This window comes from Heloderma suspectum, chromosome 2, assembly GCF_057233095.1.
Source record: "Heloderma suspectum isolate Gila_16-S chromosome 2, 16-S_ref, whole genome shotgun sequence".
NCBI classification, from domain to species: Eukaryota; Metazoa; Chordata; class Lepidosauria; order Squamata; family Helodermatidae; genus Heloderma; species Heloderma suspectum.
Genome location: NC_139459.1, coordinates 357,921,841 through 357,992,979, shown reverse-complemented (window position 1 = coordinate 357,992,979; position 71,139 = coordinate 357,921,841). Strand labels below are relative to the sequence as shown.

At 46.4% G+C, this 71,139-nt stretch overlaps 2 protein-coding genes and 1 long non-coding RNA gene across 7 annotated transcripts; 1 reads left to right on the top strand and 2 right to left on the bottom strand.

The window, feature by feature from the left end:
- Positions 1–40,193: 40,193 nt before the first annotated feature.
- Positions 40,194–59,110, bottom strand: LOC146355558 (uncharacterized). The gene is made up of 4 exons (XM_084840993.1): positions 57,253–59,110; positions 51,180–51,488; positions 49,386–49,490; positions 40,194–41,409 (listed from the first exon to the last, which is right to left on the bottom strand). The coding sequence occupies exons 1-4, from the start codon at positions 57,284–57,286 to the stop codon at positions 41,378–41,380; spliced, it is 480 nt and encodes a 159-aa protein (XP_084697119.1). The 5' UTR covers positions 57,287–59,110; the 3' UTR covers positions 40,194–41,377.
- Positions 59,111–59,423: 313 nt separating this feature from the next.
- Positions 59,424–65,798, bottom strand: NFKBIL1 (NFKB inhibitor like 1). 5 transcript variants are annotated; one of them, XM_084840989.1, is made up of 5 exons: positions 64,068–65,798; positions 63,647–63,958; positions 62,534–62,646; positions 62,314–62,431; positions 59,424–60,083 (listed from the first exon to the last, which is right to left on the bottom strand). In XM_084840989.1, exons 2-5 carry the CDS (start codon positions 63,933–63,935, stop codon positions 59,542–59,544), a joined length of 1,062 nt encoding a protein of 353 aa, XP_084697115.1. In that variant the 5' UTR covers positions 63,936–63,958; positions 64,068–65,798; the 3' UTR covers positions 59,424–59,541. The 5 variants fall into 5 exon arrangements, with proteins under 5 accessions (XP_084697115.1, XP_084697116.1, XP_084697111.1 ...); XM_084840990.1 differs by having other exon boundaries at positions 63,647–63,955; XM_084840985.1 differs by having other exon boundaries at positions 65,757–65,798.
- Positions 65,799–67,040: 1,242 nt separating this feature from the next.
- LOC146355556 (uncharacterized) lies at positions 67,041–69,080 on the top strand. The gene is made up of 2 exons (XR_014788637.1): positions 67,041–67,239; positions 68,563–69,080. It is a non-coding gene; the product is annotated as an uncharacterized LOC146355556 (long non-coding RNA).
- Positions 69,081–71,139: the final 2,059 nt, after the last annotated feature.

Sequence of the window (71,139 nt, the reverse complement as noted above, 5' to 3'; positions counted from 1 at the left end):
GGAGTCATTTTTAGGGAAACATGAATAGGCAAGCCTGTGCAACAAATGAGTAACGTGCACATTTGTTACAGTAAAAACTGGGGTGGGGGGGAATCTGGAAAGGCCCTCATGGAGTACTTCTAAACATTCATAAATGATCAGGAGTCAGGTGCGAATGGCAAGGTAACTGAGTTCACGGGTAATGCCCAGTTATTGGCTGGGGAATCCCAAGAAGGGTACTGAGGGTTGAGCCAACGGGCAAGAAAATGGATATCGAGAGTGGGTGTTAGTGTGTGCAAAGCAAGGAATGTTGGGGCTAGGCAGAAACCCCTAAATTCAGACATACCCTGACAGGGTCTGAGGTGATTGTGTTTACAGGAAAGAGATTAGTAGACAGCAGGCTCTGCTTGGGGAAGATGATTTTGAGCTGGAAATAAACCACTGGGGAAAAGGTTAAGGAGTCCCCCAGGGAAATCAACCACTAGGAAGTTTTTGTTTTCTTTTCTCTCTCTTTTTTTAAAAAGAGGAAAGAATTACGGAACTGCTTGTAACTCTCCTTTTGTCCTTGAAAAGATTGCCTGATTGTTCAGCAGCATTGGAAAAAAACAAAACAAATACAGTGTTGGGGGATTATTAGGAAAGGGATTGGTAATAAAATGGCAAGTACTGCCATTTTATACTGCAGCTATATATACTTGCAGCGTTACCACATTTGTTTTATTTTTTTCTTGTATTTAATATCCAGCATCTTTAGCCTGTAATTGCTCTCAAGGCAACTACACTTACAATACATTTAAAATACTGTGTACAGGTCTGGTCACCATATCTCAAAAAGGATACTGTAGAGCTCTGAAGAGGCTCTGTATCCGGGGCAAATGAGGCAGTGACCGCCTGCCTATCCCCCATCCGCTTGTGGCAGAGAGATCCCCCGCACCATGAGGTATACTTGCTACGTGCTACACATGGTATGCTTCTCCTATACTCCTCAGTAGAATAGTGAGCATCTGCCCCACCAGCCGCTATGGGCACCGGCCCCCACTGGTAGCGCTGGAAAAAGTACAGAAAGGGGGAAATGGAATGATCAAAAACAATGAATCTTGTGGCACCTCAGAGAAGAGTGTTGAACTTCAGGCCTGTGGGCCAAATCCAGCCTGCCTTGGATCCCTCATATGGCCATGAACCTTTCCCTCCCACCACTGAGCTTTTGCACATTTCCCCCCATTCTGTTTATTTATTACATTTATATCCCACCTTTTTCTGCCTTAAGGAACCTGAGGCGGCATACACAATCCTCCTCCTCTTCATTTTATCCTCACTACAACAACCCTGTGAGGTAGGCTGGGCTGAGAGTCAGTGATGGGCCCAAAATCACCCAGTCGGCTTCCATGGCCAAGTGGGGACTAGAACCTGGATCTCCAGACCTCCCGGTCCCACACCACACTGGATCTTCCAAAGGGTTGAAATGCTAACAAAGGTTCGTTACTGGGCAGTAAGAGCTTTAAGCTAAAATATGCTGGTATTTTCAGTATTTTGGCCCCACCCTTCAACCCTGCCCACAATTGGAACGCAGCTGAGCACTTCTCTGAAACTGAATTTGGCTCTCGGGCTGAAAAAGTTTCAAAGTCTCTGCCTTAAAGGCGAACACATTTATTCTGGCATAAGCCAGAGGAGTTGCAGTGGAAGAGGACACAAAGGCAAAGTGGTGAGTGGGCTGGACTAAGCCCAGGGGACTGTCCTTTCCATTCTGAGCCGCCCTGTGCTCACCATGTGCTCCTGAGAGCTCCAATTGAATTGAAGGGGTGTGGCCTGAGTACCCCCAGCAGCTGAGTGGGCAGGAAGTTTCATTCTGTTTCCTGCCTCCTAGCAGAGCAGAGCCGAGGAAGCTGCTCCAGCTGGTCAAGGGGCTATACAAGGAAGCAAGCTCTCAGAGAGTGAGCGATCAGAGCAAGCAAAGAGGAGTTTGCCAGGGGAGGTCAAGCGGGAGGCCCCTAACTTTCCTTTTCTCTTCATTTTTTAAAAATGTCTTTTTCTTGTAGCACACACTTGCATACCAGTGGGAGTGTGCTTTTAACCTCCAGTGAATAGAGGACAAAGCACAGGCTATTCCAGTACAATCAGAAAGCTAGAAACATTAAGCAAATAGAGACTATGGAAGGAAAAGACTCTCCAGTAGTGGTGACCTGCAAGGTCTGTGCAATGTTTGTTTTCTTGCCTGAGATCAACATGGCCTACAAGTGCAAAAAGTGCAAGTTGATCACACTGTTGGAAGAAAAAGTAAGAGGACTGGAGCAGCGAGTGTTGACCCTCCAGGGAATAAGAGAACATGAAGAGTTCTTGGACAGAACAGTAGAACTACAGCAGCAAAGCAAAGTACAGAAGCTAGAAGAGCAACACCAAGCTGAGGCAGAAGAGGGAAATGCTGAAAAGGGTGGAAAAGGGTGACAGGAGCAGAAGAACTAGAAGCCACTCTACACCAGTGGAAGCAGTGGAGCTATGGAAACATTTCCAGGTATTTGAGGATGAGACTGGAGGACAGCCTGTAGAGGAAGAATTACAGGGGGACATGCATGAGAGTGAGCAAGAGGCTGAAGGTCAGTCAAGCAGAGGCAATGAAACCAAGGCCTACAACAATGAGAAGAGAAGAGTAGTAGTAGTGGGAGACTCCCTGCTGCGTGGGACTGAAACCCAAGTATGTCACAAAGACCCATGGACTCGCCAGGTATGCTGTCTCCCAGGAGGATGGATTAGAGAGGTGACTGCAAGGGTTGCCTACACTCATAAAGCCCACTGACAGGTATCCCTTTCTTCTCATCCATGTGGGAACAAATGATACCGCCAAGCGGAGCTACAAAGACATCACATCAGACTTTGAAGCTTTGAGAAGGAAACTCAAGAACTTTGGGGCCCAGATCATTTTCTCATCCATCCTTCCAGTAGTTAGAAGAGGCATAGAAAGGGAAAGAAAAATACTCCAGGTGAATGACTGGCTACGAAGGTGGTGCTGGCACGAGAGATTTGGATTCTGGGACCACGGGCTATACTTCCTGGAAGATGGACTGTTGGCAAGGGATGGGTCACACCTCACAAAGGCTGGGAAGAATGTGTTTGGCCACAGCATGAAGAACTTCATCAGGAGGGCTTTAAACTGAATCCTATGGGGGAGAGAGATGTAAAGTTGGGGGTAACAATGGACGAAGGCTCATGCACCGCAATGGAGAGAACAGCTCTAATAGCGCCCAATAATAGTCTTCAGAAACGTAGGAAGAAAGCCAGACTATAAAGCACATGGTCTTCAATGTCTATATACTAACGCCCAGAGTATGGGAAACAAACAGAATGAACTTCAACTCTGTATATGGGAGGGAAATTATGACTTGATATGTGTAACTGAAACTTGGTGGGATGACTCCCATGACTGGAATACAGCAATTGAAGGATATAACTTGTTTAAAAAGAACCGGAGGAACAGAAAGGGAGGTGGGGTTGCACTATATGTTAAAAATACTTATCTCTGCACAGAAATACAGGAGGATGAGCTTGGTAGCCCCATTGAGAGCATCTGGATCAAAATAAATAGAGCAAAGAATAAAAGGAACCTGGTGGTCGGAGTCTACTACCGGCCACCCAATCGAGGAGAAGACGAGGATGAAACTTTTGAAAAGCAAATAGCCAATGTTTCAAGGAAGCATGATGTAGTAGTAATGGGGGACTTCAATTTCCCCAATATTTGTTGGGAGACAAATTGTGCAAAACATGGCCCCTCCAGGAAATTCCTGACTTGTGTGGTGGATAACTTCCTCCTACAGGAAGTAGAGGAAGGAACTAGAGGATCAGCTATCCTTGACTTGATCCTAACCAACAGAGATGACTTAGTGGATAAAGTAGCAGTTACAGGAACTCTGGGGGAAAGCGACCATGTTGTACTTCAGTTCTTGGTTCTAAGGGAAGCAAAAGCCGAGTGTAGTCAAACGCGTATCCTGGATTTCAAGAAAGCCAATGATAAACTCAGAACAATGATCAGTAAGGTCCCATGGCAAGCGACTCTAATGAGAAAAGGAGTCCAAGATGGGTGGGAGTTTTTAAAAAAGGAAATTCTCAAGGCACAATTACAAACAGTTCCAACAAGAAAAAAGGTAGAAGACAACAGAAGAAGCCAATGTGGCTTCACAAAAAGCTAAGAGATGACCTGAAAACAAAAAAAGACACATATGTATAAGAAGTGGAAGGAAGGCCAAGCTACAGAAGAAGAGTACAGGCAGGTAGCACAGAATTGCAGGGATGGCATCAGGAAGGCTAAAGCTGAGGTTAGCGAGGGATGCCAAAAGCAACAAAAAGGCTTTATTCAGACGTGTGCATAGTTAAAGTCAGAGAAAATAAATGGTGGTTCAACTATTAAATAAGGGTGGAGAAATGATAACAGATAACAAAGAAAAGGCAGAAGTGCTCAATTCCCGCTTTGGCTCAGTCTTCTTCCAAAAGAGGGTCTATGACCCCCCTGGCAAAGGCGAAGTACAGGCTGAAGGGGCAGGATTGCAGCTTGAGATCGATAGGCATATGGTCAAGGAACACCTAATTACTTTGAATGAGTTCAAATCTCCAGGGCCAGATGAACTGCACCCTAGAGTAATAAAGGAACTGGCAGAAGAACTCTCAGAACCACTGTCTATTCTCTTTGAGAAATTATAGAGGACAGTGAAGTGCCAGATGATTGGAGGAGGGCTAATGTTGTCCCTATCTTTAAAAAGGGCAAAAAGGAGGAACCTGGGAACTACTGACCAGTCAGTCTGACATCAACCCCCGGGAAAATTCTGGAACAGATTATCAAGCAATCCATCTGTAAGCACCTTGAAAACAATGCAGTGATGACTCAAAGCCAACATGGATTTGTCAAGAACAAATCCTGCCAGACTAATCTGATCTCATTCTTTGATCAGGTAACCTCTCTTGTGGACTGTGGGAATGCTGTGGAAATAATATACCTCGACTTCAGCAAAGCTTTCGACAAAGTGCCCTATGATATCCTGATGAGCAGACTAGCTCAAAGTGGGCTAAATGAAACAACCATCAGGTGGGTCCACAGTTGGCTACAGAACCGGACTGGATCTTCTCAAACTGGGGAGAGGTAACGAGAGGTACCGCAGGGCTCAGTCCTGGGCCCAGTGCTCTTCAACATTTGTATTAATGACTTGGAGGAGGAGGTGCAGGGAATGCTGATCAAATTTGCAGTTGACACAAAATTGAGTGGGATAGCTAATACCCTGGAAGACAGAAAAATAATTCAAAGTGATCTTAAAAGTCTGGGGTGCTGGGCAGAAAACAACAGAATGACATTTAATAGGGATAAATGCCAAGTTCTGCACCTAGGAAAAAGAAACCAAATGCACAGTTACAAGATGGGCGATAACTTGGTTCAACAATACTTCAAGCGAGAAGGATCTTGGAGTTGTTGTCGATCACAAGCTGAATATGAGCCAACAATGTGATGTGGCTGCCAAAAAGGCAAATGCTCTTTTGGGCTGCATTAATAGAAGTATAGCTTCCAAATCACCTGAAGTACTAGTTCCCTTCTACTCACCATTGGTTAGACTTCATCTGGATTACTGTGGCCAGTTCTGGGCACCACACTTTAAAAAGGATGCAGACAAACTGGAAAGGGTTCAGAGGAGGGCAACGAAGATGATCAGGGGACTGGAAACAAAACCCTGTGAGGAGAGACTGAAAGAACTGGGCATGTTTAGCCTTGAGAAGACTGAGGGGAGATATGATAGCATTCTTCAAGTACTTTGAAAAGTTGTCACAGAGAGGAAGGCCAGGATCTCTTCTCGATCCTCCCAGAGTGCAGGGCATGGAATAATCAGCTCAAGTTACAGGAAGCGAGATTCCATCTGGACATCAGGAAAAATGTCCTGACTGTTAGAGCAATACGGCAATGGAACCAACTACCTAGGGAGGTGGTGGGCTCTCCCACACTGGAGGCATTCAAGATGAGGCTGGACAGCCACTTGTCAGTGATGCTTTGGCTTGGATTCCTGCATTGAGCAGGGGGTTGGACTTGATGGTCTTGTAGGCCCCTTCCAACCCTACTATTCTATGATTCTATGATTCAACTTCAGTGAACACTGTCCCCTTCATCAGCTTTGATGAAGTCGGCTATAGTCCATGAAAGATTATGCCAGAATAAATGTGGCAGTCTTTACAGTGCCACAAGACTTTTTAGCTGTTTTTGCTGAAGTAGATTAGGGGTACAATCCTATGGGGATAGTCGGCCGCCTCCAAACTCGGAGGTGACCGACTATCCAATGCAAGGTGGGCGGAGTGCTGAGGGGAACTTCTCCTCTGTTCTCCAACCACCCTGCAGTTGCGGCTAGACAGCTGATTTTGGCTGTCTACTGGAGCAGCTCAGAGCTGGGTGGGTGGGGATGGCACATAGGAAGCACTGTACTGGGTCGTCCGCTATCCCTGCCCCTCCCACCCCCAGGCATGCCCCCTTCTCCCCCCTTCTGTGTTGCTCTTACAAGCACAGAGCCGGGGACCAACTGTGCCACCTATGAGGTAGCATGGGGAGGGGGTTCTGGGAACTGACCTCAGAGCACTGGTTCCAAGTCCGGTTTCCAGGAAACGAAAAATCCTATGGCCATCTAGCTGCTGTCTAGTGGCCGTAGGATTGCTCCCTAACATGGCTAACCTCTGTGCTGAATGATCAAAAGGCTGCAGCATCTTCTGAATGAGGAAAGGCTAAAGTGTTTGGAGCTTTTTAAATTTAGAAAGAAAAAAGAAAGACCGACTGAAATTAATGACATTATGAATGACGTGAAGAAAAAAGTAGAGGGAGAGAATTGTTTCTCCATTTCTCAAAATAACTGACACTCAGGATCAGCCACTGAAGTCAATTTATGGTAAGTTAGGACAAGTTGGGATTGGGGTGGTGGGTGGAATGCAAAATAAGGATGGCAGTGACTACTTTTCCTTGCCCTAGTGTCTTCCAGAAGTTTTAGACTACAATTCCCATCATTCCGCACCTTTGGCCATGCTGGCTGGGGCTTATGGAAGTTGAAGTCCACACAAACTAGAGGGCACCAGGTTGGGGAGGCCTGGCCAAGAGGCTTTTTGGGAAAAAATGTATTAGGGTGTAATCCTATGCATGTTTAGGCAGACAAAAGCCCTACAATTCCCTGCATGGGAGTTGTAGGGCTTTTGTCTGTCTAAACATGCATAGGATTGTGTCCTTAATGGGAGATAGTTCTAGCAATGGTGTATGTATGTGTGTGTGGGGGGGATTAATCCTATGGCTCCTAAACAGTGTCTGAGTGGCCATAGGATACTTGGCACTCTGACCTCAGAGGGGGGAATTGGAGATCCGCTCCCCTCCCCCTTGCCACCGGTGTGGAAAGAACAGCACAGGCTGGCCTCTGAGGTTGAAAAAGCGGCCTTGGAGAGGGGGAGAAGGGGGCGTTTCAGTGGCCAGGGAGGGAAGGAGACAGGAGAGGCCAGGATATGAGCTATCCTGGAGCCTTTCCAGTCTCCTTGCCTCCTCCTCCAAAACACTATTGCTAGATGGGAAAAAAGATCTCCACTGCTCCTCCCACCAAGCGTAGTATGATCATAAGAAGGTTTACGATCATTGAGGGCACAACCCATAGGATTGCATTTGGGGGCTTATGATCTTCGAAGACGCAATCCATAGGATTGTGCCCTAAGTAATCCAGATCTGCACAGGTTGTGATCTGAGTCTGTGGCCTTAAAGGTTTTTTTGACAACCCTTCTCCCCTTGCAGCTCCAGACAGGTGATAAACTTCTTTTTTTGCTGCGCTGTTGTAGACTGCACCCAGCTTGGTGACTCTCAAGTTGTGCAGGCCAGCTTTAAGTAAATGGAACCTCCAGGTTTAGTGGCAGTGTACCTCCGTCTGAAGATTAAAAGCTGGAAACAAACCACAGGGAAAGGCCATAACCTTTGTGATCTTTTTGTAGAGCTAGCAGAAACCTGGGGAAATTTATTTATTAATTATAGAATTTATAAACTGCTCCACATCGAGAAATATCAGAGCAGTGTACAACAAATTAAAAGTCCAAACATGCGCACATGCATGCACGTGTGCTCACACACACACATTTTTAATGCAATAAAAACAAATGTATCACTAAAACTGTGGCTGGGAATTGATCATCAATCAGGAAATCCTTTTCTAAAAAGAAAGTCTTCTGCAAATGCCCAAAACACAGTAATGTAGGCGCATACCAGATCTCTGTTGGAAGGGCATTCTAAAGGATGGGAGCTGATATTCTAAGCGTGCAATCCTATGCACGTTTAGACAGAAAACAGGCCTTTTTTCTGTCTAAACATGCATAGGATTGTGCCCAAAGACCCTACTCCTGGTGGTTTCCAAACGAATCTGCAACCCATGTGAGATCACGAGTGGTGCCTCGTCAGGAGACCTACGTCCGTCATTCGGCAGGATGAGAAGGGAAAGGCTTGTCCTCAGGTAGCTGGTGCATGTGTGTTGTTCCAATCCAGGAACGCTGGTCCCCATTTGCATTCAAACAGCTTCAGGTAGCTTGTGAAAGCAAGCCAAGACACACAGTGGAGAACCAGGGTGACAACACAGACACACACACCGCAGAAGCAATTCCCACCCCGAAATGTGGCGATCTGCATAAGCAAAAGTTAAAAGACGCCCATGAGTCAACTCGCACTAAATTGAACGATGAGTTTGACAGTGATGCATGTGCGTCAGGAGGAAACCCACTATCAAACTGGAAAGAGAAATTCAAAGTTACACCAAGAAATGTAGGCCTTTTCCCTTGCCCAAGGAGGAATTCAAAAGCGATGTAGTTTCTTTATCTGCAGAACCCCCACCAAATGTATACCCCCATGCACACACCCACACACCACCCTTTCCTTAGTAGGGATTAAACGGGACATTATTTCCCCAGTCAGACCGGCCCAGCAGCTCTCAAGGATTATTGAGAAATGATAGGACTGACAGACGGATGAGTCACCTCTAGAGGAATGTGTGTGTATCTACATTCAGAAAAATCCCAGCAGACATGGGCTTGAAAGGATGCTGGTAGATGCGTAGGAACCAGCGGGACATTGCTCTTAAGAGTTTACTGGACACCAGGATTCACAAGGGGTTGAATGGGGCCTGGGGGCCCTCCAGATGTGTTGGACTACAACTTCATCATCCCCAGCCAGGTGATGGGAGTTGTAGTCCAACATATCTGGGGGGCCTCAGACTGGGGAAGGCTGGATTAGCCCTAGAACCTGTTTCCAGTTCCTGGGCTCAGCCTCCCTGGATCAGTGAGAAGCAATAAGAAAGAAGGGAAGTGATGCCCCCCCCCACACACACACTTGGACATTTTGTTTTATTTTTAAAATGAGTTTAGCTGTTATGGCTTTCCCCCAAAGAACCTTGGGCATTGTAGTTTTTGTGCAATAGTGAGAATTCTTCACTTGGCACTCCCTGGTCACCTAACTCCTTGGCTAGGAATACACAGTATTAAGGGGAACACTCTGCACATGCTCAGAGACCTCATCAGTTATCACTTTGCATACTGTTGTGCTGAAAATCATCCCTTGGGCAAAAGCCTGCTAGAGATACAGCCACTTTTTACATGTGCCATGTACAAATTTATGTACTGAGCCACATTCAAGGTTGTGTTAGTGTCATATAAGCCCTAAACAATTTGGGACCAGGATACCCAGCAGACCACCTTGTCTTATATATACCCAGCCAACCTTTAAGATTGTCAGAGGAGGCCTTGCTGGTCATTCCAAAACTAACAGAATATCACCATGCAATACCTCGATGGTGGGCCTTCTTGGTAGTGACACCCACCCTTTGGGAAACCCTCCTTCTGGCAGTTCGGGAGGCAGAAAATGTGGCATTTTTTAAACGCCTCCTGAAAACACACTTGTTCACCCAGGCTTTCTCCAGGCTGTAATTCAATTAATCATGCCGCTCTGTCTGACTGCTCCTGTATTGCTTTTACTGGAACTGGAAGTGTTTTTAATGCTGTGTTTTTAATACTGTATTTTAAAAGTGATTTTAATATTTATTGTGAACTGCGGAGGGATTTTATTATAATTAGCAGTATATACATTAAATACATAAATTATTTTGGAAATTCAACAGGCAATAAAGAGTTGGATCCAGGATCTAGCTAATGTTGACAGAAGAGGTTCACTCACGAAAGGTGCCTTTGCCTGACTTTCAGGGAGCCCCCCTTTTGCTCAGCCTCTTCAGCCGGGTCCCTGACCTCTGTGTCTCCTTTCCAGGGGGGTGGAAGGGCTGCTGTGGGGACAAGGGGGCAGGAAAGTCTGCTTCCATCACCCCCCTTGCACATGCCTAAATCTGGACCCAACCTACAATATATATATAAGCTATTTACATCACTTACACCACATCTTCCATTGATAAATACAATAATATAATTGCAGGGCTAATGAAATACTTTACAGAAAAACAAGCATAACTAATTTATGAGCATCGTACTTACTTCTGAGGAATACGCATGTGCGATCTGAAAGGTGGGGTGAGGGGAGGTGTGACTGCCTTCCCCCCAAACAGTGTCCCTGAATACTGTTCTCACATGGTGGCAGGGCTGGCGTTAGGGTGGCCACATAATGCATCAAGAAAAAAGAGGAAATGCATTGGGGGGGGGGAAGGGGACCGTGATTTGCATAACACTTGCATATGCCAATATATATGTATAGATTCGCATATGCTAATAGACAGATAGATAGATAGATAGATAGATAGATAGATAGATAGATAGATATGCATATGCTAATATATATGTACAGATGCCAATTTAGAAACCATTATTCTAATTGAAATAGAAATGCAGTACATCTGACCATAGCATGGGAGACTGTGACGAGGTGACCTGGCTGCCTGCCTCTTCAGTCTGCTGTCCAGGTGCTGCAAACACTTCTTTTAGTGGGTTATCTTTAACTGGCCTTGGACTGAACAGCCCTTCAGAGCAGACGATGCCTTTGAAACAGAGGACTATCCTCTGGCAGCCCTTCAGATAGAGGACTGCCCTCTGTAAAAGAGGACACAGGGACTCACTTGCCTCTCACCCTGGCCCAGACAATGGTGGTGGTGAGAAGGAACAATCTCTGATGCCACTGCCTGCTCACTCCCTGGCTCTCTGCCTGTCAAGCAAGCAAGCAGTAGCAATGGCGAGGAAGAGAATGAGGAGTAATAGCAGCTGGTGAAAATGGGCAGCTCTGCACAAGGCTTTTCTCATGCGCTCATGATAGGTCACTCACAGAAGTTTGCAGTGAGTGATGTCATCAATCCCCAGGGCCTCTCCCGTGCTTTGTGACCATTATCACAGCTTTTTTCTTAATGGGGATAATCCACTATTTTTCTATGAAGCACGACAATGGCTGCGTCTAATTGCACAATTCCGCTATACCCTGGAGCCATCTCATGGCTTTATAATGACACATGTAGAACTTGCAGAGAAAGGAAATCCCCGAAAACAGCACATGCAAGCACATATAAAGGAGCGAACCTTAAGCTCACAAATAATCCGGAAGCAGAAGCCCCAGTAAAGGTGCAGGATAAAGCCCTGGTGCAGAGAAGCCAAATGGCACGGATAGTCTCACTGAAGGGGGGGCATTGAGGGTGTCTTGCCCAAGTGCCCACCGAAACCTGGAGCTGGCACTGCATGGTGGATAAAGCTCTCAACAGCTATTCATCATGATGGCTTCATATATCACCTCCAGTATCAGGGGCAGTCTACCACTAAACACCAGCTGCTGAGGAACATGAGTGGGAGGGTGCTATTGACCTACTTGTGGGCTTCCCACGGGCAGCTGGCAGGCCACCATGGGAACAGAATGCTGTATTACATGGACCCCTGGTCTGATCCAGCACGGCTCTTATGTTCTTAGGGTGAGCTCTTAACTTTGCAGATACCACTGCTAGCTCCCTCTCCCCAGGCCTGAGCACCCTGCTGTCATTCCCATGTGCCACAGCTTGCCCTCCGAAATCCTGCCTGGCCAAAGAAGTCCCCCCAGCCCGCTTCATCTTGCCAGCCCCTGAGCATCCTCTTATCACCCATGGTCCATCGTCTTCCTCCTTAGCTGCAAAGATGGGGAAACCTGCATTGGTAAGTCATCACTTTGGCCTTCCAAGTTCATTCGCTTTGGGGCTGAGATGATGGTTCAACAAGTTGTGTGGAACAGAAATGGGTGTTGCAGGCCACGGTGGGAAAGTCACTTCCGCCCCCCTCCCTTGGCTTTGCCCAGGCATGGGGAACCTGTGCCTCCCCGAATGTCTACAGCTCCCATCATCCCTGCCCATTGGCCACATTGGCTGGGATTGATGGGAATTGGAGTCCCACAAGCCACAGCTTCCCCCACCCCTCCCCTGTACAGTCGGCACGGCCCGAGCTGTCTTTTGGGTTTCTGCCTCTCATTCCTCATGATTCTGGAAAGGGGAATTTTGGCTTCTCAAATGCTGCACCATCTCATTGGAGATTTCCCCTCTTACGGCTGGATCAACTTTACCAGCGCCTTCAGTGCCCGTCAGACCCATGCTGGGGCTCGGTGACATGGACTTTTGCTTCATCGTCGTCATCACCACCACCACCGCTGCACTGCTGGCTGCAGAAGAATGTTCCTTCCCTGCCCGTAAAAGGCAGCCGGGGATGTTGCACGGCTGTTCTTTCACTTCCCCATTGCATGAGAACAACTCTGAGCTTTGTTGGTCAACAATGCAAAAATCCACCCACTCTTGTACCAATATTTCTTCCGTTCCGCATCCCAGCTGCCTCCAGTATTTCATTTTAGAAATATGCAATGTAACCTGATCTGATGCACTTTCAAGAGAAGAAAACCACACCAGGCTCAATAGAGCTTATTCCCAAGGAGGGGAGTGTATAGGACGGCAGCAACAGAGGCAGATTCATTCATTTATTACAGTTCTGTACCACCCAATAGCCAAAGTTCTCCAGGCCGTTTACAAAGTTTAAAACTGTAAAAATACAATATGATGACGTGATAAAACCATTAACACACAAAAATTATAATAACAATTTTAAACAATCAACAAATCCCAGGACTTGTTCAAAAGCCTAATCATACACTGTCAAATGCCTGGGAGTAGAGGAAAGTTTTAATTTGGCACCAAAAGCTGACAACATTGGTGCCAGGCAGATCTCAGTGGGGAAACTATTCACAATCAGGGAGCCACAACTGAAAAGGCCGTTTCCCTTGTTGCCATCTCCCGAACCTCTCTTGGAGGATGTGCCTTGAGGAGGACCTCAAATGATTGTCATAGCATGTGGGAAGGTTCATACCAGGAGAGATGCTCTGTCTGGTATTTTGGTCCCAAGCTGAGTAAGGTATATTCCCCCTCCCCCAATGCATCTGGGCTGATCACTCCCCAGCTTTGCTGAGCACAGCTGGGGGAGAAGAATAAGGGGAGGGCTGCCCAGGCTGTAGAGGAAGAGTTAAAGCAGGGGTTGGGAACCAGTGGACCATGGGCCAAATGTGGCTTGTTGATCCAAACCTTTGGAGTCTCCTCCAGCCATGCCCCTCACCAGCCCTGGGTTATTGATATTATTTACTCCTTCTTCCTCTGTCCCCCAACTACAAAGCTACTGGAGGAGACCTTGTACAAGTTGGGGATGGAGAATGCCCAGGTGCAAATCGCTCCCACCACCACCGTTGCATTACTGAACAAAGGTTAAGAGTCACATCCATAACCCCGCCCATGTTTGTCTCTAGTCCTGCCTGCTTTTAGCTCTTGCCCAGCCTGTTGCTGGAACACAGACCCCGACAAGTTTTGACTGAGTGAATGCAGACCTCAGCAGGAAGACAGGTCCTTGCTGCTCAAAGAGCCTTTTGTACATGTCCCTGTTCAATGAGGCAGTGAGTCAGCTTCTAAAAGCCATATTGCTGGAGAGTGAGTCAATGTGTCATGCTGGGACTGGTGGAGTCCTCACAGGAGGAGCTGGAGCTCCCAGAGACCCAGGGCACCCAGATCAGGTACTGCCATCACACCGGCAGGAGCCTGGTCCCTCGGGGGTGATAATTGTAGGTCCATCTCTGTCAGGAGGAGGGGACCCTGCCTCTGGGGCAGAGGTTGAACAACCCCCTGGCCCGCAGCAGTGTCATCTCCTCGAGTGACAGTCCAGTAGGGCCCCAGCAAGAAGGAGCACTGGCTTGCAGAGGAGGACTCCTCAGGAGAAAACAACTCCTCAGGAGTAGGGCTCTGAACAGGGAGCTCTGATTACAGCAGCTGAGCTCTGGGTGGGGTTCAGCAGGCTGTGGAGTTAAAAGCCTTCATGGTGTACTGAGCTGGTGTTGGAACAATGCCATTCTTCCAGCTCCTGTGCTGTGCACCTTGCCCTGTGATTGAGGCTTGGTGTTACTGACCACTGGATTTCTTGCTGACTCTGTTTCTGGACTGTGTAATGCATCTGACTGATTGACTGTGTTTTCACCTTTGTCTGTTATCTGGACCCTGCTGTAGCTTGATCCCACTTATCCAACTGCATGCCTGTGTTTTGACCTCTGTCTGTTATTTGGGCCACTCCTATCTTAGTCTGAACCTCATTGGATAGGAACCTGTATGCTTGAATGTTTGCTGGCTTCATTGCATTGTTTCTGGGTTAGCCCTGTCTGCAGCAGTCAAAGTAGGACACAACATTGCACATTACTCAAAAAAAAATATGGTCCTGTTAATAAAAATTATTAAATTTGAAAGAGATATGGCACCAGAGGAGCATATTAACGTATTTGGTGGTCATGCCCAAAGGTAACTTGATACTGGGCAAGGATCCTTAGCTGGATAAGGTCCATTATATGTTATAAAAGTCAATCACAGGGTATACAACTGCCTTGAACCCACTTACTGTTCTTTTGGGTGACTTAAAGACAACATTCCAAGTTCACCATGTGCATTAATACATCTTTTGTTAACAGTGGTTCAATTTTAACTGGCTACAAGATGGAAAAGCCCCCAGGGACCACCTATTATGGCAGGGATGGGGAACGTGTGGCCCATCTAAATGTTGATGGACATCAACTTCCCTCATCCCTGGCTAGGCTGGCTAGGGCTGGTGGGAGTTGCAGTCCAACAGTATCTGGAAGTTCACATGTTGCCCACCACTGACTGAAGGGAAGGCTTGACCAAGTATGGGAATTGCCTATAATGGACAGAATTTCTATGCAAATGGGGGCTGCACCCTCATTTCAAGGGCGATTTCTTGGACAAATTGTTCCTGTTTCTGGTATGTGTTGACTCTAAAAGGGGCTGAATCCTACATACATATATAAATTGTACTTTTTTATATGTGGTGTGTGCCATACCTTCAATTAATGTGATTGCTGGTAACTCTGAAAGGAGTACATGGGTGGTATCCAATATTAATCCTGTGTAAGTAGATCCATTGAAATGAATGCAACTTAAGTTAGTCACAGCTAATGGGACTACTCTATGCAGGACTAACATATACTACCCCATAGAAATTAAAAATTGGTGGTTATGTTTGAAATGAGTGCTCAATGTAATGGTGACTGACATATTGTTTTTTGGGGAAAATCTTCATATGAAGTACTTTAAAATATATTAAGTTGCCAAGAAGGGTTTTAAACTGAAAGCCACTCCACAAAAGTGAATGGCTTCAAAGTTATTGGAAGTATGGAGGCCTTTCTGAGTACAAGACTGCTATAGCCACGGAGGAGGACATTTTAAGGGGAACGGGACACTTTTTCCACACAGAAAAGAATGTGGAAGGGCTGTCAAAGGATAGTCGTCTGTTTGAGGGCATCCTCTACTGGAAGGGCTCTGCAATCCAAGTCCTGTTGAAAGATAAATAGCTGTTAGAAAGGAGGGAATGCAGGGGACTTGAAGTTCCCCATCTAGCCAGCAGACTGAGCAGACACATAGGTCACCATCTTACCCACTGTTGTGAGGTTTCTTTGTTTTATGTATTATTACATTTATATCCCACCTTTTTTCCTCTTGCAAGGAACCCAAGGCATTTTACCTGGTTCTCCATTTTATCCTTGAAATAATCCTGTGAAGTAGGTTAGGCGGAGAGTTAGCTCACTCCAAGTGCTTCACCACACTGGCTCTCTGTATTGTATTTCTCCTTAAATTAGTGTAATTATATCTAAACTTGCATCTATCCATATAAATTAGCATAGACAAATTCCATCCAAATCCACTTCCTCCTTTTTTGGAGATACATTTCTTCTTTTGGAGCGATGTGTAAGTGGCCCCCTTAGCCAAAAGGAAAGGAGACATGAGGGAGACCCAGAATTTCCTTTTATAAAGCCCTTATCTCCCTACCTGAAATGTTTACCAGCAGGATATTAATAATGATGACATACTGGCCAATAAATGTAACCAGAAGCAAAGCAGAGGTCATGCCGTTATGATCCAGGCAAAGTGTATTCATATATTCAGACCTTAACTTGTCACTCACCACAGTACTGTCACATGTACTTTACCACAGTTATAAGGGAATGTACACGAATTCACCATAATTTCTAGAGGTCACAGATTTTTTTTCCAGGCACTGGGGGCAAAAGCACACCTCGCCAAAAGCAGCCATATAAATAGGCTGGTTGTGAAGTCATTTACTCTTGAAGCAACCACTGTGAGAACATTGTTCTGCCATTTATAAAAGACATGCACAGAGGATCCCTGCTATGGGAGTGCTACAGTGCAGGGATGGGCAGCTTGTGACTGGGTTCACACAGCATGCTTATCCACACTCAGAGGTTGAGTGTGGGTTGTTTGTTGAACCTTGAGTTAGTATATTGTTTGAACTCAGAACATTTTCCGTAGTGTGGCTTGTTAACCATGCAGTGTGGCTTATATTTTTTGAGCAAGCCACCTTGAGAACCCATGGTTTGTTGTTGGGTTGTTCAGGGTGGTTAACAAGCCACCCTGCAGAAAATGTCCATGGTTCAGACAACATGCTAACCCAATAACTGAGTTATTGGTTCAGCAATAACTGAGTGTGGCTTAACATGTTGCTTAAACAGCCCCTCTTTATTCTCCAGGCTCTAGCTGTATATCCAGATCTATCCACCCTGGCATGGATGATCAGTGTTTGTGAGTGATCTTCCAATTTGTTTGTAATTAAGTGCAGCCACAGGAAAGGGGGCTGCTAATTTGATCAGGGAAGTGGCACAGAGGCTGGGGATGTTTAACCATTCCCCACTGCAGTGTTTGAATTATTGGGACAGGGAGAGAGTAGTGAGTCCTTGATAAACTCCATAAACTCCCAGTGGCATAGCGGAACCAGGGCTCACAGGGTCGAAGCCCCAGGACTTCCTGATTAGCAAGGATGATGATGTCATCCAACACCCTTCCTCAGAATTCCCTGATCTCTCTTTGTTTAGTTGTAATCCTCACAGTAGCTGGGGGAAAATTGATTTTCCCAGCAACAATCCAATCTGAGCTGTCCCTGTTGTAATGCAAAGTATTTGGCAGGAGTGGCTTGATCTTGAATGGGCAATGAAGACCCATTAGCTTTTACAACAGGCCAACAAAAGACATAGATAATACATGCAAAGAGAAATGGGTCAACACAGCGACCTCCATTTTTGGACCCTCCTTGGGGGCATGGCCTTGGGCGCTCTCATGATGAACGCCTCCACTCCAAAACTCACCACTTCAGCACTGCTTACTCCCTGCAGTTTTAACCAAATCATACCTCCCTAAAGCATGGGTCCCCAACACGCATGCAACGCTCTCTGTTCCCTGCCTCCTTAAAAAAAAATGTTTTAAAGAAAAACCTTGAAAAACATTAGGGAGCCAGGTTCTCCTTCCTGTTCCTGAACCTGTCACTGATCAGCTGTTCCGCGGGCAGAAAGAGAAGGAAAGAGTTGCTTCCTGGCCCCACCCGATCTTCCCCACATAAATCTTTCCCCTTGGTGCTCTCAGGCTCTCTCCCCCCTGCACTCCCAGCCTCTATATTTCTCTCCCCACAACCCCTTTCCTCTCTCTTTCCCTCCCTTCCTAGCCCCTGGCATTGTGCTCTCTCCTATTCACCTGTTTATCTCACTCTTTCTTCCCCTCCTAGCTTCTAGCCTTGCTCTTTCTCTCCCCTCTGCCTTGCTCCCTCCCAGCCTTGCTATTTTTCACCCCCACCTATTTACCTTGCTGTTTCTCCCCCTCTGACCTCCTAGCCTGGCTCTTTCTCTTGCTACTTGCCAGCCCCTAGCCTTGCTCTTTTTCTCTCCTCCTAGGTCCTTCTGTTATTCTTCACATGGGTGCACACACACCCACATGTCCATGCATGCGCATACACACCCAGCTCCTTCTTGGGCGGGGGCTGTGATGGCAGGAGGAGGAGGCAGGAGTGCCAAATGGGGAGTGGAGTGGCTGAGCCTGGGGTCAAGGTAAGGAAAACTTGTTCTTTCCTTTTGTGGCTGGGGGCATTTTTCTTTCCTTCTGGAGTGAGGAAAAGTGTGTGTGTGTGTGTGTGTGTGTGTGTGTAGGATGAGCAGAGCAATCATATGTAGGCCTACTCAGAAGTAATTCTCACTGAGTTCCATGTAGACATGCATCGGATTGTAACCTTAAATGGGCATTTTGTTGTGCTTCTGTGGGGTCAAATATGTGGATTTGCTTTGGAGGTCAGACCTTTCCTCTGCTTGTACTATTTCTTGAGTGAATTACTTGTCTTTTGACTAGCCAGGCCCCGACGGCAGCTGTTAAGAGACTAGCCATTTTGTGACGGCGTCCAGAGGAGTTCCCAAATGTGCCCATCAGTCCAAAAAAGTGGGGGACCCTGACCTATGGCCTTCTAAAACAGTTGTTAAGGGGCCATTACAGAAGTAAGGGCCTTCATGTAATTCAACCACTGCCCCCGTTCTCCTTTCCCAATCTAAATCCCTCCCTCCAAGCAGCTACTTGCACCATGGGGGTGTGGGGAGAAATCCAGGTGCCTGTATCAGTGCGTTGTGCCCATGCAGCAAATGGCAGGATGGGACTGGCTGGGGTGGGGTGGGGTGGGGATTTAGACTGGAGAAAACAGCACAAGAGGGGAGGGTTAAAACACCCCCTAGCACTATGCCACTTTCCCAAATTAGCAGCCACTCCCTTAGCTGCATTTAGAGTGCAGACAGAAAAAACATGCTGGCTGCGGAATGCTGGGAATTGTGGTCGTTTTTCTGTCTAAACTTGGATAGGATTGCACCCTTAGTATGTTCAGAAGAAATCCAAGAGATCAGCAGATTTGCTAATGCAAAATGTAGGTTGCCTCTTTAAAAAAGAAAAACCAAAAGAAAAGAGCTGGCAACGTTTACCAGGAAGAGCTTTGCCTATAACAAAGCAGGTGCAAGCAAATGGATATAAGGTTATGGAATGGGGCAGGGCGGGCCTGAGGAACAAACATGCTTCTAGAGTAAGATGTTCTCAAAAGATACATCGGCAGCACTTTTCCTGCAGGGGCATTTGAAAGTGCCCTGCAATAAAATGTACATTAAACACACAGGCACCCGCTTCTCCTTTTCGTTACAAATTGAAATGGTGAGCAAATTTAATATTTAGACTATACATCGATCCAGATGAAGTTGCTTCAGCTGCCTCAGTTGGCCATCCCTTTGAGGACAAAGTTAGGCCTGCCCCATCTCTCTCTCTCTCTCTCTCTGATGGGGAAGTGGGAAGTAGAATGAAGGTTGGACCTGTTTCCTAGGGAACAGAGTGCGTGTGTCGCTAACAACACTGCCAGGTCACGAAAGAACATTTGTGACACAATCAGGGCGTTACAATTTGAAGCAGAGAGCAATACAAGCAGTTCAGGAAACCACATTATTTTAAGCACACATACGCACTAACCCCCACGTACGCACAGCAAAGATTACCAGAGGTTGTTACCTTGGGGCTATTATTCTGAATCAGTCCCAGGGAGTTTCGGCTGAGCGTTGGATTGTCTTCTCCCATGCCAATCCACCTGCCCACTGAGATCGTTGTCTGAGTCCTTTCTCTGCTTACCCCTGTTGTCTAAAGTATGGCAGCCAATGGTACCATCAAGGAAAGACTTTGGGGCAGAAGTCTGAGGTCCCAGGGAGCAGAAGGGCCCCCAAACACAGCAGGGCTGGCATATCACATTTGGAAGGAAATGAAGTAATACACATTATCATCTAAAAAGCCCCACCCCAAGTTGACAGTTAAGGGTGCAATCCTATGCATGTTTAAACAGAAAAAAGTCCTGCAATGCCCAGCATGCGCCAGCCAGAAAAAAGTCCTGCAACTCCCAGCATCGCCCAGAGAGCATGGCTGGCTGGGGCATGCTGGGAGTTGTAGGACTTTTTTTTTTAAAACAAGCATAGGATTGCACCCTTAGTCCGGAGTCTAAAGTTCTGTAATTGTACCACTGATGGTAGCTGGTGAGTGTGCAGAGGGCCTTTTCTGTGGTGGCTTCTCAGCTTGGAAATGCACTCTTCAGGGAGGCCTGCTTGGCATGTACGTTATTTAAATGCCTACATTTATTGATTCATACACCGCCTTTCTACCAAGAAAAATGGCACTCAAGGCAGTTCCTGCATTCAGCCTGCAATCTTATATACCCATTTTCCTGGAAATAAGTCCCACTGAACTCAGTGGGATGTAAATCTGAGTAGACATGTAAAGGTTTGCACAGTTAGACATCAGTCCAAAAACATTCTGGTTTTCCTAGGCTTTAAAGAACTATTAATAATTTTAATTTGGGGGCAGTGTTGAGAATTGGTAGGCATTTTAATGGGCTGTTGCTATTTTAGCCATCATCTTTAACTTTTGTGTATGTTGTCTTTTTAATTATGTTTTGTATTCCTTTTATCTAGATCGTTATCCCCATCCCCCACCCCGGAAAAACAAGTCTATGTTGAATATGCGGAAAATAAATTCTAGCAGTTAATTAATTATTGTGGATTGGTTGATTAATTAATTAATTGAGGTTCACAACAGTACCAACTGAGTTAATAAGTGTACAAATCAGTCAACATAATTGTATTAACAATTACAATTGTTATTCTGATAATATCAGAAGCACAGCAACGTATCAATAGGGTGAGAATAAATAATTACAAAACATTTGAAGCATTTGCAGATTATAATTAGCAGATGGGAGATGCTTGACTCTTCTGCCACTTACTGACACCTCCCTCCCCACCCGCAACCTATTCCCCTGAGGCCGTTTTTCACCCAGCTAGGCCAATTTCCAGTCTTGGAGCCAAGACGGATGGGCGGTAGGGGATGGGGGGAATGGGTGTAAAACAAGCTGGAGGAGGCCTGGTGGATGAAAAGCAGCGAGCTGGGTGGCGGGAGGGTTAGCACACAGCAGCCCTGCCTGGGCCCTGAATCTCCCTTGCAAATGCCCCTCCCCTCCTGCCGCATTAGCGCTACAAGGCAAATACGGGATTGCCTCGTAAACAGTGGAGTCCCGGCCTTGGCAGCCAAAGTGAACTGTGGGAGTGCTGTCAGCAGTTCACTTCTGCAGGGCAAGTAGACAACTGCAGGGGTTGTTTCTCCAGTGGATGGAGTTGGCAATTCCAGAGAGAACAAAGGGAGAGGCAAGCGGTGAATGTGGACAAATGCAGCTGCTTTGGCTTAGTTTCAGGTGGGAAGGAAGCTGTCACCCAGCTTAGCAACATGTTAAGTCCTGAACAAATCTCTGTGGGAGATTTGTACAGACATTTGTGCAAACTGAAGATTGCCGGCACTTAGTTTTTTTTAAACTGACAATAAATCTTGGTCAGAACATCCACAAAATCCAAAGTCATATGAAAATAGATTCTGTTCCATTGCCCCTCACCTGAACACAAGTCATCAGGGTAGGACTCTGGGGCACAAGTCCAGGGCTCTACTCAGCAGAATGAGCAGCAGGGTGCTCCAATTAAGGGGTGGACAAATCTACCCCTTTTTCTTTCTCCCCAGGGCTGGCTCTCCCTTGAAGCAGGGTGGAACCCTCGCCTCGGGCAACAGATCTGGAAAGGCAGTGGATCCTGCATGCCCCACTGCCAGGAGGGCTGTGGGTCCCAATGCCGTCACCACCACCATAACCTTATGCCTCTCCAAGTGAGGCATAGGTGGGCAGCCGCTCCAGAGAGGCCCACTGGCCACTCTCCTTCTGCAGCAAATGCTACAGCAGGAAAGCAGCTGTTCCAGCTCTCCGGAGCAGCTGCTGTTTCCTGCCTACACCTCACTGTGAGAAAGGCACAGGCAGGTGGCCGCTCTGGAGAGCTGCGCCAGCCGTTCCTGTCCTGCTCCCCATAGCACTGCCTACCCGAAGCCTCACTCCGAGGACCCTCCTGCTAAAGGAAGCCAAACGTGGGCAAGCACTGCACCCCTGGAACTTCTCATCACTCAGGGAACTGGCGTGCACGCAACAGCATAATGCTTGTCCCCCATGGCAAAGACAAAACCAAACCAAAACCCACCCAATGTGTCAGTTGTAGAAAAATAATGAGCAAAGGGATGGCTTGCTGGTTGATTTTTGGTGGTGGTGGTGATGATGATGATGATGATTAGAATGCACTTATGTTATAACACACCAAGGACACTTTTTTTTAAAGGAACACACACACACACACACACACACACTTTCTTTCTAAGTCTACCCATATCAGGGAGCAGGGGTAAGTTGAACAAAGATTCACACGTCCCTTTCCCTGTTACTTGTACAGCTTATGTCAGAGCTCCTTCCTTCCTTCCTTCCTTCCTTCCTTCCTTCCTTCCTTCCTTGTTGCACTCTGACACACAAGTGCAATAATAATAATAATAATAATAATAATAATAATAATAATAATAATAGAAGAAAGGCAGTCATGCTAACCATAAGAAGAATACAAAATCCATACAGCATAATCCTTTTATTGTTGTTGTTCAGTCGTTCAGTCGTGTCCGACTCTTCGTGACCCCATGGACCATAGCACGCCAGGCTTTCCTGCCCTGCGCTTTCTCCCGGAGTGTACACCAACTCAAAGATCACAAAGAATGAGCAAGTTTTCGAGATCTCCAAGATCTGGAACACTCAAAAGCTTGCACATTTTTTGTGATCTCTGCATTGGCCTAATAAAGGTATTTCACTCTATGGATTTTGGAATAATGATAATAATATTTGTTGCAACTTTAGAAAGTTCTGAACTGGGTGGGGGGAGGTGCAGGGCATCCTGGAATACTGAGCTGCAAGGAGGGTTGGCAAACATCTCACTATCCTGCAAGCCTGAGGCTCAGTAAGCTTACACACATATACACACACACACACACACACACACACACCTTTTTCCTGAGCCACAAGGACTGTGGAAGCTGGCATCTTCCCCAACCATCCACCCAGTTCAGCACTCTAGACCAGTGGTGGGAAGACTTCAGCCTTGTAGAACCTACTTTTCCCCTCCCTCCACTAGAACCTTGAGCCTGGTGCAAATAACATCTACTTTCAGAATTAAGGAATTCTGAGCCCAGGAATTCATTTTGAATGCCAGAACTGAATGGTGGTCATAGCCCTTCTACACAAAAATCCACTCCTAGTTAACACATTCCCAGCCTTCTTCACTTCAAGAGTGTAATTTAGGGTGGGTGGGTCATTTGGTTAATGCTATTGTTAAACAACTGGGAGTGGGAAATCCTTGCTGATCTGCCTCAAATCTACCAGAAATCTACCAGCAGATCCTGACCTATCTTCTGCCCCCCTTTCTTCTAGTGGACTGCAATGAAAAAAAAAAAAAATTACTGCAGTTGTACATAAGTGCAACAAGGAAACAAAGGGGGCAAAATCTGAACTATAAATGTATTAGACATTATTGCTGATGTTGCTGCTGCTACTGGTACAGTGGTCTTACATCCTATTTTACAGAGCACAGTGCTCCATTTTGGAGAGCTGCCAGTCCTCTTATTTAAAGGTGTCCTCTATTTCAGGGGTCCCCAACCCCTGGGCCACGGACCGGTACCAGTCCGTGGCCTTGTCAGGGTGGAAACTGAGCTGATAGAACCCCAGAGCAGTTCTGATTCTGAGGAGGATCAGCAATCCGTGGGAGAGGAGCCAGCTCATCCCGCACAGGCACAGCAGCTGGCAGAGATTCCTCCTGCCGGCATTCCTGAGATAGATGGTGACCCTGGCAGTGAGAGAGTGCAGGAGGGGGGCTTGCTAGACACTCGACGCAGACGCAGGGAGCGATGAGCGATGGAGGGCGCGGAAAGGAGGCGTAGCGCCCATTTGGCGCGCAAGCAACGGCCGCCTCCCATGGACCCAAGGGAAAGAGGGAGGATCTCTCCCTAGCCCATAAGTTCAGGGTCTTCCCATGATTCTCCTTCAAACGGGGACCAACTGCCTACCAGAGCATAGGCTACTCCGCTGTTCATTGCTTAGTCACTGGTGATTAGCATCTGAAAGAGTCATTAAGTTGTAAAAGGATTAAAGCCTTAAAAAGAATCCTTTCGTCTGTGTCTTGAGTTGGCTATTGGAGTGTACTGAAAGAGGCTGCTAGGGCGCTCCTGACAGGCCTGTTAGAGACCAGGCCGCAGTAGGGGTGTGGGAACCCCCTCTTACCTTGGGTCCGAGGGGGAGGCGATCCGTCCCTCCCCCCCAGAATCCTCGCCAGCCCAGGCTGGCTCCGCTCCGCGGCGAGTCCGCAGAGCTGCCGGCTGGCTCCAGCCCTGTTCTTTGCAGTAATAGCCTATTACTGCAAAGAACAGGGATGTAAATGGCATCCGCTATGCGGACACCATTTGCGGCCCAGCAGCCGGAAGTCCTCCCCTGGCCAGAGCCAGCTGGCAGCTCCGCGGCGAGTCCAGGGCTGGTGAGGATTTCGGGGAGTGGGGGGGAGGGACAGATTGCCCCCCCCCCTGTGGACCCAAGGTAAGGGGGGTTCCCACACCCCTACTGCGGCCCAGTCCGTGGAAAAATTGTCTTCCACGGACCGGTCCCTGGTCCCAAAAAGGTTGGGGATCGCTGCTCTATTTGATGGGCTGCCCAGACCAAGTCTGGTTGAAAGTCAAAGAACCGTAAAGAGCGAGAGCAGGAGCGAGAGCAGGCCTTGAAGGTGCCCATCCACAGTTAGCGCCAGGACAGCAGACTGAGCAGGCACCCAGGCCACCTAGTCAGTAACGTGTTCGCACGATCATGGAGGGGAAATAATCCACAGTGGCTTATTTCTCTCCTCTTTCCACCCTGTGTGCCGGTTTTTGTGTTTTTTTTAGCATAATTACCCTCTGCAGCATGGCTTGTCATGTGAACCTGGCCAGGGTGGCTTGTTGCCAAGGGTAACAAGCCACTTGGAACCCAGGGGATGTTGTAGGGTTCTAGATGGCTTGTTACCCATGGCAACATGACACAGCAAGCTGCACTGCTAAGGGTAATTACGCTAATCTCCCTGGCATGCATGGGGGGTGGGGAATAAGCCATCATGGCTTATTTCCCATCTGTGATGATGTGAACCAGGCCAATCTCTCTGCTATGGGGAGATGTCTTTATTTCTTTAAATAATGGTGTAGAATTCTGAACTTGCACCTATACATATATTTGCATATGCAAATGTTATGCCAATTGGCGTCATTTTTGGAAATGCATAAATGGCCACCCTACTACCGCTACTACTGGACTTGTGCTTCAGCACAAGGAAGTTGGGAAAGGACTATAGCTAAGCAGCAGAGCACCTTCTCTGCATGCAAAAGGTCCCAGGTTCAATCTCTGATGCTTCCAGTTAAAAGGACTGGGTATCAGATGAAGGGAAAGTCTTCTAGATAATACTAGGCTAGATGGACAAATAATCTGACCTGGTAGAAGGCAGCTTCCAGGGCTGGTCCAAGACATTTTGTGTCTGAGTCGAAGGACAGGATGGTGCCTCCCCCTCTTCATGCACAGAAGTCAGTTGGACTAGCAGTTGAATCTTATTTTGACACCAATTGGACTGAGGGCTAGCTTAGGGGACACAAGGTGTAGCACACGCAGGTCTGTCCTCCAAAAGCTCGCCAACCCTCTTTGCCCATCCCCCACCTGCCAGCATCTGCTGCCTGAGGAGGCTGTCTCACTCTGCCTAATGGTAGGGCTGGCCCTAGCACCTTCCTATGTTACTATGAAGAAAGAAACTAAAGCGGGCTGTAAATACATTAAAGAAACTAAAGCGGACCTTAAGATCATCAGCAGCAGCCCTTCTCCGTGAGCCCCTGCCAAAGGAAGTGAGGCGGGTGGCTACTAGGAGGAGGGCTTTTTCTGTTGTGGCACCCCGGCTCTGGAATGAGCTCCCTAGTGAGGTTCGCCTGGCGCCTACATTGTATTCCTTTCGGTGCCAGGTGAAGACCTTTTTATTTTCCCAGGCATTTTAGCATTTTAGCTTTCTAAATTTTTATCTTCGCTGTTTTAAATCTGTATTTTAAACTCCTGCACTGCTGCTAGGTTTTATTGTGGTTGTATTGTTATATTGTGGTTTTAATGTTCTATATATTTTAAATTGTTTTATTGTGTGTTGTTTGGTTTTAATTTTTGTGAACCGCCCAGACAGCTTCGGCTATTGGGCGGTATAGAAATGAAATTAAATAAATAAATAAATGTGTGCGCAAATAGTAGCGCTTTGCCAGTCCACACATGGAAGGCCACCACACAGTAATTCCATAAAAGCCAGGAAACTTGCCTCTGGAGAGGACAGCAGGGGTAACATTGAATTGCATCGACTGAGCAATGGCATTGCCTGAATTCTCCATGGTAACCGAGTAAAGGAGTGACATCAATGCCAGAGAGAGCAGCTAGAGTGGAAGAAGCCAACAATGTGATGTGGCTGCAAAAAAGGCAAATGCTGTTTTGGGCTGCATTAATAGAAGCATAGCTTCCAAATCCCAGGAAGTGCTAGTTCCCCTCTACTCAGCACTGGTTAGGCCTCATCTGGAGTGCTGTGTCCAGCACTCCACCACATTTTAAGAAGGATGCAGAGAAACTGGAGAGGGTTCAGAGAAGGGCAACAAAGATGATCAGGGGACTGGAAACAAAGCCCTATGAAGAGAGACTAAAAGAACTGGGCATGTTTAGTCTTGAGAAGAGAAGACTGAGGGGAGATATGATAGCGCTGTTCAAGTACTTGAAAGGTTGTCACAGAGAGGAAGGCCAGGATCTCTTCTCGATCATCCCAGAGTGCAGGACATAGAATAATGGGCTCAAGTCACAGGAAGCCAGATTCCGGCTGAGCAACTTCCTGACTGTTAGAGCAATACGACAATGGAACCAATGACCTAGGGAGGTGGTGGGCTCTCCCACACTTGAGGCGTTCAAGACGAGGCTGGACAGGCATCTGTCAGGGATGCTCTGACTTGGATTCCTGCATTGAGCAGGGGGTTGGACTCGATGGCCTTGTAGGCCCCTTCCAACCCTACCATTCTATGATTCTATGTGTGTGAGCCAGGAACTGAGCATCCTGCCTAAATGCCACTGCTGCCGAGTCACTTCCATAGTTCACCCTCTTCTGCAGAACTGACATGCATTCAGTCAATCATATTCTGAAGAATGCAAACCATTCCCTCTCGGGGTTTTCCCTGTTTAGTTTGCCTATCTTTTCAAAAGGCCTGGATTGTTTGTCATTTTCTTGACTTCCAGAGCAGTGGAAGCACTGGTCCCTGATATGTGAACTGGCAAAGTACTAGAGAGCCAGTATAGTGCTGAGGTTTACAAGTTGGCCCAGGACTGGAGAGACCCGGGTTTGAATCCCCACCTAATCTCCCTCACAGGGTTGTTATGAGGATAAACTGGGATGGGGGGAAACCACATAAACGCAATGAATGAATAAATAATATTGATTCCCCTGGCATGAATATAGGAAGACAGGAAGCTGCCTTATACTGAGTTAGACCATTGGTCTAGCAAGCCGAATATTGTCAACACTCACTGGCACCGCCTCTCCAGGATTTCAGGCAGGGTTTTTTTCCAGCCCTGCCTGGAGATGCTGGGATTGAACCTGATACCTTCTGCATGCAAAGCATGTTCTCTAACAATGAGCTACAGCCCCTGCTGAAGGAAGGGACATGTGGCGGTTGCTAACTGCTCCCCTTTGGCATTGGTTCCCAGTGCTTCCTTGTCGTGTTGCCCTCCCTATGTGTCTTGTACTTGTGGAAGCCTTTCAAAAGGTTAAAATTCCACAGGTCAGTGCTTGGGGGAAGGGAAGACTGGATCTAACCCCTGCTTTTCCTGCCAAACAGCTAACCAGTGGGATTTTAACTTGCACTGGCTGACTGCACCTCCTCCATTCCATGTCCTGTAACATTCGTTTTCAACATCTGGCATTTGCCTTTTTCTCAACTTTCAAAAATGAAAAAAAGAGAGAGGTGGCAACCCTAATTCAGTACCACAAACATGATTACTACACAGGGATTCAAGCATGGACTTTTAAGAACAAAGCACTCAATGGACAAATCTGTCTGTTTCAGTATCCTCCACATTTGAATTTTTTAAATCTCAAGTTCTTTCCATCTCGAATACAGAGAAATTAGCAAATTTTGGTAAATTCTTATTAAAAATGAACTGAATCAAAATTCTCACCTGTCCCTAACTATACCACACATACAGTGATGGATGGAGGATCTAGACTTGGCTATTAAAGAGAAGGTTGGCATTGCCATTTAATAGACAAGAGGCAAGTGAGGAATATTTCAGTGTTTGGTCCACGTTCCTAGAGCTGTTTATGGTGGCTGGCCTCTGATCCATCCCCCGTGAAGAGGAAATGCATTGCCAAAAAGAAAGGACAAAGAGGACATGGATTTCCACATAATTTGCATATGCTAATTTATATGTATAGATGCAAATTTAATGCACAAAGGAGACCGTCCCCAAAATGCAAAAATCTCCACACAAAGTCAAAGGAACCCATAAACAATATATGAAGTGGATAATATTCAGTGATTTTTCTCTGGAGGAAAAGGTACCGGAACTCTTGGATTATGCTTCCTTGGGAGTAGATAGTGATTAAATTGCAATGAAGAGCATTAAAGTGGACAAGCATATATATAATAGAGGAAAAGGTGCCAGAACTCAGTTCCGGTGAGTTCCACCAGAAAACAAGCAGTGGTAATATTACTAATAGAAAATGACAATGCAACATAATACAACAATTATGTATGAGAAACACATATGAAAATAATCGATATTGTAGTAAAAAGCAACTACACATATACAATAAATAGCAGAACTGTTGTTTGTAAAACTGAATCTGGGAGGAATATATACTGGAATTATTGTTTTTCTGTTTCTGTTTCTTTTTCTCTCTCTTTTTTGATAAGATCTCTGGATTATATCTCTTTTCATGACTTCACCAAAACCAACTTTTCTAAGTTGGTTTTGATAAAGTCATGAAAAGAGATATAAACAAGAGATTTTGTCTCATGGAAGGCAGCTGAATGTCTTGTGGTAAGCAGCTGAAAATGACCCTCTGGCATCTTGTGCATCTTTTCCAAAACACTTATTATCTGACGCAAATCATCCAGAATGTCTTAACCAGAAGAACTTCCCCAAAAGCTGTAATAGGAAGTAAATTTATACATTTTATATACTGCTTCCAATATGAAACTGGTTAGAATACTAACCTTCAGTGTAAAAATCAATTCACAAGTATATTAAAATCTCAGAATTAGAAACTGGCTCATGGCGGCTGCTCCCAAAATGTGGCAAGAAAAAGGTCTTTTACAACGTGGTATAAATTAGCTGCCCATCCATGTTACACAGATTAAACGCAACAGCAACCATTTTTAAAACTGGCTACTTACACATAAGAAAACCAATTGCACATGAGTAAACCCACTGAGTTTTTCAAGGGAAAGGTTGCCCTTCCACTTGAAAAAGTTGTAATGCTTATGATCAGCGAAACACACACACATACACACACACACACAGAGTAAATTTATCTGTGTAAATTTATCAGAGTAAATTTATCATAAAAACACAGATAAATCCATTTTATCATTTGATCCTCACACACACACACACACACACACAAAATACTGTTGAGCAAGTAGCAAACTGAAGGACAATCTTTTAAAGGGAATTGGTTGAATTCATTCCAAAGAAAAATATTTAAGATCAGATGAAACTCTAAGACTTATGTGTTCAAACGGGCTTCTAAATTTCTAGTACAGATTTGGGCTTTCTTCACATGGAGCTTTTATCCTGCTATTGAGATTGCTCCTTCACAGACGTTTGTGGGCTCTTTACATGAAGCTGTGAACCTCCAGGACGTCTCCTGCATTAAATGCCCTTTGTTCCCTTTTTAAAATAGATTGTAGATAATAAGCTATCACATTATCCCATTGTGTTCTGCTTGAGTTCCCTCCCTGAAAAGAGGAAAAGCAGCAAGAAGAGGAGCGAGATCAATGAAAGATATGGAAGACTCAGATATGGGGAGAAGGAGGGGGAAAGGGGAGGGGGTAAAGGAAGCGGGTGAAAAAGGGAGTCGTTGTGATCCTGCATTTAAAACGGAAGCAGAAAGCCCTGTTTTAAATGCAGGATTTTAGGCTGGTGTGAAGATGCCCTTACTCTTGTGTTCAGTTATCCTCAATTTAAGTGATCTTGTGGTCTGTCCAGCATATACTTTTGGACACGGACAAATAATCACATATAACATAAATTGAATTACAACTGGTAAAGGATCTTGGAACATAATTGTTGATGCCAATAGGATTACAAAACTTTGGGAAGAAATGCAAACATCAATTAATCCCAGAAATATCCCTGTTGCTTCCATTCTTGTTGCATTCAAATTTTGCTCGTTAGATAGACAAGAGCAATATGCAAGAGGAAACAAAAAGGGTTATACAGAATGAGAGATTTCTATGAAAATGAAACCTATTTTCTATGAAAATGAAACACTATAGCAAAATTATCAGAAAAGCTTCAGGGAATGCAACTGAATTGGATTCCTTTCATCAAATATACTTTGTTACGAATCCCCTAGTAAGACTAGAAGTATGATGAAATTTATCATACTTCTAGGATGCATTTTAGTGGAACATTTAGAGGAACAAAAGGATTACTTTAAAATGTATTCACATCTTATTGAAATAGACACAAATATGTCAGATGATCAAAAATAGTAAGGGATAACAAGAGAGAAAAACATATGGGATAAATTATGGATAGCTCAATCAAAGAACTCAAGACTAGATTACTGCAATGCACTCTTTGTGGGGCTGCCCTTGAGGCTGGTCTGGAAGCTGGAGCTAGTGCAGAATGCAGCAGCTTGGTTGTTGTCAGGAGCTGCCCCTTTTCAGCATGCAACTCCTTTGCTGAGGGAACTGCACTGGCTGCCTATTCACTACCGGGCCAGGTTTAAGGTATTGGTACTAGTGTACAAAGCCCTAAACAACTTGGGACCAGGATACTTGAGAAAGCGCCTTCTTCTTTACCAAGCTGCCTGGTCACTGAGGTCATCGGAGGGCTTGCTCCTGGTGCTTCCACATGGGCCTATGGCCCTGTTGGAGTCCACCAGGAAAAGAGCCTTCAGCGTGTTGCCCCCTTCTTGTGGAATTCCCTGCCTTTGGAGGTCAGGGAGGTGCCAGCATTGTGTTGTTTTCTGTGCCTCCTGAAAACATCGCTATTTTGAGAAGCTTTCCCTGACTGACCAGCTGCTGTTTATTAAGTTCAGAATCTGTTATTTTAAAATGTTTTAGGGTGCAATCCTATGGAGGTAGGTGGCTACCTCCAAACTTGGAAGCGACCACCTATCCAATGCAGGGCAGGAGAAGCATAGAGGGGATCGTTCCCTCTGCACTTCTGCTGCTCTGTGTTTGCGGCTAGACAGCCGATTTTGGCTGTCTAGCCATGGGAAGGCGGAGTAGGGGAAGAGGCTGCCGGACAACACATAGGATGCGTTGTACCAGCATTTTCGCCTTCCCTGCCCCAGAACACCCCCCAGAATGCCCCGTTTTGGCCACTCCGCACTCCTCTTCCGAACATGGAGTACGGGGCTGTGAGGCAGCGTGAAATGGGGGGAAGGTCGGTTCCCGGAAAACCACATACCCTATGGCCGTCTAGCCACTGATTAGCGACCATGGGATTGCTCTCTTAACTGTTTTAATTATGGGGGTTTATTCTTTTATCTTGTTGTTCACCGCTCTGAAATCTTTGATGTGGAGCAGTATATAAATGTTGTAAACAAATAAATAAATAATAAAGAAAACTGTATCAACAATTCTTAGGGAGAATCCATTAAAAATGTTATACCGATGGTATATTATGCCAGTGTGTCTGGCAAGGATAGCAGATACAAATAGTATCAAATGTTGCAGTAATTGTAAGTAGCGAGGTTTATAAATTCATATGTGGTGGGCATGTCCTGTTGTGTTACAGTTTTGGAAGATGATCGTCTTGGAAATGGCAAACAACATACATCAGACAATACGTGTCACATCACCGTTGGCTCTATTAACAATATGGGAGAAACAAACTACAAACGTGACACCTAAGGAATGAATTGTGTTTGAGCTGACGGCAGCTCGCACGGTAGTAGCTAAAGGCTGGAAAACTGCAGAATTTCTAACACTGAAATCTTTGTCCTTGGGGCTGTGGCTGATATCCATGGCAGAAAAATTGATGTACCAACTGTAATTAGTTAAATATACAGTCAAAAATCTTATTTCTATAAGATATAGCATGATTTTATTTCATACACAAAGCAGGGACATGTGCAGCAATGTCTGTCAAAGTGAAAGGCTCATTAGTCTGTAAGGGAAGGACCAAAGGCCAGTGTCAGGGTGGACACTGAGCCCATAGAATCCCGGAGTAGTTCTGGTTCTGAGGAAGAGCAGTCGCTCCTGGGAGAGGAGCACGCTCCTCTTTCCCAGGACCAACAGCTGACGGAGATTCCTCCCACCAGCATTCCTAGCTTAGATAGCAGTCCAGGGAGTGACAGAGCGCAGATAGCAGACTTGGTGGATGCGCGACGCAGACGCAGAGAGCGGCGCCAGATGGAGGGCGCGGAAAGGAGGCGAAGTGCCCGGTTGGCGCGCAAACAACGGCTGCGCCCAGAGGCTCCAAGGGAAAAGGGGAGGGACTCTCCCTAGTCCTTAAGTTCAGGGGTCTGCCAGTAATTCCCTTTCAAACGGGGACCAACTGTTCCAACTTAGGGCATAGGTACTGTGCTGCTCAGATCTAGTTGCAAACGGTAGTGTTGTTAAGTTGTAAAAGAAGAATAAAGCTTTGAAAGGAATCCCTTTGTCTGCGTCTGGACTTGGCTACTGGATGAGACTGAGAGAGGCCTCCAAGGAGCCCTTGACAGCCAGTTCTTTTTCGGGCACTCAGGCTCCACCAACTAAGAACGTCCATGCACCACCCCCCACAGAATCGAAAGACCTGTCATGTTCATGCTCATTTAAGGGCTCCATCACACGGGCAGAGAATTCCACATCAATGCTGGTTCCTTCCCCATCGAGTATCATTGCAGAACTGGGTCGTTCTGTTTAGATGGCTGTTATTTTTCATTTCTTCTCACAGGAATGGTGATGCTGCCCAGAGGCATCGCCACCTTTCCGCAAAGAAGCATTACACGTGCTCAGGGTGTAGTGATAATTCCTCCCTGGTTCCTGCCCCTTTCCTTCCCCTTGCACGTTACTGGTGAATGGGGACTGACATGCAGACATCCCCCATCCCCCACCTATCTCCCCGGGCCCCCACCTCCCTGTTCACTGGTTTGGCAATCTCTGCTGTTTACTCAGCTCTTTACTTGCTGGGAACACACAGTGTGTGTGTAGGGGGACCCTGGCAGGTTGGAAGGCTGGCACGCCGGTCTACTGACCTGCCACTCTGCTGATCTGTTGCTCTGCCACCTTGTTCAGAATGCTGCAGGCTGAAAATGGTGAGGACCCAAAATGGTGCAAGGCAACACTCCCCACAGCCCATTGTCACCATCTTTGCCTACCTTTCAGCTACCTTTCATCTTCTGCTAGCCTGGAAAGTTGCCCTGGGCCCAGAGAGGAGAAGGGGAGCACATGCTGTCTTCTGCCATCAGCCAGAGCACCTAGGGCAGGGGTCGGTAACGTGGTGCACATGGCTGGTGTCTACAAGATCCACTTCCACTCCACCCCCCCATGCACCTACCTCATTTCCCCACCACCACATACTCACATACATCTGGGATTCTGCCCCCCACTTCTGCCCCCTTCCTCTATGATCACCTCAGCACCGCCAAAACCCTAATGAAAGCATAGGAAGTCTGCAGATTGGGAGACTTCCTGCTTCCTGATAAGGCCTTTGTTGCTCCTGGGGTGAGGTAGGCAGTAGGAGGGAATCCCAAGCAAGGGCTGGGGGAGTTGTGTTGGGGGTGTGAGAAAGAAGAGAGAATTGAGAGCATTTATGAGAAGGAGGGGCAGAAAAGTGAGAATCCAGAGAGGGGGGCAAAAAGATGTGCTCACAGTCCTGAAAAAAAAGTCACATGTGCCCATGGGCCTAAAAAGGTTGCCTACCCTTGACCTAGGGCTTTTCTACATGAGGCTGTTAATCCACTGCTTCTACTTTTGGTTTCGTTGCAGAATTGACATCTGAGCACTACATGAGGAGCATTTTCTTTCCCGCTTTTCTGCTACATAACCTGTAGGTGGCACTGTGATAAAGTGGAATACTGGAAATACACAAATGGTAACAGTGTTTTCTTTTGCTTTCAGAAATAATATCCCATTTTCCCTGCTCTAAAAAAAACTCAGCAGAAGTGCTGTTTCCAAACAGAAGCAAAACTGGAGGGTCACAATTTCGTCTAAAGGACCCATAAACTACCGTCAGTAGGGTCACGAAGAGTCGGACACGACTGAACGACTGAACAACAACAACAAGGGTATAATAAGCGCACAACAAATGCCTCTTGTAGAAAAGCTCCTAGGGTCCCTGGGAGGCTGCACCCCCTGCTTTCCAGGACTAATATCAAGCCATGGGGGAGACTAACCTGGCCCATCTACCAGCTAGAGAAGGAGCTACTGCAGGGAGCTCGCTTCCCCCCTCCCTGCCAGAAAGAACACTCAGCTCCAAGTAAGGGGTAAGAACACTCTGGCCCCCTAAGGAACAAAAGCAGGAACACAAGCAAGGGAAGATCAGCCTAGCCTGAAGTGTATTTACATGACAGTTTATAGCTCACTGCCTTGTTCTGGCTGTGAAAAACTCATCTCCCTCTTCTTCCTCTTCCCTCCACTCCTTTTCCCTCGTGTGTTAGTTTTTTAGTTTGTAAGCCTGATAGCAGGGCCTGCCGCGCTCTCTTTTATTGACGGGAGCCCCTTTGAGAGGCAGAAATTGTCTGAAAAGTGGTATAAAAATGCGGCAAAGAAATAAATGATAGCCAAACATCTACCGTACACAACCTTGTGCTGTTTTCCAGTGCCTTGCCCCCTCTCACCTTTGAAAGCCAGTGTCCAGCCCTCATAATGCAACAGCTGGAAATGTAGAAGCACGTTGAGCAAACCCCTTGAGAAAACCTCGGTGTGCCCTTGAAACAGGAGGGGACGGGATCTGAGCGTTGCTCAATTTCACACAGGCACATCCCTTCCTCCCGCCCAGCCAACTCAGCTGTTAGCTGAACTTGACATCACAAAGGGGAAGTTAAAGTTATGCCCTGGAAACCAGCCGGATTCAATTCTAAACCGATGAGTAATGCCAGATTTTCCCATAGGTTAAGCTGGGCCAAATGAAATGGGAAACAAATGCCTTCCCAGCATCACTAGAGAAGATCTGCCTGCAAAGGCACAAGTTGTGTTGTTGAAACCCATGTCCAGTTATCAGCAATATTTAATTTTTCACAAAGAATCACAAGGGCAAATGAAACGGAATAATAATAAAAATATTATTTATTTTTGCACTCAAGGCTAATCTTACATAATTAGTTGGCTGTCTTGCCACTCAGACCATATTATAATGCCCTCAAATCCCAACTCTCTGGTAGTGTTCAGACGATCGCGTAGGGAAAAAGAGCCATCAAGGGCTTCTCCCCTGGCATGCCGCACATGCGACCGCCATTTACATAATTATTTGATTTATTTATTTTAAAAATTGGTATCCCGCCCTATATCATTAAGATCTCAGGGCAGCGTACAGATAACATCAATTTAAACAGTATAAAACAATAAATTATTTAAATGGCTAAGAGCATATTACACCATTAAACAAGCTAATATTAATTAGAAAATCTAAAACAATGAAACAGTTAAAACATTGTGCAACTTTAAGGAATTCAATTAGCCATCAAAGGCTTTGGTGAAAAGCCAAATTTCAACCTGGCACTGAAACAAAACCAACGTCTGCACCAATCTCGCTTCCAAGGGGAGGGTATTCCACAGCTGGGGTGCTACAGCAGAGAAGGCCCCCTCCCACATCTCACCATAGTGTATGTCTCACACTGGGACGCAGAGGAGGGCCCTCCAACAGATCTCAGTCCTCAGGCAGGCATATATAGGGAGAGGCGCTCCCTCAAATATTGAGGTACCAAGCCACTTAGGGCTTTAAATGTCACCACCAGAACCTTGAATTCTGACCGGAAGCGTTTTGGCAGCCAGTGCAATTCCTTTAAAACTGGTGTTATATGATCCTTACGAGATGTTCCAGTCAGCAGGCTTCTCCCCGCATTGCCACTTATGTAATTACCCACACTGCAGTGCAGGCTGGAGTGTTGTCCGAACCTGGCGCGCAGCAGGGGGGCTTCGTACTGACCCTACAGCTTCTACTGCATGTCGTGGGTTGTAGGGTCAGTATGAAGCCACCCCTTCCATGCTCCAGGTTCAGACGACATTCCAACCTGCACTACAGCACAGGTAATTACAGAAATGGAAGAGGGGGGGAGAAGCCACGATGGCTTCTTCTCCCTATGGGATTGTGTGAACCCAGTCTCTGAGTAGTGAGAACTTCAAGGCTGCAAGCATTAACCAGGTTTTATTTCCTTGGAATGGGAGTCACTGAAAGCTTATGGCATTTTTGTGATATAGACTTTATTTACACCAGCCTTCGCTGACCTGGCACCCTTCAGGTGTTTTGGACTTCAGCTCCTAGTAGCCAGCATGGCCAATGGTCAGGAATGCTGGGAATTGTAGTCCAAAACATCTGGAGGGCACCAGGCTGGGGAAAGCTGATCTACACACATACACACACACACACATGGGCTGAGCCCAGGCGGAGGCTCACAAACTTAGCACTCTAATACAGGGGTGCTGAACCTCAGGCCTAAGGGTCAAATTTGGCCGTCTGGGTTCCCAAATCTGGCCCTCTGGGGTTCTCCAGATGGCCACACCCCCTCCCCTGGCCCCACCCCTTGAATGCTGACCATTTGGTGTTTTCCTGGCATTTGTGCAGTCCCCCCACCCCCTTCTAGAAGGTCGAAATGCCTCTCCTAAGGCGCAGTTACTGGCAGGAATCGCTTTAAGCTGAAATATGCTGGTATTTTCGGTATTTCTGGCCTCTCTCAATTTGCCTTCGGCCCCACCAACCACTGGAATGCAGCCTTGGAAAGCTTCTCCTGAACAGAATTCAGCCCTCGGGCTGAAAGAGTTCTGCACCCCTGCTCCGACATACTGCTCCTCCATTAGGTTTCCCGGGAGAGCAACAGTGCTATAGGATTCTGGCAGAGAGCAGCGCTGTTCTTTGTATGACTCTCTGCCAGTCTCACTCCAGAACTGCTGGCGACTCCTTTGGTTTCCTGCTTACGAACCTGGTTTTCCACCTTCTGCTGTCTAAAGAGGTGGGGGGCATAATGATGGGTCAGCTCCACCCATCCCCTGCGCCTTCTTGGGCCACCTTTACTTCCATTGAGACACATCACCCGAACATTTGCTTCTTCATGCAGAATATTTTTGGGATTGCCTCTCCGCCTGCTGCGTGCTAGATGTACGAATAAAAATAATAAGATACAGAAACCACAAAAAGCAAAACCACTGTTCGTACAAGTAAAACCAGGGATAAATAAGGAAAACAGAGAGCAGCGTCAACTGTTAAAGCAGCTTGGCAGAACAGTGTTGCTTTCACCAGCAGCCTGAAGAACAATAAAGAGGAGGCTTGCAGAATATCACAGCACAGTCCCTTTGTCAGGTCTTAAGAGATATTGCCTCAGCGCAACCCACAGGGATAGCTGTACCCACAGAAATTTTAGAGCAGGAGAGGGGAACCTCCTTCAGCTGTTTTATACAGAGTCTGAACATTGGTGCATCTAGTCCAGTAGTCCAGTATTTACCTAGGGAGGTGGTGGGCTCTCCCATGCTGGAGGCCTTCAAGACGAGGCTGGACAGCCACCTGTCAGGGATGCTCTGACTTGGATTCCTGCATTGAGCAGGGGGTTGGACTCTACCGTCTTATGGGCCCCTTCCAACGCTGCTATTCTATGATTCTACGATTCTATGTCTACTCAAGGGATGCTGACTCTCTTTCAGTGGCTTTCCGGGGTATCTTGTGCAGATCTTTTCCTCATTACCAGATTTTTACTGATCTTAACTTTTTCATACGAAGATCTGGGGACTGAGCCCTACCCCTGGGACCTTGTGCATGCAAGGCATAAGCTGTACCACTGAGCTATAGCACCTCCTCAAAGAGGTGTTGGGTTCACAACAGCCTGGAAACCCCTGTCTCCATTTCCCTGACTGTACGGGGGTTGCCCGTACACAGCTGGAAACATTTATGAAAGCCTAGTAATTTGGGGGGATGTTGCTATTATGTAAGATCCCCAATATGGGGGATGCAATTATATAATTGTGGTATATTACATCACTTCTGTCACGGACAATTACTTTTTAATTACTTCCCTATTTGAAGTGAAGGGTTGCTTTGTTTTTTTACCTTTTTGATCACTCCAGTGGTATATACTAGGGTAGAATCATAGAATAGTAGGGCTGGAAGGGGCCTATAAGACCATCGAATCCAACCCCCTGCTCAATGCAGGAGGTCAGGAATGCTGGGAAGTACACGAGTACTTTCTGTTCACAACGTCTATCCTCCACATACTGATTTTGAAATATGCACATGGAGGCTACAGACAACCATTCTTGCATGATGGGTTAGCCACTGCGGTATGTATTATGCAACAATTATGTATAAGCATTTATAAAAAGGGTAAATGGGTATAGAATTTGGCTTCCTGTGAAGATTAGCTTCCATTAAGAAGGGAGAAAAAAGCAGCAGGTTTCTAGCCCTTATGGTTATGAAGATATGGTAATACCAGTTTTGTGTAGTGGTTAGAGTGTTGGCATTGGACTGGAGAGACTCAGTTCAAATCCCCACTCATTGATCAAATGTACTGAGTGACTGTGAAGAAATGCCCTGTATATAACTGTTGTTGTGGGAGTCAGAGGAAGTCTGTACCCAAGAGGTGGACCTGATTTGTGAGTGCTGGGGTGGAGATTTAAAGAATTTGGCCTGAGGTAAAATAATAAGAGGCTTGCAGCAGCAACAGTGCCTCTTGTGTCCTTAAGAATTCTCACTAAGCAGGCTTTTGAAAACCGCAAAGTTAATATTAATAATCCCTTATGTACCAAATGGAAGGCAAAAGGAAGAGGGGCCGACCAAGAGCAAGATGGATGGATGATATTCTGGAGGTGACGGGCTCGACCTTGGGGGAGCTGGGGGTGGCGACGGCCAACAGGAAGCTCTGGCGTGGGCTGGTCCATGAAGGCACGAAGAGTCGGAAGCAACTGACCGAATAAACAACAACAACATGTACCAAATATTCTTTTAATAAATTAACTTGTTAAATAGTTCATCTTGTCTCTAGTGCTGGTGCCCGTCTCATGCCTAAACCTCTTATACTACCAGCTGATCAGAAGCAGTCTGGAAGGTTCTGGACCTATTTTGCCTGTGGAATGTCAGAATTTGCGTGAGCATATCTCTGCCAGTGATCTCAGAGCAGAGCCTGGTGGAGTCACCCTTCATCCTGTCCACCCACTGGCTCAGCCTTGGTAAGGAAGCTCTCCATGAGAACCTGACAGAAGTGGGCTGGCTTTGCAGAAGGGTCACCCACCTGGAAGCATCAGTGCTGGAGGGCTGAACAGTGATGCCCTGTTTGGTCAGGGGCCTTGCTGAAAGGCCAGAAGCCCTTGTCTGTCAAGTGGTCTAGAGGCGGTGCCTTACAGTCACACGTTCCCCTTTTAAGCTGATGCAAAAGCAAGGAATCTCTTGCTAAGAACATCTTGTCTTAATTGCCTGAAACACTCCCTATTTGGATCCACTATCATCTGGGCCTCTGGAGGTGTTACAAAAATTGTGTTCTTTTCCCTGGTAGACCTTCCAATTCGTTTACCAAGAATGAGAGGAGGCAGAGATTTGGTCCAACACGATTTTATTCTGCAGAATAAGGCAACCCTTGGGGCTAACGCTCCATCAAAGGTTACAATCAAGTGATGTGATTCAAAAGTTTATATAGGCAAGACCTTTGGGGCTGTCTTACGCTTGCGCTGTACTAATCTCTTTGGCTGAGAGGGAAACAGAAGACAGGCAGCACCTTTGACATATCTAGGCATGCGCAGAGAGGTAGCCTTGTACTCTAGTAAACACATTCTTGGCATTCCTGAGTCTCTGATAAGGCGCTGTGTCTTTGTTTAGCATGGCAGTCTCACACTGAGGTAAAACCGACATAGCCTAGCTTATAAAATCATGGGATAACAGACATACTACAACTGAAATTTCTATAACAGTCCCCCCTCAAAAGGCTTTTCTTAAATCTCATACCTCTCTTTGGTCCAGCAGTGGACTACACACTTAAAGGCACAAACCAGCATCAATAGTATCATAACAAACAAGACTGCATTGATTACAAGTTGTTTTAACCATGCAAAATCAGGGAGCCAGGAAGTCAACTATAACCAAGGATCACTTGCTCCTGAATAATTCTGTCCAATCATATCTTGTAGTTTGGCAATTTCATCTTCTATGGTTTTGTTTAAATCATGGAACTTGCTTCACTAGGGTGCAGAAGCCACCTTGGCGTGCTAAGAGATAATCTAAAGCAAACTGATACTGGGCCACTAGCTGGCTGAGATCTTCAATTTCAGATTGCATGGCCCTTACCATTATGGCTGTGGCACTGATGGTCTCTTCTAAATGGCAAGTGAGGCCTAGGATACTTTTTCTGCAATAATTTCTGGGTATAAACCCAGGGTAAGCAATCCTGTAACTAGTTCACCCCCTACCTTGTTTGGTTCTGAATCTGACAGTTGTTATTACAGTGTCATCACAGTTTTTACTCATTTGTTTTATAAGTTGCCCTATTTTTCTAGTGGTTTGCTACTTTAACGGTGGCCTTCAGGTGGGTCAGCTTCCGGTGTGACCCCCTCTGGTGCAGGTGATGCTTTTATGTGGGTGTGATGGATCCACTTCTTTCTTCTAGCGACTTTTATAGCCGTGTGAGTGGTGAGTAGAACCTGGAATGGACCCTTTCATTTTTCAGTAAGTGGTTCATCTTTCCAGGACTGGATCAGCACCTAATTACCAGGACTGAAATTATGCACTGGAGCATCTAAAGGCAAGGATTCGTATGGTGCTGCGAACCTGTGAAGACAAGACAAAACAGACTGCAAGGCAGTAACATATTCATGGATCTTTAAAGCCCTTACTTTTAAGTTTATATTTAAGCTATCAGCCATAGGTAACATCTGAGGTGGGCGCCCATATAACATTTTAAACGGTGTCAATTTAATACTTCCCCTGGGGGTGCACTGTATTCGGGTTAAGGCGATTGGCAAGGCCTGTGGCCATTTTAATTTAGGGGCTACACTGTGTCTCACGAGTAGATCTTCTATTGCAATTTTTCTTAGATGTGTAGCCTGGTGCAAGTCTCTCACTATAAAGCTCAGAAGAGGCCTGGATATGAACACTTTGCCTCTTGGGACTATCTACCATCCATCTTTAGTATGCTTTGCCTTGTATTCAAGAGCTCTCTCATGCTCAGCTGGAGAGTAGATTGGAACCAAATCTGTACTCAAATATGGGATTAGGTCTCTTTCATAATGCACCTCCTCACTTCTCATTTGTGCGGCTTCTTTTGCAGCCTTATCTGCCAAAGCATTGCCTCTTATTTTTTCGGGATTGGCACTCTTTCCATGCGCTTTTTCGAGAGTAACTACTGCACATCTTGTGTATCTACAAACACCTTAAGGTTTGGCTTTGGTAACAAGGAATCAGTGAGGTCAGGCCTGATCAGAGTCACCTGACTTAAAATTTTTAAACAGTCATGACAATTTAGACCTGGCTTAGGGAGCAAGGTGGCAGGATGAGGCCTGGGCTTGAAAGCAGGGAGATCTCATAGCGTGACTGGCGTGACCGATAAAAGCACAGTTGCTGCCACGGCCCTTAAGCAAGCAGGCCATCTCTTTGCGGTTGGATCCAGAGTCTTCGAGTAGTATCCTACAGGTCTCCAGGAAGGACCTGTCCTTTGGGTCAAAACCCCTGATGCCACTCCTTTATTTTCATGTACATAGAGCCGGTACGGTTTGTCGGGATCTGGTAAGGCCAGAGCAGGTGGCGACACCAAGGCTTGCTTCAGCTTAAGAAAAGCCTTTTCCATTTTATTTGTCCATTTTCAGTGGATGATATTTTTTTTTTTTGTCAAAGCTTCATACAGGGGTTTCGCTTTCCCTCCATAATCAGGTATCCACATTGTAAAAAAAACCCGGTAAGCCCAAGGAAGGCTCGCAACTCTCGAGGGTCTGTAGGCCTCTGTGTCTTCTGTATGACGTCCAACCGAGCAGTGCTCAGGTCTCTGGTTCCCTTTCGAATCAGGTAGCCCAAGAAGGTGACATGGGTCTGGCAAATCTGAGCCTTTTCTCTTGACACTTTATAGCTTTTCAAGTTTAATTCTTGCAAGAGGGAGATAGTAGCTTTAGCACATGAGTCCTCTGTCTTGGTGGCCAGAAGAAGGTCATTTGAATATTGAAGCAAGGACACCCACGGCTGGTCCTCTTTCCCTTTTATGGCCACCATCGCCCCCCTCTTCTTCCCCTTTCGCTTTGGGCAGTCTTTTTGCCAATGTCCCTTCTCTTCATAGTAAGCGCATTCATTTCTTCCCAAATTAAGCTTTCTCTGATTCCCAAAATCTTTCTTTAAACCTTTATCTGCCCAATCAGGGGCTTGCCCTGTGATTGCCATTGCAATCAAAGCTGCGTTCTGTCTGCCCTTCTTATCTGCTTCCTTCTTCTCTACTTTTTCACTATTCACAAACACCTTATAAGCAATCTCTATCAACTGGGGCAGAGACATTGCTGCTGCCCCATCAGTCTTCTGCAACTTTCTCTTCTTTTTTTTTTTTCTTGCCTTTTCTGCTTTACACCATTGAAATCTAACAGCATGACTGAAAAACATTTTTTTTTCATTGCAGGGCATGGTGGAGCAGATCTGGCAATCATACTGTTCTTCTGGCTACACAGCCAGGGCCCATTAAGATCAAGGGAAGGGCATTTTTATATATGCAAAAAGTTTTAAGCCACCATTTTTGCATCGGCAACTCCACACTTTATGAATTTTGACAGAGTGACAAGCTTGCCTCTGAGCATTTAGAGTGTCCAGACAGTTCAGATTTTGAGAAAGAGCTGGAATACGTGGGGCAGGAACTTTCTCAGGCTTTAGAAGCACAGCTGGGCTTAGAGATGCCACAGGAGAAGGGGAGGGGGAATTTTCCTCTCTCACTTTTTAATACAATTTATTGGCCCCCTTTTTTTCTAAACGGAAACTAACTTTCGTAGTTTCTCTTTGAACTTTTTGAAGGCTGCTTCCTTTGTAGTTTGTGAATCTCTCAAAGCCTTGGAAATACAGCTTTTTATCTGAGTGTTGAAGTTACAAATCAAACTGTGCACTGAGCTGATCACAAACAAACACACAATTTACAACAACCGGAGTTTATGGCTATGACAAGCCTCACAGTACTGTTCATGGCAAATCTCTAACAGTCTAAAGTTCTAATCCATGTGCAGAGTGCCTCTCAAAAATCCAAACAATAATGGATCCAAACAAAAAGCTTTGGGCAATAAAAATGGGATGTTAGCAAAGGCTGTCTGTCTTTTCTTTAATTTAAGAGTAGAAGGTGTAACCTTACACCTCTTTTAGATTCTTCGACAGATAAGAGCAAGGTCTGCTCAGCTTTCCAGCTGTGATGCTTCAACTTGGGCAATTCTTTTGCAAATCTTACTGTTTCTATTAGGTCCTTACAGACATCTTCTGGTGGGGCCGGGCAACCCCCCCTTAGCTCTGCTCTCAATAGACTGGCAGAGATAAGCTTACACAGACCCAGACATTGCTCTGTCTTTGTTCCTTTAATTTTGCCACAGTCTTTAAGACTTCGAACAAATCTCTTTCTTCAGAGTTTACAACTTTTTTGTTGTTGTTGTAGCTGTTCCTGCTTCCTCTAACAAACTTGAATACACTGGAAGATGTTTCAACTTAGAAGGAGCTAGACCGAGCGAGACGTGGGGATGTAACAGATGGGTTCTCCGTGGGGGGGGGCTTCTCTCCCTCCTCCCCTCAGCAACCTCTCCTCCCAACCTAACAGGCCGAATAGGGCAGGGGAAACCCAGGGAGCCTTGGGCAGGATCTCTTAATCTCCAAGCTCTTTCCGTGGGGCTTGAATCAGGGAGAACAGGGGCTTTGGGCTTCATCTCGGAGCATACCATCATGACTTTACAATATTGACCTTTATGCTTTCTTATTCAGTCAGGATTTTTCAATATCCACATTTGCCAAGCATCAATATAAGGCAGCTGATCCCCATGGTTATCAACAATCACTTTATTATATACCTTGGACCCAACATTTTTTTTTTCAGCTTCCCCCAGTTGGCCAGCCAACACTAAATGTCACCCATTCCCCATTACAAAACTTTATGAGCTCATCTTTTGTCATTAAACAACTTAAAATTCTTAAGCATGCATCCCAGTGGGTCTTGGCTATTTTCTCCTACGAAAGTTTTGATCCTATCCTGTCGGCCAATTTTTTTTTTTTCTTTCCCAACTGCTGCTTAAGCAAGGCTCAGTTAGACAAGAATGGGAGATTTGCACTCCCCAGACGGCCCAGACAGTGCGATCCAACTTACCTCGTAGCTCAGCCTCCAAACGACCCCAGAGTCGGACAGTGTTTCGTCCTGTCCTCCAAAGACCGCCACTTGCCTCGTCTCTTCAGGAGTCCTTTGCTAGCTGGGTTGCCAGGCAACAGCTGCCTCAAACCTCACGGTGAACCAAACAAGGTCCAGGGCGCCCTCCGCTTGGGTTGATCCAGCGTTTGCCTAGCTCCCAGGTCACACAGGGCTGTCCTGCCGCGGTCGCCAAATTTGTTACAAAAATTGTGTTCTTTTCCCTGGTAGACCTTCCAATTCGTTTACCAAGAATGAGAGGAGGCAGAGATTTGGTCCAACACGATTTTATTCTGCAGAATAAGGCAACCCTTGGGGCTAACGCTCCATCAAAGGTTACAATCAAGTGATGTGATTCAAAAGTTTATATGGGCAAGACCTTTGGGGCTGTCTTACGCTTGCGCTGTACTAATCTCTTTGGCTGAGAGGGAAACAGAAGACAGGCAGCACCTTTGACATATCTAGGCATGCGCAGAGAGGTAGCCTTGTACTCTAGTAAACACATTCTTGGCATTCCTGAGTCTCTGATAAGGCGCTGTGTCTTTGTTTAGCATGGCAGTCTCACACTGAGGTAAAACAGACATAGCCTAGCTTATAAAATCATGGGATAACAGACATACTACAACTGAAATTTCTATAACAGAGGCACTCTACACATGGATTCTGTTTCTAATTAGAATTTTGGATTGCTAAGGACTTGCCATGAGAAGTACTGTAAAACTTTTCATAAAACTCTCAGTTTGCTGTGGATTGCGTGTCTTCCTTGTTGTCAGCTCAGAGTGCTGGCAGGCTGGGTTTGATCCTGTCTCTTAGACTTTTATCTGTCTGGACTCATGCAGCGTGGAGTTACCAAAGTGAAAGCTGTGGTCGCTGAACTCTCTGCTTGTGTGGTTTTACTCTTGGACTTAATAGGCCTTGACCATGTAGCGCAGAGGTCCCAATGAAGATCCAAGGTTAGATGAAGTCTCTCGGTGTGTGAATTTGTTTGGGCTTTTTCTAGAACTCATGCCTTTGATTGCCTGGGAAGGGTGACCCCAGGATTCCTGAACTTCTTCCCCTGTGTTTTGAGCCACAGAGATTTCAATGGGGAAACCTGTTGTGCAGACCTCTGTCATAGTTGTAGTTTTTCAGCTTTAGATGGTTCTGGAATTACATAGAGCCTATAGCTAATGACCATCAGCTATATGATTTTTGAAGACTGTAACCATTAAACTTCTGCTGTGGGATTTTCTGAATAAAGAAGTCTCACTGATTTGTGTGTCCTGTGTCAGATTGTCAGAGTGTGTGTACTGGAAGGATTGGAAGTCATGACAGCTCCTTAAGCCCTGCAATATAAGTATTTGCTAAAGACAAGAAACTCCACAGGTGGGTTTGCCCAGTGAAGGAACAGTTTCCCCTTAGGCAGTGCTGGGGAGAGGAAATCCCCCATAGTGACATTCTCTCTCATCCTAGCATATCTCGCAGGGTTGTTGTGAGAATAAAATGGGGAGGGAAAAGAATTATGTACATTGCCCTGAGCTCTTTGTAGGAAAGGTGGGATACACACAGTAAATAATAAGGGGCAGGATTTCAGTGCCTTTTCCCAGAAGTATGCAAGAGTAAAAAAGAAAAGAAAAAAGAAGCAGAATACAGAACACACGTCCTAATCTGCATAATTTATACAAGTTGCAGGATTTAGCTAGGAATACACTGGCAGAAGGTGATTGTTTCCAAACCTGATCTGGGACGATAAGAGCGTGCCCCAATACAATAAATATTTTTTAAAAGCAGGAAAGCCTGCACCCATCAACAGCTTCAAGCAAATCAGGAACAGAATCCAAAATGTGGTATTAAAATGCTTTATATGTAAATCCAAGTCAAGCAAAGTCTTCCCTTGGGGCTCTTTCAAGTCAAACAAAGGTGTGCCAAGGGTTGTGCAGCCTGTGAAACAGACTTTGCCCCAGGGGCCCTATTAAATCTACATCACTAGATAATTTCCAGAGGGAAATAAAGCTCTGGGTGAGGAGTGACCCTGGTGCCCTTTGCAGAGCCTCCAAGAGGGTTTATGGGGCCTGGTGCAGGTGTGATGTTGGCACCCCCACAACTCATCTTGGCATCCCCCTCAGCTCAGCTTGGCGTTCCCCCCAGCTCAGCTCGGCATCCCTCTCAGTGGAGTGTTTCCGCTGGCAATTTATGACACAGTTGTTTGTCGTTTCTCTGACATTTAGCATGGCCAGCTACCCTTAGTTATTTGAACGGCATATTGTTTGATCACTGTTTTATTATTTGGTTTTATTCCGGGAGAGAACGCAGGACAGGAAGGCCTGGCGTGCTATGGTCCATGGGGTCACGAAGAGTCGGACACGACTGAATGACTGAACAACAACAACAACAATTATTATTATTATTATTATTATTATTATTATTATTTTCTTTACGAACCACTTTGGGATTGTTTAAAAAATGAAAGCCGATATTAAAATTTTCTGAAATAAATAAATACAAAAGTACCATAAATAAAATAAATGAGAAGAAAAGAAGGAAGGCCCATGTCTACAAACACACATCCACACACACCATCTAGAGAACTGCACTGTACTCATACTCAAGGATGTCGGGTTTGCATCTGGGGTGCGCTGGCTTGCTTTGGAACAACATGGGGTCGGGGTCAATACGTATCTTCCGTTATTTGAGGATAAGGCACTGTTGGACTGCTCAGAGTTGCCACCTACTGGTGCACAGAGTAATTACCTATCCATAGTTTTCTCTGGCCCTCCATTCATTTCTCTCGGGGAGGGGGGGCAGGGCAGGGGCAGGAGGAAGGATTATGGCTTTAAGAGGCCAACCTTTTTGGGGAGAAGTGGAAAGAGGCAACCTGTCTGCATATATGAGTGTAGTTTCCCGATTTCTAGGGCCTAACGAGGGACCTTGGAATTGAGGAGGAGGCACTCACACTCCAAAGACATCAGCTCAGAGACGGAACCTATTAGAAGAAAGAATATCTAAGCCAGGAGACAAATTCCCATTCACTGGCATTTACCTGAACAGGCAGTTTTTGCAATACAATAGGGCACTGTAGACAGAGGTGCAGCTAAGTTGTTTGAGACCCTGGGATTAAAGAACGGGGGTGGTGGTGGGGCTTTAGATGGCCACATGTATTACTTCAGTTGAGAACAGGGCCGGCCCAAGACCTTTTGCTGCCTGAGGTAAAGAACAAGATGGTGCTCTCTCCCATCACTGACAATGGGACAGCACCCTCCACTGCACCTGAAGGCAGCAGGCTAGCTTAGGCGTCACAGGGCAGGCTGCACGGCCCACAGGTCTCTCCTCCAACACCTGGCTTCTGCCTTGCAGCTTCTGCTGCCTGAGGCGACTGCCTCACTCTGCCAAGTGGCAGGACCGGCCCTGGCTGAGAAGCACATGACTAGCGCTGCTCCTCTCTGCCCCCACAACCGCCATTCCATGCTTTACAACTGCTTCTACATTCCTGGCCCTCTGAGCATCTGCAGTTGAACATTTTGAGCTCATTTAAATCACAGCGACAGCATGAGCACAGGTATAAAATGGAGCTTGCTTCTGATGCCCTGTCGCTCTCTGGGCGGCCATTTCTGGCAGGTGGGGCTGGGCTGCGGGCCCTAGATTTGGCCCCAGGGTCCACCACTAGCGGCACCGCGGCCTGTAGAGGCAACGTGTAATCTATCAGAAGGGAGTTTGGGGGCCTCACATATACCTGGAAATTATGTTCTGTGACATAGAAAATTCCCCCCACATCCCCAAATCTCAGAGGTAACCAAGCGGTGGGATAGATCTGCGATAGAGGAAGATTGCCCTGGGAGTCTTTTGACTCAGGAGCAGGATAGAAATGCTTTGAATAAACAAAGACATAAGTAAATATATACAATTTGCATATGCTCATTGATATGTACAGATATACATATAAATGAGCATGTGCAAATTTTATGCAAATCTCTGTCCTCTTTTGTCCTTTTTTACAACCCCCCCCACATTTCCTCTTTTTGGCGATGCAGACGTGGCCACCCTGTCAAGGGAGAGGGCCTTCTTGGTTGTAGCGCCATGTTACATGTTTGCTGGGGAGCCTCATCTAGAGGCATTTTTACATCTTTCCAATACTAGGCAAACACTATTCTCCCCCGTGCTTTTAAAAATTCTTATGATACTATCTTTTATGCTATCTTTAAATCTAGTGTTTTTATTCTAGTATCTGTTGTTTTGATCTACTGACTTTATTGTTTTGTTACCATTATGATAATTAGCTGCCCTGGAAATATATAAGTACTGAACAGCAGGATAAAAAACATATATCAGTAATACGTAACAGTGCTCGACCGTTCCCCCTGGGGCACATAGAGGAATTACCGCACAGCTGGTTCCAGCCACCATGTTGAAGGTGGAAATTGAAGATGCTTACCAGCCTTGGTGGACTGCGGGGAGGGAGTCGAGACATCTGTCTGAACAGGTCTGGAATGGCAGCTTAGCACTAAGCTGAGAAGAAGAGGAACTCCACCTGCAGGTCCTGAAAGGCAGAACGTAGGGGATCATTTATGTGATGATGATGTTAAAACTGGGGGGGGGGGGAGTGGAGCCCACAAAAGAGGATGTGGCAGGCTGCATGCAGCCTGCAGGTTGCAGGTTCCCCTCTCCTGCATTTACCAAAGTGGTATCATACCACACCATGCGCCATGGTTACAAATTGGCACGTGCGCACACACACAGAGAAATAGTGAACTCAGGTTCTGAGTTATCATGGCTATATAGCCAAAACAGGGCTACTGAGAAACAAGAGGGAGCTGGCAGCATGCTCAGGGGAACCCCAAGGTTTGCAGAAGTAGACATATCTTTAGGGCGGGACCCCGAAACAGTGGCAATAGAATGCTGAGTGGGAGTGGGGATGGAATGGAGTATCCTGAAAGGAAGCTGGCTGGCTGAAAGGCTAACTAGGAGTACTCTGCACTGCAACATTTTGTCGCAGGTTCCACTTCTCCAATTTTATTCTCATAGCAACCCATTGAAGTAGGTTAGGCTGAGAGACGGTGACAGGCCCAAGGTTATCCATCGGGGGGATTTGAACCCAAGTCCAGGTTCGACACTTTATACACTGACTCTCAAAGTTGTGGTTTGGGTGCTGCGGAAGTGTAAGTTCTCCACAATTTGCACACTCATTGGGGAAGACACCATCTGGATTCCTCACAACAAAGTTCAGCAATCAAGGCTTTTTTTTTTTTTAGTCATCTGGGAAGGCCCTTAGCTGACTCGTCTTGGTTCTCACAGTGGTTGTACTCAGTTATCGACTGGTGCAAATTAGTTCACAGCAAAACTACGGGTGGAATCCAATGAAGTCCTCCCTCTGACTGCACGGCTTCCGTCGCTGAAACGGCGTGGGTGGGTGGGAATTCCCCCTGCACCCCCTCCCTACACCTTCCGAATGTGCTCCAGAGGGCTAGGGGCCCCTCAAACCAGATCTTTGGGGGCACTGGCAGCTGCGGGCGGGAGGAGAGGAGCAGAAATGCCGCCCTGTAAGTCTACCATCAGAAACAGACGGAAGGTGAATGAATGGTTGATTGCACAGTGACAACATAGACAGCCAGTGTGGTACAGTGGTTAGAGTGTTGGACTAGTAATGGGGAGACCCCCATTCAAGTCCCCGCTCAGCCATGAAGCTCCCTGGGTGACTTTGGGCCTGTCACTGATTCTCAGCCTAACCTACTTCACAGGGTTGTTATGAGGATAGAATTGTGAGGAGGAGAAAGACCATGTCAGCCCCCTTTGGGTTCCTTGCAAGAGGAAGAAAGGCGGGATATAAAATAACAACAACAACAACAACAACGTGACCACATACACGCACAGAGTGTCGGTGCCAGGCTTTGAAGGCCCTTGGGCAAGGCACCCTCAGTGGGCCCCTTCTCATCACCGCCACAGTCACCCCCTGCTCTTACTCTTCCTCTTTCCCATCACTGCAACCACTTGCTTGCTTGGCAGGCAGAGAATCAATCAGCCAGGAGGCAGCGGTGCCTAGTGCTCCACCTCACCACCACCGTTGACTGGGCCAGAGCAAGAAGCAGGGGAGCAAGCAGGAGGAGCAGCCACTGTCAGTAGGCCCCTGCTGGGGTGCGGGACCTTGGCAGGTGCCCAACCATGCCCACTCTTAATGCATACCTGCACACAGGCACAGGCACAGACACCCCCCACACACACACACACTCACCTATGTAACACACAAAAGGATTCTTCTGGTGGCAGTTCTCTGGATACCACAGGCCCTGTTTCATAACCGCACGACTCTGTGAGGGCCTGGTTCCTGGGCTCCACTGTTGAAACCTATATGGGTCACCATTAACCCACATCCAGGAGAAAACTTGATAGTACAGCCCAATCCAGACAGAGCAGTTGGCATCTCGGAACGTTGCCAGCGTGGTGCTGCGTTGACGGCAGTGGCAGTAGGCATCAAAGAAGGTCTGGGGGTCGTGGACAAGGAAGTACTCACGCTCTGAGGCCATGAGCCTTTCTACAGTGGCTGTCAGAAAGAAAACATCTTTATTTCAGGAAGCCTTCCTTGAGTGAACGGCCACGGTGTTGTCAGAATTCTGTTTCCTTTTAAAAATAGTAATTATTTTAACATAGTGTTTTATTCTTTTATCCTGTTTTGTATCTTTTATTGTTCACCCCTCCGGAATCTGTCTAGATACAGAGCAGTATACAAATGTCGTAACATAAATAAATAAAATGGGATGAGGAAGGAACCAAATATATCAGGCTTCTAGACTCGACCTCTAACCCTACCCCACCTCTCTTGGAAAGTAAGAAGCCTAATAAGACTGGGTTGTAGGATGTTGAAACAGATGGAGACCAAGCACAGGGGAGATTAGGGGCCAACAATGCCACTGAGGTACTAGGAGCCTTTGGACAGAGGGTAAAAACATCACACCAGTGGTGGCTGATGCCCATTGGGGCTGGTGGGGCAGGACAGCTAAAGGCAGACGGAGGCAAGGAGTTGTACTAGGCGGAGCCAGCTAGAGCAGGAGTTCAAACCAGAGAGGAGGGGGAACTCGGCCACAGCTGGGTGTTTGGTGCCCTGCCTGCCAGGAAATACCAGCTGTCTCTGCATCACACCGTAAAGACAGCCCAACAAGGTCTCATTGGTTGGGTTCCAAGCCAAGGCATCTGTTTGGAAGAGGCAGGAACTGGATGGAGAGAGGGAGAGTAGTCTGTTAACCTGGTACTAAAAAGGTTAAATAATTTTGCTAACAAAAACCTGAAGAGGCTACTTCAAACTGAGGATGGCTAATTTGACCTGGAACGACTGAATGACCTGAAGGAGGGTTTGGGGGAGACGTACAAGAACCCCTAAAAGACCCCAGACTCATAATGACAAGCCTGTATTCCAGCCGTGGGGTGGGGGGAGGCACATATTCACTTGATCACGAAAGCCCTCAGCCCAGCCCTTATTGCAACAACGACTCTGGAGCGGAGGGCTATGGATGGCTAGCGAACTATAGCACTCAGCCCCAGAGTCATTGTTGCAATAGAGGCTGGGCTGAGGGCTTTAGATAGCTGAAGAGCTTTAGTGCTTTAGTGATCAAGAGAAAATGCCCACCACCCTCCCCCTGGCTGGAATACAGGCTTCTCAGTGTTCAAGCCTGTATTGGGGCATTTTTGCTTGATTGCAAAATGGTGCAGGGTTTTGGTGTGACAAGTGCCTCCTGAGTAGGGGAGGCTACATACCAAGTTTGGTCCCGGATCCTGCAAACCTCCAAGGGTTTATAGCCACTACCCCTTTTGCTGAACTTGGGATTTTTGCTCCCCTGGGGCAATTGCGCAGGGTTTGGATGGTGGGTCCAGTGCCTCCCGACTAGGAGAGGCTGCGTGTGACATTTGGTCCCGATCCTGCAAACCCCCAAGGTTTATAACTGGCACACCCTTGTTGCTGCACTTTTTCTGCACTTTCACTGCTTGATGAGTGATTGCGCCAGGTCTTGATGGTGGATCATGTGCCTCCTGACTGGGGGAGGCTGTGTATGAAGTTTTGTCCGGATCCTGCAAATGTCCAGTGCTTTAGAGGTGAAACAGCACCACTGCTCAGGAGGAAGGACTGCAGCAGGACAGAGGGCGGCAGGGGGTGGGGGGTGCGGTTGTGAGTCAAATTACACACAGCAGCTTAATAAGCTACTCACAGTAGCTTATTAGCCCAGTCGTGTGGTGGGGCATCATGGGCTATTTAAAAAGCCACCATGGCTTAACATGCCATTGGAACGCGGCCAGGCTCAAGGTCACTAAGGCAGACAAGCTGAAACGGGTGTAGGAGTGAAAGAACAGAAGAACTGAGCATGCTCATCTGCCTGCTAGGAGGAGGAAAATTACTGTTCCTCATCTCGTGATGTATACCTGGAGATAAGACAATGTCCTTACTTGATGCTAGTTGGACTGGGGAAGTCATAGCACTGAGCATGAGCGACAAGTGGGAGGAGGTGTTCAGGTAGATATGACCAAATATGATCAACAATGAATATGACTTCAAAGAAGATGTACCAGGGAGAAAGACATCAATCAAGATAGCATGCCCTGATGGCCGACTTTTAGCCTTGTTTTAGTAAACTTAAAAATAACCCGTTAGTGCTAATGCCAGAGACAGAGATGTTCCCAAAACACATGGGCATAAAATGTGAGATTGTTGGAGACAGACACCTCCCTTCTGATTGGTCTAATCACTCATGCACCCCATTTCTGATTGGAAAATGGTGGTCTCATCATTCTTTGGGGACCCCACCTTTGTCCAGAACAAGTGTATAAAAGTAGAGGTAGCGAGAGTTGCAGTTCACTTTGCTGTTTCACTGCTTCACCTCTGATCTTCTCTGGGCTACTGGACCCAAGGATTTGGGTAACTATGGACTTCTCTAGACTGTTAGACTTTAGAACTTAGAATATTTTCTGAAAGTAGAACTTAGAATTATTTCTGAAGTTAGGACTTGGAATATTTTCTGAGTTTGGGTCTTAGAGTAAATTCTGAGCCTGAGACTTTGAGTTATTCCTGAAGATGAAATGTAGAATTATTTCCAAGTCTTGCGTTTTTCCTTTCACTCTAGCTTCTCGTGTTAATACTTCACATGCCTAGAGGAATTAAAGCAATGCTTTACCTTAGCTTTTATAATTCAAGTAATGTGCGGGAGGAGGACAAAAAGAGTTAACAATTGTGTTTTAGTTTACTTTAGATTTGTTTTAGTTTAGCTTTAAATCGCAAGTAGTAAACAGCAGAAGATAGGTAAGTGGAGTCATAACAATGTTATAAGCTCAAGCTGTTCTCTTTATTAGCTAAATTCGTAGTACTAACATTGGCAGTTACAATTCTTTTAATTAATCTCATATTTTTGTTGCGCTCCCTTTTCCTGTAATCACAGAGAAAGTTTCTAAGGGTTATATAATCACCATGCCACCACTTCCTTTTAATGTTGTAATTTTCTAAAATAAATAGATTCCAATTAACAATTTTGTCGTAGTGATGTTTATCTGTTTAGATTAGTTTGTTACGTGTAGGTTCTGAAGTTAAATGTGACCGAATGTGCATAGTCAGGGAAACAGCTGGAGGGGTGGGGAGGCATCTGAAATATCCTGCCATTACATATTCTAGGTTTGCCCTGCTGTTCTGCATCGGCTTTTTATTTTGAGTAAGCTACCAAAGCTATCAGAGATTGTCAGGAAGGACAAACCCTGACATTTGCATGGCAATCGCATTGACATGGAAAATACACCCAGAACACAACACACACACATACTTTTCCTGCAGGCAATGCAGGGATGCCAACTTTTAATCACCTTCATTGATGCTTTATGCAGAAAAGCGCTGGAACCAACAAATGTGGTAAAATGGAAATATGTTTGTAAACTCATAAGGCTCTATGGAAGGAGCCATAGAGTGGAAGGCTCTATGGCTCCCTGATGTGTAAAACAGCCTTCCCCAACCTGGTGCCCTCCCGATGTGCTGGATGGCAACTCTTATCATTCCCAGCCACCTACTCTGATGTCTTTCCAGTACCAGCCAAAGACTGTCTTTTTATAATGTGGCTTTTAAAGCTTTGTTGATCTATTTTATTTTAGACTTCAGTCCTATACTCCAGTCTTCTACAACCTAGTGCCTTCCAGATATTCTGAACTTCAACTCCCATCAGCTCCAGGCACACAGAACATGGTCAAGAATGCTGGGAATTATAGTCCAAAATATCTGGAGGGCACCAGGTTGGGGAAGGCTGCTATACCCACCGACCTGGGTAAGTTTCATTGAAGTTAGTGGGACTTTCGAGTAGACAAACGTAGGATTGTAGTAATTGTAGTCATAATGTATTCATTATTTTATGGTGCATTTAAAATTGTAAGTCACCCTGATAATACCGTTGAAGGGCAGGATATGTATCTAGGTAACCATCATGGCTATTAATATTAACTCAATTCTCTGAGTGTAGAATAGCCTTATGTAGCCAAAACAGCACCATCCATGCACAAGACAGAGATATCAAGTATTTAAAAGTGCTGGTTTGACTTATAAAGCCTTACACAGCTGAGGACTGCAATACCTGCTGGAGTGCTTCTCCCGGCATGAACCTACCTGTATACTGTGCTCATCATCTAAGGCCCTCCTCCAGGTGCCTCCTCCAAGAAAGGCTCAGAAGGTGGCAACAAGGGAGAGGGCCTTCTCAGTGGTGGTGCCCCCCCCCCCACAAGGTCCACCTGGTGCAAACATTATCTTTTCGGTGCTAGGTTAAAACCTTCCTCAGGCACTTGGCAGGATATGATAAGGCTTTTAATTGGGTCGTGGGATTTTTTATTGTTGATTGTTAAAATTGTTTAGCTGGATAGGTATGTGAGTATGTGCGTGTGCACTGTCTGTTTATAATTGTATGTAAGTAGTTTTTCTATTATGTACAATATTGGATTTTTAAGGTTTTAAATCTTTGTAAACTGCCCAGAGAGCTTTGGTGGTATAGAAATGTAACGAATCAGCGGGCTTCAAGGTCTGTTGAAGTATAAATAGATCTGTAAGGGGGGAGGGGACCTAAGGGGGGGGATCCATAAAAAGCTCAATGAACATGCTCAGTGAGCATGCAATGCTGACTATTGGAGCAGGAGAAACAGAAAGCCAGTGGGGAAGGTTTGTCATGGCGGGAATCCTGAACAGGAACACTTCACATTTTGTCGTAAATAAATGCATACATGATGGATAAGGCTATTAATACCTACTAGTAATGGGAATACGTATTACCTCCAGTATCAAGATACCTCTGTATACCAGTTGATGGGAATCTATTGTCCTCAGGTCCTGCTTGTGGGCTTCCCAGGGGCATTGGGTGGTCACTGTGGGAACAGAATGCTGGACTATATAGAGTCCAGCCTCACCCAACTTGTTGCCCTCCAGATATTTTGGACTACAACTTCCAGCATTCCCGACCACTAGCCATGCTGGCTGGGGTTGATAGTTGGTCCAAAATATTTGGAGGGCACCATAAGAATGTAAGAAGAGCCCTGCTGGATCAGACCAAGTATCCAACTAGTCCAGCGTTCTGTTCACACAGTGGCCCACCAGCTGCCCACGGGAAACCCACACCAGAACGTGAGCATAACAGCACCCTCCCACCCATGTTCCCCAGCAATTGGTGTATGCAGGCCCACTTCCTCCGATACTAGTAGTAAATGACAACTATCAGGACTAGTAGCCATTGACAGCCTTCTCCTCCAGGAATTTGTCCAACCCCCTTTTAAGGCCATCCAAACTGGTGGCCATCACTACATCTTGTGGTAGCGAATTCCATAGTTCAACTATGTGCTGTGTGAAGAAGCCCTTCCTTTTATCTGCCCTGAATCTCCCACCAATCAGTTTCATAGTATGACCCCCGTTTCTGGTATTTTGAGAAAGGGAGAAAAATATCTCCCTATCTACTTTCTCCACACCATGCATAATCCAGGTTGGGGAAGGCTGGATCCAGCAGGGCTCTTTGTTCATTCTTTAGGATGGATTTACTCTAAAAATAATCGGAGCGCTACTAGTTGGAGACAGCAGAGGCTGGTGGCTCTGATTTTGTTGGAGCTGTGAATCTATTCTGGGTTTCAGTCAGAACCAGACAGGACTCTAAAACAGCTATCCAAGGTGTTGAACCATATCCCCAAAATAGAGTCAGAACCTTGGATAGCTCCTTTAGAGTTCTGGCTGGTTATGACTAAAACCCAGAACGGACTCACAGCCCCACCAAAATTGAAGTCACCAGCTTCCTGGGTTTGAGAGAACCATTACTTACCCCCTAGAAGAAAAGCTGCTCCTGAAAGCCTCATAGTGGTGCCAAGGGAGGCAGACGTGCTTCCTTAAAAACCCAGCGAGGCTCCAGGACAGGAAAGAGTTGAGGCTGTCTTCACAGAGGACCGCAATGCTGGGCCTTTGGCGAATAGAAAATTAAGACCCCGTTCTGGGGCCCAAAGCATTCAAGATGAAGGTGGACCCCAAGTGGGGACCCGTGAGGAGTCCAGTTGAGGCAACAGTCTTCTCAGGTTGCCACAGGATTCCAAGGATGGGAGATGCCGATGCCACTGGAATATGGACATTTTACAACTGCTGAAGTGAGATTTGAATTTCAAATCATATAGGTGTGTCTTCCCGAAGACAAAGCAGCTGCCGCCTCCACAGACACATCCTGCCTCTAAGGATGGAGCTGCACAGGAGCGCTTCATCACCGAAGCATTCCACTAATCCACTACCACCACCCCATCTTTTGTAACCAGTTCACTGGCGACAAACAAAGGCCATGTTTCCTCCATCACATGCCTGCTTGCCAGGGGCGACTGGGAAGTCACATTGGAGACAAATCACTGGATTGGATGGGCAAATGTTCTTACAATTCCGGACTCATCTCTTACCTTGCCATAACTCACTAAGGGAGCAATCCTATGGCCGCTAGTCAGTGCCTAGACAGCCACAGGATAGGTTGGTTCCTGGGAACTGACCTCGGAGTCCGTGCTCCAAGGTCGGTTCCCTGAGAACCGACCTCTACCCCTTCCCGTGCTGCCTCATAGGCAGTGCAGAACGGCCCCACGATCCGTGCTCAGAGTGCAGAGCAGCAAAAGCGAAGCATTCCTGTGGGTGTGTCAGGGCGGGGAAGTCGGAAATGCTGGTATGACACATCTTACATGTTGTCCAGCTGCCACTTCCTGCACTCCGCGGTCCCATGGCTAGACAGCTGAAATAGGCTGTCCAGCCGCAAATGCAGGGTGGCTGAAGCGTGGAGGGGACGATCCCCTCCGTGCTTCTCCTGCCCTGCATTGGTTAGGCAGTCGCCTCTGAGTTCAGAGGCGGCCACCTATCCGGATAGGATTGCACCCTCTACCTCTTTCTTCAGAAGCCCAAGGGACGGACATGGACAAGGACACCCCCCCCTAACATTTTGTAATTGTAAACTCTGCACAGCAGGGGTAGAGAACCTGTGGTCCTCCAGATGTTGTCAAGACTACAACTTCCATCCTCCCTGACCACTGCCCATGTTGGCTGGGGCTGATGGGGGTTGGAGTCCATCACCATATAGAGCGTCACAGGACCCCTACCCGTTTTCGAGTTAATACAAAATGTGCCTCCATCCCATGTCCCTCTGGCAGCTTGAGGGCTCAGCAGAGAAACAGGATAGCAAAGGAAAATGTCTCGTACTTTGCCCATATGCCTCAAGAAACCACAGCCCGGTTCCCCCACCACAAATGTGCTTACTGTGCACACAGCTTCAAGTGACAGTTCCCTGGGAGTGCACTATCTGGTCTCATCCACTGGCCAGACAGCCAAGGGCCACTGGGGGGCTGCACACCCCTGCCTCCCAGGAGAAACATCTCAGCATGGAGGAGACCAACCTAGCCCTATACACTGGAAAAAGAAGGAACAGCTGCAGGGAACTTGTTTCGGCCTTCCCTGCAAAGAAGTTGTTCTTTCTGTAAGAACTTCAAAACTAAGAACGGGTGCCTGAGTGTTGCTTCCCCCCACCTCCACCCCCAGCGTTTAAAAAACAAAATAACTCCAAGGTGCACACCCCTAGGGTCCCCGTAGTATGCATGCTAAATTACAGGAGTCTAGGTTTTACGGTCTTACTGCTATGGTGCTGATGGATGGACAGACAAACTGAGACACACCTTCTCTTTTATTATTATTATAGATTTTTACAGGGCAATCCTGTGTGCATCTACTCAGAAGTAAGCCCCACCCTATTCAGTGGGTCTCACTTCCTTGTATGTTTAGGATTGTGACCTTAATCAAACTGCCTTGGAAGTTTTTACATGGAAAGGTGGGGCAGAAATGTTTTAAATAAATATTTAAACTCTTAAAACCTTTGTGACACCACTGATGTCTCAGGAGAAGGCCGCTTTATGAAACCAAAGGCCTAGTTAAATCAATCACACTGCCCCTCTCTATGCTTCTTTAGAAAGACGAAAAAGAGGCTCAGAGGGAAAGCATGTTCTTTTAAAAACAGGCTGAAACCAAAACGTCCTCTTTGGCCCACAATCCCTTGCCCAATGAACTTGAAAGGCAATTTTTTATTCACAGGCAGGCAGCAAAGTTATTTGGCAGCTCCCGCTAGCCGGTTGAACGCTTGGGACAATGCCGTGACGGTGTCCAAGATCCGACGGCGATCCTGTTCAGCTAAGCGCGTGCCGCAGCGCTGTGCAAACTTGTCTGGGTGCCACAATGCTTGCTGGCGCCGGAGGAAGCGCCGGTAAGCTGCCGTGTCGGAGCGGTCTGTGCCGTGGAGGGCCACGGCTGCCATCTCCTCTGGTGTCCCGGCTGGGCATGGCCAGGGAATGTCCTTGTAGCACAACGGCTGGGAACTGTCCGCAGAGAAGACCCGGCTGCAGCCTTCCTGGTAGCGACGCCTCTTGGCCTCCTTCAGCTCTTCCTCTTTGGCTCGGGCACGCTTCTCATAGAGCAGATGTTCCTCCTCCAGGAGGCGCTGCAACTTCGGGGAAGGCTTCGGGGGTTCAGTTTTAGGCCTCTGCTGATACCGTTCCCTTTCTTGCTGTTGTTTTTGCCTGTATTCCCGAAATATGCGATCAGCCCAATCCTCATAGTTTTCTGGGTCTGGATCAGTGCCGTAGAAATCCTCTGGGGGGAGGGTGAAAAGAAAGGGGAAGATGAAAAGGGATGTGGCAGGTCAGACTTGATAAGTGATCATTTCCCATCTCATTCCAAATACCACATGCCACTTTCCCTCTAGGGCTGGGCGTTCCACAAGCAGAGGTGCTTGCAAAGCAAAGCAAAAAAACAAACAAAAAAAGCAACTGATGGCTCAAGCAAGCGAGCCAAGCCCCATCGTACAAGCAAAAAATCTGTCAGGGTCACTGGCTGACCTGATCTGGGGGAATGTTTCTTTCCCAGTCCTGAAGAAAGTGATCCAGCTAGACCCTGAATAAAATCCAGCCGCACAGCCATTTTTATCAATGTGATTCCACAGTATTCAACTTATCATAACAGTAAAGAGAAAGCGGCCCTGATCCAAATGCCCCCACAAACTGAGATTTGACAGGAGGAGGCCTTTTCAGTTGTAGCCCCTCAACTGTGGAATGCTGTCTGAAGAGTACTGCCTGGGGCCATCTCTGTGCAGAGCTCCTCTAGGGCACGGGTGGGCAGAAAGTAGATCTCCAAATGTTTTGGACTTCAACTCCCATAATTCCTGACAATTGGCCATGTTGCCTAGGGTTGATAGGAGTTGTAGGCCAAAACATCTGAAGGGCCACCAGTTGCCCACCTCTGGGCTGCTTAATGAGGCAAGATGAGGCTTTCCCTAGGCTATAATTAAATTAATCATGTTACTCCATCTTACTGTTCCTCTATTGGTTTTATTGTAATTGGAAGTGTTTTTATTGTTGTGTTCAAATGTAATTTTAATATTTATTGTGAACCACTGAGGGATTTGAACATAAGAACATAAGAAGAGCCCTGCTGGATCAGACCAAGGGTCCATCCTGTCCAGCATTCCATTCACACATTGGCCAACCAGCTGTTCGCCAGGAACCCACAAGCAGGGCATGAGCACAATAGCGCCCTCCCACCCATGTTCCCCAGCAACTGGTGTACATAGGCAAGCTGCCTCTGATACTGGAGGAAGCACATAGCCATCAAGACTTGTAGCCATTGATAGCCTTTTCATCCAGGAATTTGTCCAACCCCCTTTTAAAGCCATCCAAATTGGTGGCCATCACGACGTCTTGTGGTAGCCAATTCCACAGTTTACCTATGCACTGTGTGAATCATAGAATAGTAGGGTTGGAAGAGGCCTATAAGACCATCAAGTCCAACCCCCTGCTCAATGCAGGAATCCAAGTCAGAGCATCCCTAACAGATGCCTGTCCAGCCTCATCTTGAATGCCTCCATTGTGGGAGAGCCCACCACCTCCCTAGGTCATTGGTTCCATTGTCGTATTGCTCTAACAGTCAGGACGTTTTTCCTGATGTTCAGCCGGAATCTGGCTTCCTGTGACTTGAGCCCATTATTCCGTGTCCTGCACTCTGGGATGATCGAGAAGAGATCCTGGCCTTCCTCTCTGTGACAACCTTTCAAGTACTTGAAGAGCGCTATCATATCCCCCTCAGTCTTCTCTTCTCAAGGCTAAACATGCCCAGTTCTTTCAGTCTCTCCTCATAGGGCTTTGTTTCCAATCCCCTGATCATCTTTGCTGCCATCCTCTGAAACTTTTCCAGTTTGTCTGCATCTTTCTTAAAGCGTGGTACCCAGAAGTCCTTCCTTTTATCTGTCCTGAATCTCCCATCAATCAGCTTCATGGGATGACCCGACTGGGTCCTATTATTATGAGACAGGGAGAAAAATGTCTCCCTATCCACATTCTTCACGCCATGCATAATTTTGTAGACCTCTATCCTCTCTCCCCTTACACTTATTTTTTCCAAACTAAACAATCCCTGCTGTTGTAATCTTCCCTCATAGGGAGATGCTCCAGCTTTTGATCATTTTAGTTTCCCTTTTCTGCACTTTTTCCAGGTTCTATATTTAGCAGTATATAAGCATCACAAATAAAAGTAAATAAATAAGATTTGAATAGGAGCCTCCCTCGCTTATAACTCTTTACCCAGGAAACGTCTCCTGGCATGGAAATAAAATGGCGAGGAAAGCCACACCTGGCAAGGCTCTGTGTGTCAGATTGCTGTCAAAAGTCTAGGAGTGGGACCAGTAAAAAACAAACAACACACCAGCCAGTGGTGATCCTAGAAGTTAGGCTGGAACTCGGTATTTCCTCTGGTAATGGCTTGCACCTCCAGAAGCAGGCCCACGTTATACACTTTGAGAACCCTGATTCTTAGAAAGGCCAAACTTCACCTTCATACTGCCAGTAGGTCTCCTGATACTCGTCCTCCCATTCACCGAGAAGTTTGTGGCTCCACTCCCTGTCAGCATCGCATCCTGCCTCATTTTCCTCAAACCTCTCTTGTGGGCACTGCAGAGAATCACAGAGTATCTGAATAAAAAAATCTGGGGGAAGAATGTCCAAACCCCAACATATTTGGTAATATCCTTCCCTACTGAACCATTCGTATACCCATTTCTCTTCAGTTTGTCCCAGGAGATCCTCCGGTGTTTTCCCATCTCTGTTCCGGACGCTCATGGCGGCAGGGCAGCGGCTTTGTAAGGGTACAAATAGGTCTATGTACGCTGAGGCATGGAGGAGAAAAAAAGCAAGGTTAACAAATGGGGCCGTTTAGCAGGTACTGAAGTGCGGAAGACAACCCAGTCCCCAACACCCTCTAAGGGTGACTGTATGTATTGCAGTTAGGAAGGCTAGCTTCTATCTCCCTGGTGTGCCCCTCATTTTGATCAGGTCCTTTCTTTTTAATTTATACACATTTCTGGGTCATGGGAATGAACACCTGAGATGTGTAAGGAGAGAAGACCACCAAAATGTATTTTGCCATTCATGCTATAGGGTGGAAAGGGTTAAGGAGTCTTTTCCAAGTGTCTCAGCTTTCATGGAAGAAGACAACTGATGGATATTTATTATTTATTTCATTTTTATACCGCCCAATAGTTCACAAAAATTAAGGGGAGACAGGAGCCCTTGGGATCAGGGGCTACACTTAGGGCCAGACAGGAAGGCCCTAGGTGATCTCTAGATGTTTTTGGACCAGAACTCTGAGCATTCCTGCCAATCAGCCATAGTGGCTGGAGTGGATGGGAATGGAAGTCCAAAACATCCAGAGGGCCCAGACTGCCAGCTGTCCGCCTCTAATCTATATATCGATGGTAATGATACAAGGGAGCAAGTCCCCCCACTCGTTGTCTCCTAAGCTTTGAGAAGAGCCCTGTCACTGCCTTCACATTCCTGGGGGGAAACACAAGGACTAGAAACATGCTCAACCCAAGGTGCCTTGCCCCAGCAGCCCCTGGCTCTGTCCAGGCATGCGACAGCTGCATCCATGGGATCTCTGCTGCAAATTGTCTCCCCAAGGCAAGTAGGCCCAAACCAGTGCAAGCGATCTCCATGCGAGGGTCATGCCAGCACAGCAAAATGAGCGATGGGGTGGTGGTGGGAAGAGTCTTCTTCTGACTCCTACTCTGCCTCCTCCACCCACTGCAAATTTGTCCCAGATCCCCATTTGGAGAGAACGCTGGGCAGTTCCTGTGGCTGAACAGCTATTTACAGCCGGTGCCTCACCAAGGCCTCCCCCGCGTGCCACATGCCGGGCAGCCACGTGTAGAGCTGTGTCCCCACGCCGATCTGGAATGGAGGGATCCGCTCCATACTTCAGAAAGAGGATGGCCATTTTGAGGTCCTGTTGGGCACAGGATTGGTGCAGCGGGGTTCGGCCTTTGCGCCCCACAGTCTCGCCCAGGTCCAGTGCTTCCCTGTGACGCCGCAGAAGCCTACGGAGCTTGCGGCGGTGACCGGAATCTACGTAGCGCCACAGACGACGCTGGTAGCCCGAAGCCATGAGAATGGGCATGTGGCTGAAATGCTGTTATCCTGCTGGGTATTGATAGGCCGGGGTGGGAGGAAGATACAAGGTCAGTACCAATTCTTCTCCACAAGCTCTGAACAGTTTTAATTTCTAGCATCTCATCATGGCTTTGCTCACCTTTTCCTTTGCCAATACCCCACTTCCATTTTAGTTCACCGTCCCTCTTTAAGAGCAGAAGAAGAACCATGTTGGATCAGACCAAAGGCCTCTCTAGTCCAGCGGCCAAGCAGATGCCTCAATGGGAAGTCCACAAGCAGGACATGAGAGCAACAGTGACCTCCTACTTAGATGCCCCAGCAATTGGTATAAAGAGGTGCAATGCCTCTGATGCTGGAGGTGGTAATATTTATTTATTTATTTCATTTCATTTCTATACCGCCCAATAGCTGAAGCTCTCTGGGCGGTTCACAAAAATTAAAACCAAACAACACACAATAAAACAATTTGAAATATACAGAACATTAAAACCACAATATAACAATACAACCACAATAAAACCTAGCAGCAGTGCAGGAGTTTAAAATACAGATTTAAAACAGCAAAGATAAAAATTTAGAAAGCTAAAATGCTAAAATGCCTGGGAAAATAAAAAGGTCTTCACCTGGCGCTGAAAGGAATACAATGTAGGCACCAGGCAAACCTCACTAGGGAGCTCATTCCAGAGCCGGGGTGCCACAACAGAAAAAGCCCTCCTCCTAGTAGCCATCTGCCTCACTTCCTTTGGCAGGGGTTCACGGAGAAGGGCCGCTGATGATGATCTTAAGGTCTGGGCAGGCACATATGGGAGAAGGCGATCCTTCAGGTAACCTGGCCCCAAGCCGTTAAGGGCTTTGAATGTTAACACCAGCACTTTGAATCGGGCCCGGAAATGGACTGGCAGCCAGTGCAGCTGGAAAAGTACTGGCGTAATATGAGCTCGCAGGCCAGTCCCTGTTAACAATCTTGCTGCCCTATTTTGGACCAGCTGAAGTTTCCGGACCGTTTTCAAAGGCAGCCCCACGTATAACGCATTGCAGTAATCCAGACGGGAAGTTATCAGAGCATGGATCACTGTAGCTAGGCTATCTCTGTCCAGATAAGGGCGTAGTTGGTATACCAGCCTAAGCTGATAAAAAGTGCTCGGTGCCACTGAGTTCACCTGTGCCTCAAGTGACAGTTCTGGATCCAAGAGCACCCCCAATATAGCAGATGGGGTGGGTTATGTTTTTTATTGTAGAATTTTATTGTTTTAGACTGTTTCGTTGTATGCTTTGTACATCTGGCTGGGTGGCCAGCCAGATGGGCGATTAATACATTTAATAAATAAATAATAAATAAAATGTAACTAGTAGTCCTTGACAGTCTTATTTTTTGCCTGTGTTCCTTCCTCAAACTCGGGGCTCAAATTACGGTGGTGGGGTGGGGTGGGGTGCGGGGGAGAGTGAAGTTAGGAGGTGCCCTTAATGAAATTTAACATCCCCTGATAACTACCAATTTTAGCCAAAAGTGCCTCCCACTGTAGCTTTCTAAAACAGTAGAGGGGGTGGGGGAGGCTCGTAATACGAGCACTTTTCCTCCTTAATTCTCCAGGTGCCTTCTCATCCCCACTTGCCTCCTCTGCTCTCCACTACCCCCCCCCCCCAGCACCCGTCCGCATCTGACCCTGGATCCCAAAATTCTCCTTTCTCTACCATTCCACCATTTTGATAATTTCGCGTCCTCCCCTCCTTTCCCTGTTTCCCTTGGCTGTTCGGCCCCTCTCCCCAGCACATCTCTTCCTCCTTTACGAACCCCAGTACCCCACCCCTCCTTCTCCACCATTATTACCTTAACAACGCTCCATCTCCAAAGTTTTACCCGCAAAATGGCACACTTCCGCGTTGATGGATGGAACATCTATGGGGAAAGAAGAGACACAGATGAGGGCGGATGTGGCTTCACTTTGGTGCGCTGCGTTTTACAGTCCGGGTGGGGAACCTTCGACTCGGAATAGACTGATAGCTAAGGTTGCAATCTTAAGTTCTGTAATTTTCGAGCTTTATGAGCTTTATTCCCTCTTCCTCCTCTCTTAAGTGTATTCAAAAATGGTACTAGGTTAGATGAAAATTGGCAGTCCCAGACAAAAAAACAACAACAGCTCCCGAAAGGAAGACATTCGTACATCTCTCTCTCGGAACCCCAAATGGTTAAGATACGTCCTGGCCACCCAGAAAGCTGCAATTTGGTATGCACATAGCCTAAGACATAGTGGTGACAAGGACCTGTAAATTGAGTATTTTTTACATCTAACAGTCAAAACGTGGAGCACGGAGTTAACATTGTAAGACTGGCCAGCATTCACGTGGGATAAAATGTAAATTTTGTTTATTTATTTATGGCTCCAGGAGCAGCTTACAATGAATGAGAAAAGAAGACAGACCCTGCCCGCAGGCGTACAACCTAAAAAAGACATGACGGACAAGGAAAAGGCAATGGGGAGGGAAGAGGGAGAAAAAAGAATTAGGTAGACTGTCAGCAGGGCTGGTGGGATGGCCCTGTTCCCCCCTCTCATCTCCCAAAGGAGGGGCAGTCCAACTGGAGCAGGCCCTGGTGTTCTCTTTGCCGGCTCCCTCACTCCTTCTTCCCCAGAGCCGCCCAGAGCGCTTCAGCTATTGGGCAGTATAGAAATGTAATAAATAACTAAATAAAATTAGGCAGGTGGCACCCTCAGACAGCTAATTGCCTTTAAAACCCCTCAAGCCCTACAAAAAGCAATTCCAAAATCCATATTAGGGTAATGCCTTTCCCAACCTGGTGCCCTCTCTCCAGATGTATAAGACTACAATTTCCATCATTCCCCAGCCAGCACAAATGACCATACTGGCTGGGAATGATGGGAGTTGTAGTCCAACACATCTGGAGGGAGAGCACCAGGCTGGGCAAAGCTGCCTTAGGCTAACTCAAGATCAGCTTGCACATTTTTTGGAGGTGGCCTAATAAAGGTGTTATGACCCTAGTATAGATTTTTAAATTCCTAACTTTTATAACTGCATACAGAAGAGGGCACCTCTACCAGCTTTGCTGCTCGTTTGCACTGCTGAACGATTAAAACAGCACATAAAACAGCGCATAGGTGAGGGCAGATATGGCTTCAGGATCCTTTCCGTAGTAGGGTTTCTTCTTTTTGCCCGTGTTGTTGTTGTTGTTGGGGCTTTCCTTATCTTCACTTCCTGCTGCACTTTCTTTCTTTGCTTTCCAGCAACAACGACTCTTCTCACCCCAGTCTCCACGATCGCCTCCCCGAATTCACCTTTTCAAGAAATAAAACTAGGTTGGATTTTTTATTTTATTTATTTTTGCAAAGATTGTGATTTTAACTTTGGGGTTTACAGTTTCTTCCGGCAGCTTGTAGCGGGGGGTTTCTTTCTTTTCTTTCCTTTCCTTCTTGCGTTCCGTTTCCCATTCCCACCATGCGATCGAGGACAACCCGAAATTCCCTAGCAGCAATCCAAAAGCTTTCCGATAGGGAAGACCCCTGAGCTCATCGATGAGGCTCATCGATAGATGTGTTCGGCGGTTGATACTTTCGAGCTGTTTAAATCCAGAGCCAGCCTGGAGCTGAAAATTGTCTAACTTCTGCCCCTTTCTGTTTTTTTTACTTCTCTCGCTATGGGATACTATTTCGTTTTAGGATTTATATCTTGCTTTTTTTTCTTGCTTTTTTTTTTTTAAGACACGAATTTCTTTTTTTAGTTTTTATTGCATAAACAAAGCAAAACAAAAAAAGCTTTCCAAAATAATAATAGCCAAGTTAGTTTTTAACATTATATAATCTAATATAATGCTTTTCGGAAACTGAGAAACATGAACTCTAAATTATTTTTAAATAGTTGTATTTTACTAGAAATAAAAAACTAGAAAAAGTAAAATTTAAAAACAAATCAGCTAATCATTGGTTACAGAAAGGGACATAAGAACATAAGTGTCATGCTGGATCAGACCAAGGATCCATCTAGTCCAGCATTCTGTTCATACACTGGCCAACCCATAAGCAGGACATGAGTGCAACAGCACCCTCCCACCCATGTTTCCCAGGAACTGATGTACATAGGGAGCAACTGGTGTACATAGGCAGACACATGTCAAGGTGGCCAACAATAAATCATAGTAAAACATATTATGATATTGTTAATAATAATAATAGGAACAGGCATATTGTAATCATCTTCCAACTCCCTACTCTGCATAGTGTCAAAAAAAGTGCGATTGGTGGGACGTGGGTCGGAGCCCTTTTGGTGGTGGCGCCTGGATAGTAGAACACTCTCCCCAGGGAGGTTAGACTGGCTGCTTCTTTGATGTCTTTTACACGACAGGTTAGCAGCGCAATTCTGTACCTGCATATTTAGAAGCAAGAACCCCTGACGTCCATGCAGCTTACTGTAAATTGGCTGGGACATGGTGGGAGATGTAGGTCTTTTTTTCTGTCTAAATATGCATAGGATTGCACCCTTAATTATATTTTATAGTTTTACAACTCGTTTTGCGAACCACCCAGAGAGCTTTGGCTATTGAGAGTTATTGAAATGTAATGAATAAATAAAATAAATAAATAAGCGTTCACTTTTGTATCATAGTTCTCGTTTTATTCCAACAGATGAGTGGCATGTGAAAGGAAAACAGCATATTCTGCCAGAAAACATAAAGGAAATGGAATGCAATGGGAATATCATTAGGAACTGTGAGAGGAAATCGTTTTCAGTGCATTTACGAGCATGTGTTCAGTGCAGAGAGGTATGGAAAATAACTAAGGCAAAGTCTCGGCTTCTTCGTGCCTATGTGGCAGATTCCTCAAAAGCCTAAAACTGTTGTCTCTGTTTCTTCCGTACTCAAGAAGAAACTGCAACTCACCCCACACCTATGAATCGCTGTGCTTGCAAAATAATTGGGTCATAAATCCTGGGAAAGTTACAGGGCTCTGAGAGAGGAAGCTGGGTGGTGGTGGTTCAGTAAAAGTTCAGTTGATAATGACCAGACATGTGCGCTGGGCTTGGCTGATGTCACTTATTTAGCCACATTATGATTATAAATGTAACTGGTGAGTGTTCATCTGCACTGCCTCTGTGCTGACAGAGCTGCCTTCGTTGTACACGAATAAACTCAAGTTGGATCTTACCTGCGTGTCCAGAGCTTAATTGGAGGGCAGCTGGGCACAGACCTCTTAAGTCCAGTTTTGGACTTTTAACACAGAGGCATCGGGGAAGCTGCCTTGGGAAGTGCCTGGGAAAAGCATTATAAGGAGAAGGTGACAAAGATGTCAGTGAAGCCAAGATGCAGAAGAGAACTGGGATGTCTGGGGGAAAACGTTGCTGGGGCTCAAACCCTTGGGCGTATAAAAGTAACTACGCAGGAGAGAAATGGTATAAATGTTCACACTGTGGAAAACACTTCTGTTGGCGATCTCTGCTTGTTGCTCACGAGAGAAGGCACACAGGAGAGAAACCGCATAAATGCTTGGATTGTGGGAACAGCTTCAATCAGAGAACCACCCTCATTAACCATGAGAGAATTCATTCTGGGGAGAAGCCATATACATGCTCAGTCTGTGGTAAAAGCTTCAGCCAGTCAGCAAACTTAACTAAACACAAAAGCATGCATACTGGGGGAAAACTGTATACATGTTCAGTCTGTGGGAAGAGCTTCAGTCAGAGATCTTACCTTATTAGCCATGAAGGAAGCCACACAGGAGTCAAGCTGTTTATGTGCTCAGTCTGTGGGAAAAACTACTATTGGTGGTCCCTACTTATTGAATGCGAGAGAAACCACATGGAGCACAAACCATACACATGCTCAGACTGTGGGAAGAGTTTCAACTTGTTCTGCACCCCTGCTGCAGACTTGCCTATAATTATGGATATCACCGCTTTCCTTACCTGTCAGTCCTACTTGTGACCTCCCCCACACTGGCTGCAGCAATAGAAGGTGGGGCCAAGAGGGCGGGCAGAGGCACGCTTAACACTGCCCCTTCCAGCATCTCTGGCTGCACGGATGTCTCTAAAGACCTTTATACATTGAGCATGAAGGTCTGCAGTGAACCTGTGCTTTTGGCTGAACATGCTTTCAAACCACTGCAGTCGGGAACCCTGACTTATCAGGTGAACACACTTACAAACCCACAGTGGAACTTAGTGCTAAACACGCAAATATCTTTGGAGCCAGACACATGGGGGTGTTGGGGGTATGGTTTTCATGCCCCCTCCCCATCTTAGCTCTCATGTGAGGCAGTTGAATGTCTGCAGAGGTTGACTCATGTAATATTTCTGGCAGATCCGCTCTGTGACCCAGCCTGGTCTTTCAGAATGCCTCGGGTTAATATGAGGCAACCTCATTCCAGGATTTATACTAGACTGGGAGGACAAAGAGGATCCTGGAAAGAAGAATGGGAGTGTGCTTGTAGGCAAGGAAGGGACAAGAGCATTACATTTTAATCTGTTAAACTGAGGGTACTTCCAGTCAAAGCTTTTACTGTACAGTTGCCCTGCCTCATTCATGGAAATTAATGGGTGTGCCAGGCGTTGTTGCCTTCCACTTAGAATCCTCCCATGTTTTCCCTCTGCTTCTTCCAATGTTTTCCTTCCCACAAAAGACATGTGGAGGAAAAGTTGGAACAGTTGCACAATGTACCTCAATTGGGAGTGCTAGAAGCCCTCATCTGGGAGCAACAGGGCGGACACTTACGAATCACCAAAAAAGAGGAAACACATCACTGGAAGGGAGGAGAAAGGAAGGCACCAGTTTTCAAAACAAATTGAGCGCCAGCGTGGTGGAGCAGTGAGAGTGCCGGATTGGGTTTCGGGAGATCTGAGTTGTAGTCCCCACTTGGCCATGAAGCTCACTGGGTGACTTGGGGCCAGTCACTGACTCTGAGTAACCTACCTCACACCCCTGTGAGGATAAAATGGAGATTATGTAAGTCACTTTGAGTTCCTTAGAAGAGGAAGATAGGATATAAACGTAATAAATAAAATGGAGATTTATATGTATAGGTGCACATTTAGAAATAACTATGTTTTAAATATAAATACAATGCATCTCACCGTAGTGAAGACTGACCAGGTGACTCAAATGTACCTGCTCAGTCTGCTGCCCAAGGTGCTAACTGTGGATGGGCAAACCCAAGGCCCCAGCCTGCCCTCCCTCCTTATAGTTCTTTGACTTTAAACAAGATTTGGAC

Coding starts and splice junctions, on each gene's coding strand:
- NFKBIL1 (XM_084840988.1), bottom strand. CDS start 63,935: ATGCCCATTCTCATGGCTTCGGGCTACCAGCGTCGTCTGTGGCGCTAC. Junction 62,432..62,533: donor GACAAACTGAAGAGAAATGG/GTATACGAATGG, acceptor GATTCTCTGCAG/TGCCCACAAGAGAGGTTTGA. Junction 60,084..62,313: donor GACCTACTGGCAGTATGAAG/GTGAAGTTTGGC, acceptor CCCTCCCCCCAG/AGGATTTCTACGGCACTGAT.
- LOC146355558 (XM_084840993.1), bottom strand. CDS start 57,286: ATGAGGCTTTCAGGAGCAGCTTTTCTTCTAGGGG. Junction 51,489..57,252: donor AGCAGCTTTTCTTCTAGGGG/GTAAGTAATGGT, acceptor TCTTTCTGACAG/CCACTGTAGAAAGGCTCATG. Junction 41,410..49,385: donor CCCGCAGTCCACCAAGGCTG/GTAAGCATCTTC, acceptor TTGTCTTCACAG/GTTCGCAGCACCATACGAAT.